At 50.8% G+C, this 71,881-nt stretch overlaps 2 protein-coding genes across 2 annotated transcripts; one reads left to right on the plus strand and one right to left on the minus strand.

The window, feature by feature from the left end:
• Positions 1-19,854: 19,854 nt before the first annotated feature.
• LOC116951949 (uncharacterized) lies at positions 19,855-25,925 on the minus strand. The gene is made up of 2 exons (XM_076073985.1): positions 22,653-25,925; positions 19,855-22,597 (listed from the first exon to the last, which is right to left on the minus strand). Exon 1 carries the CDS (start codon positions 24,966-24,968, stop codon positions 23,190-23,192), a length of 1,779 nt encoding a protein of 592 aa, XP_075930100.1. The 5' UTR covers positions 24,969-25,925; the 3' UTR covers positions 19,855-22,597; positions 22,653-23,189.
• Positions 25,926-41,395: 15,470 nt separating this feature from the next.
• Positions 41,396-50,718, plus strand: BSND (barttin CLCNK type accessory subunit beta). The gene is made up of 4 exons (XM_032970931.2): positions 41,396-43,399; positions 46,791-46,852; positions 48,142-48,411; positions 50,369-50,718. The coding sequence occupies exons 1-4, from the start codon at positions 43,187-43,189 to the stop codon at positions 50,658-50,660; spliced, it is 837 nt and encodes a 278-aa protein (XP_032826822.2). The 5' UTR covers positions 41,396-43,186; the 3' UTR covers positions 50,661-50,718.
• Positions 50,719-71,881: the final 21,163 nt, after the last annotated feature.

Below are 71,881 nucleotides of genomic sequence, written 5' to 3' on the forward strand. Positions count from 1 at the left end.
CCGATGTAAAATGATACACGCTTTTTAATGAAGAAATAAAATTAGCTAATTCAAAGCATAATACAATTCAAAGATGTTTCATTTTAAAACTTCAAAACGGAGCATCGGGTGCTTGCGTGAATGCGTCGTTCGTGTGGCATTTTTTTTCGTGACTTTCCCGGCCGAAGGCCATAAATGTTTGTTTAATATTAACGTGTGCCAATATAATTGCAATATAGTATGCCTATGCGCAATATATTCACTGACGTGCAATCGGTCGTTGTATTCATAAGTGACCGAATTTGTGTTGGCATCAAAATAAATATAAGTACGTGGGTAAAGGCGCAGCCCTGCAACTGCTGTCCCGGCCTACCGCTTGCAGCACCCACACTTTCCCCCACCACCGCCTTGTCGCTGATCGACTTCGCTTTCTTTAGGAGTGCTCTTTGTGTTTAGCTTGTTGTCCTTGACACGCACCTCTGATGAGCACGGTTGGCTACTACGTACGGCGCTAAAGAAGTTCAACGTATACACACATTACGACGTAACCCGTTTAAACAAACTCGGTAAATGGAGAGGGGGGGGGGGGATTTGAGAAATTCGCCCCCATTGTTGCAATTGCCGCTCCGGGAGATCGAACCGAACGGAAGACCTCTGGATCTCGAGTGTAAGTGTCCTGACCATTAAATACCGATACAAATAATAATAATAGTATATGTATCTGTGCTCGTTGCAGCATTAGCGCAATTTTCATTTAACAAAACTACTTCCATTTAATAACATAACAATCGCAATGCATCACAAACACAAGACAAAAGTCCCCCCTCCCCCCCAACCCGTGTAGCCTTAACAGACTGTTGGGGCAAGTGCTTATTAGCGCGCACCTGTGATGGCCGGCAAGGCACACGAGAGGGTGGGTGGCCAGCACCACGCCCGAACGCCTTTGTCTCCCCAGTGAGTCTGAGCCGAAGCTCGGGAATGCCCAGGACCGGTTCAAATATTCGACGCTGTTATTTGTTCGTTCGCGGTAATCGAACTCGGGTCCGCCGGGTTCGTAGCGCAGTGCGCTAACCACTGCGCCACCGGTCCCAACGCATTACGCACGCGCACACACACGCGCGCACAGTTCGCGTAGAATGATGCCTGCGTGTGTGCGTGTGTTTGTTCTGTCCAGACACACACACGCACGCACACACGCACACACACACACGCACACACACACGCACACACACGCAAGCACACACACACACGCACACACGGACACACACACGCACGCATACACGCAAGCACACACACACACACACGCGCGCGCGTATGTCAACCCTTCACACGTAATACACGCAGTCGTATAACATACTCTTTACATTGTGCTCTTTAGATATTCACGTAAGTTTCGGTATATACACGCACACACACACAGAATGTAATACATATACTTACACAACCACGTCCAATAGGGCTTACCACCGCGGAGGAGATGGAGCGATGAAATTGGGATTCATTAGGGTTTACAGACAGCATTCGAGAGTGGCATTATGATTTGTTTATAATACCCCGGTGAACCTAGCCTGGCACACGCCCTGAGGTGACGTCCCCGGCCAACTTAGCGGCGAACGGAAGTTGCTGTTGTTGTTGTTGTCGTTGTTGCTGTTGTTGTTGTTGTTGTTATTAGTTAGTCATTTACGTTTGCAGGATCGTTGAGAAATGACAGGCATCTTGCGGACAGGAGGCCTTCATCCAGCAGCTGATTGACAATGGTTGCTGCTGATGATGTTGGTGATGATGATGTTGGTGATGATGATGATGTTGGTGATGAATGATGATGTTGGTGATGGTCATGTACAATGGTTAACCGTGTATATATGTCACGTATCAACATAATCGCAGCCCGTGTAACTTTAAACATGGTTAGTAATTTATTGTGTATATGGTAATCATCCGGTGAAGTTGTTGATGTTGTGTCCGCAGTGGTGCCTTGGCACAGTTTAATAATGAACAAAGGCAAACTCAACACGCTCATAAGTAACAACACAATGCGCGTGGCCTCAAAAAGGACACGTATGTCAAGCGACGTTTCGGGCAATGGCCCTTCTTCATAGCGCGCAAAGAAGGGTCATTACCCGAAACGTCGTCTATTATACCGTACACGCATTTAAGGCGATACACACAGCGTTAGTGACACGCGTGTTGCGTTTTTCCTCTCTCCCAAAATGTGTTACTTACAGACATTGGCGACATTGCGAACAATTTTACGTTCACACTTTAATATACCTTGCCTTGTTCAAATACCTTCAAACCAAAGTTGTACGATTAAGTTCAGCTCGTTGTAATCATCATCATCATCATTCATCGGGCTTGCAAGTGAAGTAACTTTTAATTGGGCGCGCGAAGCGCTGTGTGCTATTGAATACTGTCTAGAAAGTACTTTCTATTGAATAGACTTTACAAAGAGCACTTGCTAGAAAGTGTATTCAATCAGCGCACATTGCCAGCGACGACATTCGCATGAGACACGCCGAGCACGAATTATTTCAAGCAATTAACAAGTCGCCACGGTGGCTAAGGAGATGTTAACTACCTCGCCTGGCATGCAGGAGGTCGTGGGTTCGATCCCGACCCTGAAGCCTGCTGCTGCTGTATATGTGGAGTTTGCGTGTCTCTCTCTCTCTCCCGCATCATCATCACGGTGGCTATGAGATGTTAACTACCTCGCCTGGCATGCAGGAGGTCGTGGGTTCGATCCCGACCCTGAAGCCTGCTGCTGCTGCTGTATATTTGGAGTTTGCGTGTCTCTCTCTCTCGCGCATCATCATCACGGTGGCTAGGAGATGTTAACTACCTCGCATGGTATGCAGGAGGTCGTGGGTTCGATCCCGACCCTGAAGCCTGCTGCTGTATATTTGGAGTTTGCGTGTCTCTCTCTCGCTCCCCGTGGTCGCGCGGAATTTTTCTCCGGGTCCTCCGGTTTTTCCCTCCACATTTAGAATCAACGTCACCACGCGTTTAGAGTACTTAGCTGCTTTATATTTGCACGTGATGATGAGCCATTTCGTTGAGCGATCACGTGTGGCCAGGTCGCTTCTGAAAAAAAGAGTTGTGTAGCTCGCTGGGCCCTACCTCTAAACAAAACAGTTAATTTAAATTGTGTTTTTGTATAGTCCGCAGTATCCACGACATCATGTCCGCTTTAACACTCGACAGATTGAACAATTAGATCACGCGCCTCCTTCACAGAACCGTTTCTCCAGATAAAAAATAATAATTTCTCTTACAGCCGCACGACTTTCTGTTGGAAAGTGCATCATTTCAGCAGCATTGGTTCAGTACAAGCAACACTCTGGACCGGTTTGACACATACAGAGCATAACCAATGTGAAATCAGGCTATCCCAGACAGCTGCACGTATATACAAAAAAGAAATATCTCCCGTATAGCCTTAACATGAATCTTGACTGCAGGAATTCATATTCAATGGGTCTTTCGGTAAAGCCACGTAGATAGAATAAAAAAATATAATAATAACGTAATCACGACGTTTCGATCGCAACACAAGCAATCTATCACCTGAAGACGGTTGCTTGTGTTGCGATCGAAACGTCGTGATTACCGTATTATTATTATTCACCTGAAGACGATTGCTTGTGTTGCGATTGAAACGTCGTGATATTTGCATTATTTTTCTATCTACGTGACTTTCCCGAAATAACCGAAGAGCATGGATTCCTGCAGTCACGAAAGCTTCAAATCAAGATTAGGCTTAACATACTTTTGGCACGAGTGCTGTTAGTGAGCATCCATGAAGGCCGGCACGGCACACGAGGGGGTGGGCGGCCAGCACCACGCCCGACCGCCTTTGCCTCCCCAGTGATGATGTTCACACACCGCACCAGGTACTCATTTGAGGCTCAGTCGACCTGGGGGAGGGACCAGGACAGGTTCAGAAACTCGTCACGGGCGGCAGGCCGTGAGCGGGAATCGAACTCGGGTCGCCGGATTTGTAGCGCGGTGGGCTAACCGCTACACCACCGCTCCCCACTATGTCGCAATCATCATCATCAGTATATACACACACTACGTATATATATATACACACCAAGGCCGTAATTATAATATATATTTGGGGGGGGACGTGTCCCACCCCAATATTCAAATATGCTCAAAATGCCCCCCCCCAATATATTGCTATAAAAATAATAATAATTGCTATGCTATGTACTGTAAATGAAAACAACTATTTGATAAACCTTGGCCACAACATCTGGACTTATCTTCATATAAATCAACGCATAGATTTCTGTTTATATGATTGTGGTTATTGTTGTACTTTATTAATCCCTAATCTCTTCCATTACATACAATGAAACAAGAAATGGTAAAAAAAGTAAAAACAGAGCAATGTAATATAATACACACTATTAGACATTATTGTAAAAAATATAAAAGTCCATCCCACGTGTTAGTGAATTTTTCAATATTTTAGGCAGGAAATGAGTTTTCAAATGTAGATATTTTCATGGGTTGGGACCCCCAGACACCCTGGAAGATTTGGTCCCCCCAAATGTTGACTCCATGGCTACGGTCTTGATACACACACTCTCATGCGTTGCGTTGAAATGGGGGCTCTACAGTTTAGATGGAGTGCTCTTGCCAATGACACCTGGCGACACAAGCGCAGCAGTTTGTTTAACGCGGCTCGGCTCTGTTCGATGAGACCCAGAAAGATCGAAACCGGCCCAGAATTCGCTCGGCTTCAAAAACAAACGCCGCTTGATTATAATCATTGGTCTGGAAATCCGATGGATTTACAACGCACGCGGAGAGAGATGGAGAGAGAGAAACGGCAAGTTGCTTACGCGTACACTCAAGCTTTTTTTGTTTGTTTATACAATTAAGGGTGTCAATCAAAATTCAAGTTCGTTCTTCCCAACACCCACACATGCGGGGCTGTGTTAAGTCGCCACTGCGAGTTAAGAGAGAGAGAGAACCTCCTCCTCCTCAACGTGCAGTGGGAATACGACGCAGTCGAGGTGTGGTGCAGAGCCATAGGCGCGGAGTGGAACAGGAGGGTTTCCGACAGGAAGGTAATTTCTTAGGAGCCTGTGATGTGCATGCAATAACGCGGAACTTTCCGTCGTGATGCGGAACGCGCGCCACGTTATAACGCGAAACGCGCGTTCTGTTACAGAGCGTAAACGTGTCTGTGGTGATGCGGAACGCGCGTCCCGTTATAACGCGAAACGCGCGTCCTGTTACAGCGCTGGACGTGTCTGCGGTGATGCGGAACGCGCGCCCCGTTATAACGCGGTTCCTGAGCGGTGGACGACCAACTACTTTCTTGTGCTACGCGGCTGAGCGGTACAGTGGTACGGTACACGAGACGCTACGACAAAGCGGCGGCCTACCCCTTAGTTATTTGTCCCGCTATCTCGACCGCATCTCGTCAAACGCGCGTGTCGTTACGCAATCCGTGGGGAAGTTGTGTGTGTTTTCCCTTCGCGCTGTTTCAGGAACGCATCTACGGCGCTAAACGAGGACCCCGCCGTGGAAGGAGCTTCCCGGCTGCTGCCTCTCCACGCCGCGAGACGCACTCCGAGAGGGGAGGGAGGGTTGAGATCACGGGCAAGCGGGGAAAAAAAACTCCACTGGGCCGTGCCGCAGGCATAATTGACGATGAGCAAGGGAGCCTGATGGACAGAGGATGAGGGTTGTTATTGTTTGCGAACAGGGGCTCTAAGTTCGCGCGGTGAATAATTTGATCGTTTCCTGTGCAGCCAGATATTGTTGTTGTTGTTGTAAATAAGAACACAGCTTGACACGCAACTGTACAGGAATACCGTATTATCCGGATTATAAGACGCACCCTTTTCCCCATGTGTTTTAAAGAAGAAAGTTTGGGTGGGGGATGGGGGGGTGTCAGATAACCAGGTAGTTACATGTGTATGTGTGACCCGAGTTCGATTCGCGCTCACGGCCACCAACACCAGTGACGATTATCTGAACGGGCCCTGGGCCTCCTCCCCCTATTTCGACTCAGCGTCAAATGAGTACCTGGTGCGATGTCTAAACATCGCCACTCGCAAACAACACTTGCCCCAACGATCCGTCAAGGCTATACGGGGGGGCCTTTGTCTTTGTGTGTAAGTGAGACCAGACTTGTATAACCTTTGCCGATAACCGGGCACAGGTTTAAACCTTAGAGTGCGTCTTACTTGTCGGAACGTAATATAACCCGGAGAATACGTTAAGAACAAAAGTTCGTGACAATGTATTTCAATTCGCGTTAATAGGTGCTCGCAAACATGACTTGATTTTTTTTTAAAATTTTTATTAACGCAAATATGCTTTAGCTCAAAATGAAACTTTTCTAGAATTGCAAAATTCGACGCAAGATTCTAATGCATTTTTTTTTATTGGCCCAGTAAGTTCAATTCCTGGTCACGGCGAACATCAGTGGCGAGTAGCGATATCTGAAACTGATTCACTGCAGCTTCCTCCTTCGCCAGGCGCGGTGAAATTGTGGTTAACGATGATTGATGGGCATTAATTCGTTGTTAATGATTCGGCACGGCACGGCGAGGCTTTCATCTAGCAGTGGATTGGCAAAAGAGACCGCACATTGAATTATTGTAATTGTATTCGCACGGATAAATGTATGCTATTCGTGCCAACGAATAGCGTGTGTGCGTGTGGTTAACTGGCCAGGGCGGTTATTACGTCACGGTCGCTTATTCGACGTTGTCGCTGTAATGTTAATTTATCCCCATGCATACCTGGAGTTCTTGGGAACACAATGCAGACAAAGATCCCCCCCGTGTAGCCTTAACAGACTGTCGGGGCAAGTGCTGTTAGCGAGCACCTATGAAGGCCGGCACGGCACACGAGGGGGTGGGTTGGTGGCCAGCAGCACGCCCGGCCACCTTTGTCTCCCCAGTGGCGGTGTTTACACCAGGTACTCATTTAAGTCAGATAATCGTCACCGGTGTTTGCCGTGAGCGGGAATCGAACTCGGGTCGCAGGGTTCGTAGCGCAGCGTCGCGCGAACCGCTGCACACACGCGTGCGAACACGTGTGTGCGTGCACACACGTGTTCGCACGCCTGTGTGCGTGTGCACACGTGTGTTCTTGTGGCACAGTCAATGAAACTTGATCAAGTCTTTCGATTCGTGTGCTATGTTGCGATGAACGTTTGCAGACGTTCATATATTTCTCAATGTTTGCAATTGAGTACAGTATTGCGATCCAAAGCTCTTATCAATGATCAATCCGCTGCTGATGGCAGCCCTAAACCCCACGCCGACTTGGCCATTCGAGGTTGTCTGACCATACTTCACCGCGCTGGTTAAAGTGCCGATTGGGTGAATCGAGTTCGGGGATGCGAACCCGCCAACTGACGTGTTGATGATGTGTGTGTGTGGCCTCGAAGCGGGGGAAGGTTTCGAGTTTCTGACTGCTGTAAATCTCCCACGTGCTAAGCCACTTCGTTGAGCTATCATCTGTTACAGCCAGGTCGCTTCTGGAAAAAAAATCGGTGGGCCTTACCTAGCATGTTTGTTGAACTTCTTTCGCGCCGTACGTAGCCAACCGCGCTACGTACGGAGGTGCGGAGGGGGGGAGGGGGAGAGACAGCACACTCAAGTGAATGAATTGATGGTGCATTCACCTCGCTGTGAATTTGATTTAATAGGGAGATAAGAGGGTTCACCAATACGCGTCTAATTTGAGCAATGTTCAAGCTGCAGGGAGATTACAAAGCGCGGCTGTTGCTCAGAACGATGCCTCAGCTAAAAGTGTTTTCCTCTTTCCACAACATGAACACCACCAACAACAACCACGGTTATTCGCCAGTCTGCAGAAAGGGAGAGATACGGGCGCGTTTCACTTTCATGAGGACTCATGAAGCAGCCATTTGCCTATCGTAGTAGACTGCCAAAGCTGTTGTCTCTGTACGACTTTGCAGTAGGTCTCTGGACGGCCACGCCGCGTTGCGGACTGCTAAGGAGAGTCACGCATTTGCGTCGTGAATTGTCAGTACGGTTGGAGCTCATCCGCGAGCCCGTGCCCGCTTAAGGACCGCCACTCACTCACTCCACTCACTCCACTCACTCACTCCACTCACTCACTCTACTCACTCACTCCACTCACTCTACTCACTCCACTCACTCTACTCACTCCACTCACTCACTCCACTCACTCACTCCACTCACTCCACTCACTCCATTCACTCACTCCACTCACTCACTCACTCCACTCACTCACTCCACTCACTCACTCCACTCACTCACTCTACTCCCCCCCCCCCCGCTGCTGGTCCGTCATGGTCCCCACCCGCTCCTGGTCCATCATGGCCCATGCACCTCTTACGTACATCGTGCTCATTTTTACGCTAATTCCTTTGTCAAGTGTTTTGCTTCCTCCCACACAGCTTAAAGGACGCGACCTGGGCTTGGCTGTTTTCACTACAACGCTGTCCTCATGACAGCACGGTCCCTTCACCTGATGAAGGCCACTTGTGTTGTGGCCGAAACGTCGTGATTTTTGTTATTTTATTTTTTACCTACGTGACTTTACCGAATAGAACCAAAGAGTATGTGAAGATCCGTGAGTGTTCAGTGGGGGTTCTCGCCACTATTAGAAGTCTGCCGGGAAGATGAAAATAAAAGTTACGGGCAGCCTTCTGCTCAATGCATCCTGCTGCGTTGTCAGTTGTGGCCAAGCACAATCAGCAACAACACAACAATAACACAAACAAACTCAACACCTTCGTCAACAACACTGTGTGTGGCCTTAAATGGGGAGGGGGGGGGGGAATTATATACATTAGGCGACGTTTCAGGCAGTGGTTTTCTTCAAGGCACATACATGGATATATCACTCATCGCCAGCGATCCATACCCAGCAACATTCTGCCACACCCAGAGCGAGCCCTGCCCGTTGGTGAATGAGTGCTCAGAGCCATAGGGCCTCATCAGTGAGCCGTGCATAATTACAGCACTTTGCCGGAGAGATGGGAGTGTTACGCGGATCCTCATCGCCATTAGAAGTCATCAGTGAGCCATGCCCAATTACAAAACTGGCAGGTAATATATGAGCAATGCACGGACCCTCATCGCCATTAGAAGTCATCAGCGAGGACATGCCCAATTAAAGCCTGCCAGAGAGAGAGAGGGAGAGAACCATGAGTAGGAGAGGGAGCAGGAGGCTTCTGCGAGTAATGCACACATCTCGTGACAGGTTTTATCATGCTGCGATGCACACACACCCAAATCCATTCCACCTTATTTGCCTCTGTCTTTTGGAACCGCCCCCCCCCCAAAAAAAAAAACGCCTCGTTTTGTTGATGCTGATTGTTGCCGGCCGCTTGGCGTCCTTCGAGTTACCTCCGGTGCCTGTGCCGAAATTCAAATTCTGTCGAAAAGTGTTGAAATATTTTTTAATTGTAGACGCAATGTAGCTCAAATTAATTCTTCATTTTTTTTGGAACATGTTTGTATAAGTACGCACATTAATGTTCACTTAATATGTTAATAATATAATGCAATAATTAGAGCGACATTACAACAATTTAGATTCACACTCGAGACCAAGGGGTTCTTAACCTTCGTCGCAGCTTTGAAACCCTTTGGTTTTTAATGGTTAAAAACAATGTACAATGTTAAATTTTGATTTAAAGCTTTCGTGACTGCAGTAATTCATATTCCTAACTCTTTCGGTAGAGTCACGTTGAAGGGAAACAATTATATATTTTATTATTTTATTGTTTCCCTTCAACGTGACTTTACCGAAAGAGCTAAGATATAAATGAACAATGTTAATAAACACATCGGGTTTGGTGAAACAAAGTAAGTTCTTACTTACGTTGCCCCGTGCCTAATTTGTGTTTTCAATTATTTACCTTCGAAAAAGAAATATCTGGCCATGTCTCGCACCCCCAGAAAAGGGGACCTCACACCCCCAGGGGGGTGTAAGCGTGCGACCCAGGTTCAAAAAGAATAACCACCGCTCCAGACGCTGTCTTCATGTGCGAGAGTTAGAGGGCTGGTTTCCTCCATTGGCCAGTGCTGGAAATTCCACATTCCCACGACAGGGGCCCGCAAGTCCAACACGTGAAAAATAAACCGGAGACAACCTCTCGCAAAGCGGTACTCGATTTATCGACCGCGGAGTGAACGTTGGTCATGAGCCCTCAGGTTGAGTGCTCCGATGCCTGGGTCTAACCTTCCTACAACCTCCACTACCCATGTACTCACACACGCCGGGTGTGGATGCACGCACAGTGTCAGAAGCCAGCGCCCTGCGCTACGAAACCCGGCCACCCGAGTTCGATTCCCGCTCACGCCGAAAGATCTGAACTGGTGCTGGGGCCTCCCTCGGAGCGGCTCGGCTTTAAAGAATTGGCACCGCGGTGCTCAGTGTAAACATCATCACCGGGGAGACAAAGGCGGCTGGGCGTGGCGTTGGCCGTGCCGGCATTCCTAGGTGCTCCTCGCGAACAGCACTTGCCCCAAGTCTGTTAAAGGCTTTACTGGGTACGGATATTTTATATTTGTCTTTATGTTATACATGCATACACACGTATATGTATCATACATTCATTATACACACCAATGCAAGCATATATGCGTATTTATATATGTGCATTATATGTGCATTAAAAAACTATTAAATGTATAAACTGTATGTGTGTTCATATACTATACCCGTATTTGTAAACACACGTGAACGCATATCACTACATATATAATGCGAATTAATGTATGTACGTATAATCTAATTATTTAAACATTTACCAGGTAAGGCCTACTGAGCTATATAGTTATTTTTCAGAAGCGACCTGGATATCACAAATGATAGCTCAACGAAGTGGTTCATCACGGGAAATTGTACAGCAGCCAACACTCTAAAGGCGTGGTGACGTTGATTCTAAATGTGGAGGGAAAACCCGGAGGACCCGGAGAAAAATCCACGCGACCACGGAGAGAGAGAGAGAGACACCGCAAACTCCAAATATACAGCAGGCGTCGAGGTCGGGATCGAACCCACGACCTCCTGTAAAGCGGGCGAGGTAGTTAACATCTCCTAGCCACCGTGATGATGATGCGAGAGAGAGAGAGACACCGCAAACTCCAAATATACAGCAGGCGTCGAGGTCGGGATCGAACCCACGACCTCCTGTAAAGCGGGCGAGGTAGTTAACATCTCCTAGCCACCGTGATGATGATGCGGGAGAGAGAGAGACACCGCAAACTCCAAATATACAGCAGCAGCAGGCGTCAGGGTCGGGATCGAACCCACGACCTCCTGCATACCAGGCGAGGTAGTTAACATCTCCTAGCCACCGTGATGATAATGATGAGATAGAGAGAGAGACACGCAAACTCCAAATATACAGCAGCAGGCGTCGGGGTCGAACCCACGACCTCCTGTAGACCTGGCGAGGTAGTCAACATCTCCTAGCCATCGCGGTGCCCCGACGTGTGTAAATATTCACGCGTACGTGAATGTGTATGTACACGCATGGATACAAATCTACGTATTTAGTACCGTACATATTTACACACGAGTGCGTGAAACCGTCATATGTGCGTATACGTGAGCATACATCTACGTGTATACACACACGTGTGTGTGTGTGGATTAATTATACGTATCTACATGCGCGTACATGCTTACACGCGTGTACGTGCGATTATCATACAATCCTGCACATGTGAACATATATACATGTGTGTACTGTGTATATATATAAAAGTATATTTGTATCTGTGTGCAGTATTAAACAAGACACACGTGCGTGTACATCCAGTATTCACATACATACATGTATGTGAATACTGGATACATACGTGTATGTGAATACTGGATGTACACGCACGCTGCGCTACGAACCTGGCGTGACCCGAGTTCGATTCCCGCTCACGACCACCAACAGCAGTGGCGATTATCTGAACCGGTCCTGGACCTCCCCTAGGTCGACTCAGCCTCAAATGAGTACCTGGTGCGGTGTGTAAACAACGCCACTGGGGAGACAAAGGCGGCCGGGCGTAGTTGCTGGCCACCCACCCCCTTCGTGTGCCGTTCCGGCCTTCATAGGTGCTGCTCGCTAACAGCACTTGCCCCAACAGTCTGTTAAGGTTACACGGGTGATAACTTTGGCTTTGTCTTTGCGCGATTCTGCAGAATGATTCTCCGCGCCGTCCGTCTCCTTACCCAGGGGACCCGCCAGATATTGCGTGATAACCATTTGGAAGAGTAGGCCGACGGATTAGCCAGCACAAGTAGAACCCATTGCTCGATTGGGAACGTGAACACACAAACGTGCGGCGATCACCGTCACCGCTATTGGCAGCAGACGATCGCCCCAGGCTCGCGCTGGCAAATGAGACAGACTCCTATCGCTCGAGTCACCGCCTCTCGGCTGAAACAGCATTCGACGAGAGAAGCGGTTGCGGAGGGAGCCTCCGTCATCCAGCAGTAGACCGACGGGGACGTGGACATTCTTCTTCGGTTCTTTCGGTAAAGTCACCACGTAGAATGAGAATAAAATAATAAATTGATAAAATAATAAAGGCCGCTTGTGTTGTGGCCGAAACGTCCGTGAGAATTTTATTGTGTTATTTAATTTTATCAATTTTTGTTATTTTATTCTCATTCTACGTGGTGACTTGACCGAAAGAACCAAAGAGGATGAATCCTCGCAGTCACGAAAGCTTTAAAAAGACGTGGACATTGTTTGTTTACGTGAAGCAGTAATAGGCGTTCCGAGTTAATCAACTACTCATTCCCCACCGCGCACCTCGTTTGAGTCGACCGATACAAACGAGTCGATCCGTGTGTTGATGGAGGAGACGCGGACAAGCGCATCTTTCGATTAGCGCCACAGTTGGCTACGCACGGCTCCGTGATCTGTAGACGACTTCCCCGATGCGCACGAGATATCGATAACAAGCTCCATTGAGCGCAGTACTCCCCAGATTTTAAGTCGACACACGATTGTCCCCCTACCCCCACCCACCCACCCAATGTATTTTGTATCAAAGCAACAGTTCGCCATGCGTCTTATAATCCGGTACGGGTGTGTGTGCGCGCGTGTGTGTTAGTGTGGGGAGCGGTGGCGCAGTGGTTGGCGCGCTACGAACTCGTGTGTGTGTGTGTGATCCGAGTTAGATTCCCGCTCACGGCCACCAACACCAGTGGCGATTATCTGAACCGGTCCTGGGCCACCCCTAGGTCGACTGAAGCCTCAAGCGAGTACCTGCTTCGATGTGTTAAACATCTCCGCTAGGGAGACAAAGGCGGTCGGGCGTAGTGCTGCCCTCTCGTGTGCTGTGCCGGCCTCCATAGGTGCTTGCTAACAGCACTTGCCCCAACAGTCCGTTACGGCTGTGGTGCAGTACAGCAAATGGACTGATCTGTTTTGTCGTCAGTACGGGGATAGAGCGTTGCTCCCTCGCCCGCGTGGGTTCTATCCTCCTACTTGAATAATAATCATATTAATGAAAACAAACGAAACTCATTATTAATTGGCCGAAAACATATTACACATAAAAAAAACCTCCCCAATGTAGCAAGCCAACAGGAGCCTCTTGTGCCTCTGCCGGATAAAGAAATGTAAAAACAAAAGTAAGTAAATTACACGCATACTTTAGAATAATCAATATCACTGGCCACGGATGTCAGCTGCCCTTGGCCGGCGATCGAACTCATGCTACCAGTTCGGTGGTTGGCAGCTGCAGCAGCAGCAGCAGCGTGGCTAGTAAAGCTCACACCGCATGACCACGCGTAGCTGATGCAGCGCTCATCAGCCCCTCGTGAGTTGCTGCAACGCAATTTGCGAGAGATGTCCCCGTAGAGCGCTCAGCATATTCTAAAGCGGCCAGCCACAAACAGCACCACCGAGTGCTGTAGCGGATGAGAGGCGGGCACTGCGCGCGTGTTGCCTGACAAGGAAACACGCATGCACATATAAATATATGAATGTAAAATAGGCGACGTTTTGGGCACCGGTCCTTTTCATAGCACATGAATAAGGGCCACTGGCCGAAACGTCGCCTATTGTACATTTAGCTAATTAAGGCCACGGTGTTATTATTGACGACTGTGCCGAGTCGCCTTTGATGAAAAACATAAAAAAAAATTATTCGCTCAATGGACTTTTTGCCGGGAAGTAAACTTCTGATTCTGTTGAGTTTGATTTTCTTATTAACGCGCCTCGGTTCACTAAAATGCTATTCGTAATCACGAATTTTTCGAATTTAGTGGCCCAAAATTGAGCTGAAAATATCTAACGCAATTATTTGTGCGATATTTGATAAACGTGAGATTATAATTCACTGGTGGAGTGGTGGTGCAGTGGATGGGTGAACTGCGCCACGAAAATTCGGTGGCCTGAGTTCAACTCCTGGTCACGGCTGACATCAGTGGCGAGCGATATTTGAACCCCCAATCCCTTCACCAACCCACCCTGACAAGAATGGTGAAGTATGGCCAGACAACTTCTCTCGACCGACACGACATGGGGAATGGATCTCATCCAACAGTGGATTGATGAGATATTCCAGTGCATTTTTTAATGAGTAATTTCGCACGCATTAGCAATACTCATCATGATCACACAGTTCGCGATCGAGCACGTGCTTATGGATAAACGCGCTGTGATCGCTAATGCATTAACACGTGGTGTTTGGGAAGTGAACAATAGCCTCGCAGTGGATCGAATAGACTAGCAGTGGAGAAACTAAACTCGCGCTACACTAGGCTAGCAGCGGACAGACTAGCGGTGGACAGAATAAACTAGCGGTGGACCCACGTGCACGTGCATACAACACACACGCATGATGTACAGTGAGGGAAAAAAAGTATTTGATGCCCTGCTGATTTTGTACGTTTGCCCACTGACACTCCCTTTAAGAGTGTGCTCCTAATCTCAGCTCGTTACCTGTATAAAAGACACCCGGGAGCCAGAAATCTTTCTGATTGAGAGGGGGTCAAATACTTATTTCCCTCATTAAAATGCAAATCAATTTATAACATTTTTGACATGCGCTTTTCTGGATTTTCTTGTTGTTATTCCGTCTCTCACTGTTCAAATAAACCTACCATTAAAATCATAGACTGATCATTTCTTTGTCAGTGGGCAAACGTACAAAATCAGCAGGGGATCAAATACTTTTTTTCCCTCACTGTATACGTGTACACACGTGTCGGCAGGGACACTGCATACAACCGACATGCACACACTGTACAGTGTGTACACACCACGCGTAGGCGAAAAGCTGTCGAGCACTCGACTCAGCCCATCATCACCATCATCTCACCCTGTTGAACCTAAAACGAGCACCACTCTGTGGAACTTCAACAGGGGGGTGTCGTTCCGTTGAGATGTTTTCCCGCCACGGGAACGTGGAATTTCCTCGAGATGACGATATACTCCCGACTCTAATGAGCTAAACTCGCCCTTGCTGGGTCCTCGTCATCATCATCATCCACTTACAAATGCACAACGCAGACTTCAAACCGCCGACCTATTTCTGATTGACCTTTCACCTCAAGTCAACGGGCAGTAGTCGCCCCAGACACTTCACTCTCGGGGGTTTTGCCTCTCTGCCGCTCATCGGCGGCGTGATGCGTTGCTGGAGGGTGCACTGCCCCCTCTCTCTCTCTCGATCATCGGGACCGTTGGCTTCAATCGTCAGTCGCCACGGAGGTCACCGCGGATCGCAGAGAGGTCGGTGGGTGACCGGGGTAGTGCTTTCATCTAACGCAGTGAATTTATTTCTCCTTAATTTAGCCGAGGGGAAGCCTGCGTCTCAGAACTCTTTGTGAAGAGGTTCCTGCTAAGCGTTCACAGTGCAGGGGCGATGTTGCGATGCGTAAATCTAAATTTGCGGGTACATTTGTCGGCACTGCAAATTATTTTACCAGTTAAGTTGGGTGCAGGGGCCTAGGGTGGGAGGGTAAAGATCAAGGAGGAAAACTGAGAACCCAGAGGGAAGACAATGCAGAACAAGGGGGGAACATACACACACACTCACTCTGTAGAACAAGGGTGAGAACATACACACACACACTCACTCTGTAGAACAAGGGTGAGAACATACACACACACACACTCTGCAGAACAAGGGGCGAACAAACACACTCACACACTCACTCTGTAGAAGAAGGGTGAGCACATACACACTCACACACTCACTCTGTAGAACAAGCGTGAGAACATACACACTCACACACTCACTCTGTAGAACAAGGGTAATAATATACACACACTCACTCTGCAGAACAAGGGTGATAACATACACACTCACACACTCACTCTGCAGAACAAGGGTGATAACATACACACTCACACACTCACTCTGTAGAACAAGGGTGATAACATACACACTCACACACTCACTCTGTAGAACAAGGGTGATAACATACACACTCACACACTCACTCTGTAGAACAAGAGTGAGAACATACACACCAACACACTCACTCTGTAGAACAAGGGTGATAACATACACACTCACACACTCACTCTGCAGAACAAGGGTGATAACATACACACTCACACACTCACTCTGCAGAACAAGGGTGATAACATACACACTCACACACTCACTCTGCAGAACAAGGGTGATAACATACACACTCACACACTCACTCTGTAGAACAAGGGTGATAACATACACACTCACACACTCACTCTGTAGAACAAGGGTGATAACATACACACTCACACACTCACTCTGTAGAACAAGAGTGAGAACATACACACCAACACACTCACTCTGTAGAACAAGGGTGATAACATACACACTCACACACTCACTCTGCAGAACAAGGGTGATAACATACACACTCACACACTCACTCTGCAGAACAAGGGTGATAACATACACACTCACACACTCACTCTGCAGAACAAGGGTGATAACATACACACTCACACACTCACTCTGTAGAACAAGAGTGAGAACATACACACTCACACACTCACTCTGTAGAACAAGAGTGAGAACATACACACACACACTCTGTAGAACAAGAGTGAGAACATAAACACTCACACACTCACTATGCAGAACAAGGGTAAGAACATACACACTCACACACTCACTCTGTAGAACAAGGGGGGAACATACACACACACTCACTCTGTAGAACAAGCGTGAGAACATACACACTCACACACTCACTCTGTAGAACAAGGGTGATAACATACACACTCACACACTCACTCTGCAGAACAAGGGTAAGAACATACACACACACTCACTCTGTGGAACAAGGGTGATAACATACACACTCACACACTCACTTTGTAGAACAAGGGTGATAACATACACACTCACACACTCACTCTGTAGAACAAGGGTGATAACATACACACTCACACACTCACTCTGTAGAACAAGGGTGATAACATACACACACACTCACTCTGTAGAACAAGGGTGATAACATACACACACACTCACTCTGTAGAACAAGAGTGATAACATACACAGTCACTCACTCACTATGCAGAACAAGGGTGAGAATATACACACTCACACACTCACTCTGTAACACAAGGGGCGAACATACACACTCACACACTCACTCTGTAGAACAAGGGTGAGAACAAACACACTCACACACTCATTATGCAGAACAAGGGTAAGAACATACACACTCACACACTCACTCTGTAGAAGAAGGGTGAGCACATACACACTCACACACTCACTCTGTAGAACAAGCGTGAGAACATACACACTCACACACTCACTCTGCAGAACAAGGGTGATAACATACACACTCACACACTCATTATGCAGAACAAGGGTAAGAACATACACACTCACACACTCACTCTGTAGAACAAGGGGGGAACATACACACACACTCACTCTGTAGAACAAGCGTGAGAACATACACACTCACACACTCACTCTGCAGAACAAGGGTGAGAACATACACACTCACACACTCATTATGCAGAACAAGCGTGAGAACATACACACTCACACACTCACTCTGTAGAACAAGGGGGGAACATACACACTCACACACTCACTCTGCAGAACAAGCGTGAGAACATACACACTCACACACTCACTCTGTAGAACAAGCGTGAGAACATACACACTCACACACTCACTCTGCAGAACAAGGGTGAGAACATACAACAACAACCGCCATTCGCCACTAAGTGGCGGTGACGTCACCACGACGTTTGTACCAGGCCATGTGCACCTTGAGGCCACGCAAAGTGTCGAACGCCCGCTGGCAGGGGGTCACGGGGCAGACCCAAGTGCCACGGGTCGACTGACTGAGATGACTGCGATGACCGACTGATGCACAACCTTTGCCCCCTACTGTGCCTACCTGCTGTGCTTTAGTCACCTGGCGCTCCGCTCGTTGTTGTGAGCGTCGCTCCTCCGCCCTCCGTTGTTGTTGGAGGGCGACTGCCTCCAACTGCCCAGTAGCGTCCTTCACGAGCCTCCTCCACAGAGGCTGATCTTGACACCGCTGGTACCAGTCATCGGCAAGTCCACTCAGCTCCACGTCCTCCTGTACCACATCACTCCATCTCTTCTCTAGCCCGTGCCGCGCCCGCTTAGCCCCCTCGATCCGGCCGAACAAAAGCTGTTTCGGCATGCGGTGGCTGGGCATGCGGGCTACATGACCCAGCCATCGCAGCCTTGCCTGCCGGAGGAGCTCACCGATGTGACCTTGCCCACTCACATTCACACACTCTCACTCTGCAGGACAGGGGGAGATCGTACAAACTCTACACAAACACTCTGCAGAACAGGAGGAGATCGTACAAACTCCACACAAACACTCACACTCTGCAGAACAGGGGGAGATCGTACAAACTCTACACAAACACTCACACTCTGCAGAACAGAGAGAGAACGTACAAACCCCACACAAGCACTCACACTCTGCAGAACAAGGGGGAGAACGTACAAACTCCACACAAACACTCTGCAGAACAGGAGGAGAACGTTCACACTCCACACAAACACTCACACTCTGCAGAACAGGAGGAGAACGTTCACACTCCACACAAACACTCTGCAGAACAGGAGGAGAACGTTCACACTCCACACAAACACTCACACTCTGCAGAACAGGGGGAGAACGTACAGACTCCACACAAACACTCACACTCTGCAGGAGGAGATCGTACAAACTCCACACAAACACTCACACTCTGCAGAACAGGGGGAGAACGTACAAACTCTACACAGACACTCACACTCTGCACAACAAGGGAAGAACGTACAGACTCGATACAGAGAGAATGCGCCCGAGTCTGGAATCGAACCTAGATGGCGAGACACAAGCGTGGCCACTGTTAAAACTCTGGGCATGGCTGCTGCTGCTGCTGCTAATAACGATGCTGACAACGGGTTACGAGTGTATGTGAACATAATTGTTAGCATAACGTTTCACCTAAGTTCATGTACTTTTCCGTTTAAGGCCACACAACGGTGCTGCTGCTGCTGCTGTTGTAGTTGTTGACGAGTGTTGTTGTTGTTTGCGTTGTCTGTGTACCGCTGACAACGAAGCAACAGCGGCGGCGGCGGTGAGTAGCATCACCAAATAATTCCACTCTTGACTCGTTCCCCTCGGAACATTCACGTGGATATCTCCGTGATGTTCACGCCATTTAAAAGGACGTCTACGCATCGGGCGACGTTTCGGGCAACGGCCCTTTTTAGTATTCCGAAGAAGGCCCGTCGCCGCATCGGAGTGTAATGCCACGAGTAGAACCGTACTCTTTGGTTCTTTCGGTAAAGCCACGTAGGTAGAACAACAAGGATACATCACGACGTGTCGATCGCAACACAAGCATTCGTCTTCAAATCAAGAACGAGTAGAACCATTGCCCGAAACGTCGTCCAGCATATATATTTATTTCCCTTTGAAGGCCACACAGTATTATTGACTCACGTGTTGAGTTGCTCGTCACCATGCAACAATTAGCATACCGCACTTACTATTGGCAGTAAATTCACCCTCCAGTCCTTCGCGATTCGGTTCCAGTCCGGACCCAGTCGTAAGCCCCAGTCCAAGGCACACTCGCCTAGAAGTCCCAGACTCACGAATATAGTTCCAGTTCCACGTTATAACTCTCTACTCCAGTCCGGCTCTTCATGAGCAAAACACTCGGGCCGTTGTGAAACTGCGCGTTGTGCATGCACGTTGAACTTCTTTCGCACCGTACGTAGCCATCCGTGCCCCGATCGGAGGTGCAGACACGTGGGGTCGTGATGCGAACCACGGGATTGAATCTACCCTCGAAAAGTCTCCGATGCAACGGCGATGCTTGGGGCGCAACGCGTGCCAAGAGGAACGTCCGCCGCGGAGATGGAGAGACAAGATCGACGTTCTGTCGTCGTTACACCGCGTGGCGTTCGGCAAGGTGTCCGACGTTTCGCTCCACGTACCCGGGTTGTCGAGTTGACGTCCAAGGCGGTGTCCGCATCTTAAGGCGTCAGTCATTGAGGCGAAGCCGAGGGTCCTGATTGTTCTCAGCTGTGCCGGAGGACCTCTGCATCAGAGGGCACGCAGACTCTCCCCATGAGGAGTAGACGTGATATCAGTTCGCGTTCAAGGTGCCGGGTGGACCGTGACATCAGCAGGGCTCGTGATAGGTGGCGGCATTCATCCAGCAGTGGAATGACCATGGCTGATTTGTTATCATGACGATGCGTTCGGGCAGGAGGTGTGTCGTCAAGCCTTGCTGTGACTGCGATGTCCCTGTCGGTTCCATAACGAGCGCTTGACTGATGATGATTTTGACGATGATGATGATGATGTCTCAGATACTGCTGTTGATTATGATGTCGATGGTGACGGTTAATCTACCGCCGTTACAACAAGGAGGTTATTTATGTGGCGATGGGCAAGCAAGTGGGGTCTGAGCTGGAAAGGAATTCCATCCCCGGACGCAAGCAAGTCAGTTGTGTTAATGGGGGAGATTAGGGAGAGAGAGAGATTAGGGAGAGAGAGCTTAGCATGAAATGAGCTTCCGTCGCCGCATAAGAGTATCGTCCCCGCATATGCGCACAACAGCAGTGTTCATGGGAGATTGTTGTAACAGATATCTCGCTGGTTCAGCGGTTCTACTGCTGGATATTTTTTTTCCGCCTGAGGACGAGCGCTTGTGTTGCGATCGAAACGTCGTGATATATTTTTTAGTTTTATTTTATTTTTCTACCTACTTGGTGACTTTACCGAAAGAAATCAAAGAGTTTGGATTCCTGCTGTCACGAAAGCTTCAAATCAAGATTATCTTAGATACGTCTGCTGTTGACGATGAGGGCCCAGCCACGGCTGCTGATGATATCTCAAATAAAGTTGGTGTCGATGGTGATCGCGCAGATGCTGCAACTGATGATGATGATGCTACTGCTGCTTCTGATGGTGTTGATTGAATGTGTGGGCTTGTTGGGATAAGTGCTGTTAGCAAGCCCCTATTAAGACCAATTAGCGAACATGATGTGGGTGGTGGTGATGGTGTATTATGGTGGTGGAGGGTGGCCGTGTCGCGGCCAGCACGCTGCGCTATGAACCACGGTGACACGAGTTAGATTCCCGCTCACGCTCAACACCAGTGACGATTATCTGAAGCGGCCCTGGGCCTCCCCCAGGTCGATTCAGCCGCAAATGAGTCACTGGTGCAGTGTGGGCACATCGCCTCGTGTGCCGTGCTGGGCTTCATACGTGCTACTCGATAACAGCACTTGTCCCAGAAATCTGTTTAGGCTATACGGGGGATATTTTTTGGTGGTAGTGATGTCATAATGCATACCAGGTTGCTAAAGGTGGCAGCGGCAGGGTTAAGCGGTGGGCACCCATTGCTGTACAGTACTTCTATGACTCCCAGCTGTCCGTACGATCCCCGCATTTGGGTAACCAGCACTGACCAGCGTGGTGAAGTATGGTCAAATAGCCTACCACAACATGCACGGGCGTGGGAAAGCCCTCAAGCAGCAGTGGATTATCGCGTGCAAGGTAACCTCGTCGTCTATAGCACGTGCAAAGTAACCTCGTCTATAGCACGTGCAAGTTAACCTTATCGTCTATAGCACGTGCAAGGTAACCTCGTCTATAGCACGTGCAAGGTAACCTCGTCGTCTATAGCACGTGCAAGGTAACCTCGTCGTCTATAGCACGTGCAAGGTAACCTCGTCTATAGCACGTGCAAGTTAACCTCGTCGTCTATAGCACGTGCAAGGTAACCTCGTCTATAGCACGTGCAAGGTAACCTCGTCGTCTATAGCACGTGCAAGGTAACCTCGTCTATAGCACGTGCAAGGTAACCTCGTCGTCTATAGTACGTGCAAGGTAACCTCGTCGTCTATAGCACGTGCAAGGTAACCTCGTCTATAGCACGTGCAAGGTAACCTCGTCGTCTATAGCACGTGCAAGGTAACCTCGTCTATAGCACGTGCAAGGTAACCTCGTCGTCTATAGCACGTGCAAGGTAACCTCGTCGTCTATAGCACGTGCAAGGTAACCTCGTCTATAGCACGTGCAAGGTAACCTCGTCTATAGCACGTGCAAGTTAACCTCATCGTCTATAGCACGTGCAAGGTAACCTCGTCGTCTATAGCACGTGCAAGTTAACCTCGTCATCTATAGCACGTGCAAGGTAACCTCGTCTATACAACGTGCAAGGTAACCTCGTCTATAGCACGTGCAAGGTAACCTCGTCGTCTATAGCACGTGCAAGGTAACCTCGTCGTCTATACAACGTGCTGCTGCTGATGTTGCTGCTGATGTTTTGGTCGAGACGACATACAATAATGATCTCTCAAGAGTCCCCAAACAACACTCGAGCGGCCAAAGAACTAACTGTGCGTTACTACATCCCTGTATGCGGGTCCTCAGCCAGTGCTGGAAATTCCACATTCCCATGACGGGGGAAGGAGCTTGGGAGGGGGGGTGCAGCCTCTCCGTAGGACGAGCACTGCCGTCTGCGCACGCACGAAGCTGTTACCTATTTTATCGGCCTCACAGGAGGGGTTCTGGTGGTGGTGGTGGTGGCGGTGGTGATGATGATGTTGACAGGCAACTCAAACCCCGGGTGTGTGAGACCTCGCCTCGGCGAGACGCGGCAGCTGACTGACCCAGACAGAGAGAGAGAGACCCCGTTCAGGAGTAGACCTCAGGTGTGGCGGCTGATGATGATGATGGTGGTCGTTGTGGCTCCTCGGATCTCAACTCGGCTTGTACCAAACGAGTCTCTTCTCAATGCAGCCCCGAAACCCATGGGGTGTCCTCAGACGAGTGCGCTCCGGGACACGTCCCATCTTGGCGTCCGATTCCTTGCCAATGATGCTGTCGATGGTGAATGATGGCTTGGCGGTCGGGTGGACACCACGACTATTCCCGTTGGTCGCCCCGACCACACCTCTGTCGGCTTCCTTGTCGTCGGCGCTACTGCCCGACAGCGCCCGCCGCACTTTGAAGGTCGCCGCCGGGGCTGACGACGGAGGCGTGGGGGCTGACGACGGAGGCGTGGGGGCTGACGAGGGAGCGCGCGGGGTCCCCGCGTCCCCTCGCTCGGGGGAGCTCCGAGTAGTCACGCGAGACGCCAGCGGTGGCATGAGAGGCAAGGCAAGTGTGGGGTAAGGTGGAAGAGGTTGATGTCGTTGTAATAGCGGCGGTGGCGGTGGTGGTGCGGTTAACATCCCTCCTTGCTGCTGCTGCTGCTGCTCATGACGGTGGCCGTGATGATGATGTTGCTGCTGCGGCTGATGGTGGTGGTGCTGGTGGTGGTGATTCCTCGCTCGTAACGGTGAAGTCAGACCACCGCCCAGCGAGCTCGCGCAGTAGCTGTAATGGTGCGGCTGATGATGATGATGCTGCTGCTGATGATGATGATGAGGCAGGAAACCCAGGCCAGAGATGGCGAAGTGAGCTGCAGACTCGTAGTCGTTGGCGCTCATCCGCTTGAAGCGCTTCCGTCGGCGCAAGAAGGAGCCGTTGTCGAACATGTCGGCCGAGTCGGGATCCAGAGTCCAGTAGTTGCCCTTGCCAGGGTTGCCGGGTTCCCTGGGCACCTTCACGAAGCAGTCGTTGAGCGACAAATTGTGCCGGATCGAGTTCTGCCACGCGGGGAACTTGAGTCGGTAGTAGGGGAAGCGGGCGCTGATGAAGTCGCAGATCTCGCTGAGCGTGAATCGCTTCTGTGGGCTCTGCAGGATGGCCATGGTGATGAGGGCGATGTACGAGTAGGGAGGCTTCACGACGCTCTGCCGGGAGCCGACGCAGCGTCGTGAATCGTCGTCGACGTCGCCGCTAGCGCCGTCGTCGGCCCCAACATCGACACCGGTTGTGACAACAACAACACCGCCGCCACCACCACAACCAGCACCAGCAGCACCAGCACCGCTACCACCACCATCTGCGACATCGTCACAGCTGCTGCTGCTGCTGCCGCTGTCCTCGGGGCTGTTGCTCGCATCGCCACCGTCGCTGCCGACGCACGGGACGCCGCCAAACGTGGCACGTCGGACGTTGATGCCGCGAGCCGACGAAGACGACGACGACGAGGAGGAGGAAGATGACGAGGAGGAGGATGATGATGATGATGTGTAGCCGGGCGACGATGGCCTCGCGGGTGCCGTCACGATGGTCTGGCAGGGAGCGACCTGCCCGGTAGGTGTCTGCCCGGTGGCTGTCTGCCCGGTAGGTGTCTGCCCGGTAGGTGTCTGCCCGCGGAACGAAGCGCTGAACCTTTCTGCTCCGATGACGACGGCGGCGGCGCCATACTCGTCGTCTCGGTAAGGGCCCTCGCTGTTGTTGCTGATGTTGTCCACGTTGCTGTTGTTGTTATTGCTGTTGTCCACGTTGCTGCTGCTGTTGCTGCTGTTGTTGCTGCCGGCGTGGTTGTCCGAGTCGCCGTCGCCGCTCGGACCTCCCACCACGTCGATGTCATCCGTGTCCAGGTCCGGGCTGCAGTCGATCATCCTCTCGCCTCGACCCAGCGTCATGGCGAGTTGAGATCTTTGTGTCTTTGCGCTCGCCCCAAGAGTCCGGTTCAGGCTATACGGGGAATCTTTGCCTAGGTGTGTCTTCTGTGTGTGTGTGCGTGTGTGTGTCTTCTTTGTGTCTTCTGTGTGTTTGTCTTCTTTGCGTGTGTGTGCGTGTGTGTGTGTCTTCTTTGTGTTTTCTGTGTGTGTCTTCTGTGTGTGTGTGCGTGTGTCTTCTTTGTGTCTTCTGTGTGTGTGTCTTCTGTGTCTGTGTCTTCTGTGTGTGTGTACGTGTGTGTGTGTGTCTTCTTTGTGTCTTCTGTGTGTGTGTCTTCTGTGTGTGTGTCTTCTGTGTGTGTGTGCGTGTGTGTGTGTCTTCTTTGTGTCTTCTGTGTGTGTGTCTTCTATGTGTGTGTCTTCTCTGTGTGTGTGCGTATGTGCGTGTGTGTGTGTCTTCTTTGTGTCTTCTGTGTGTGTGTCTTCTGTGTGTGTGTGTGCGTGTGTGTGTGTGTCTTCTGTGTGTGTGTCTTCTTTGTGTATTCTGTGTGTGTGTCTTCTGTGTGTGTGTGTATCTTCTGTGTGTCTTCTGTGTGTGTCTTCTGTGTGTGTCTTCTGTGTGTGTGTGTGCGTGTGTGTGTGTCTTCTTTGTGTCTTCTGTGTGTGTGTCTTCTTTGTGTGTGCGTGTGTGTGTGTCTTCTTTGTGTCTTCTGTGTGTGTGTCTTCTGTGTGTGTGTCTTCTGTGTGTGTCTTCTGTGTGTGTCTTCTGTGTGTGTGTCTTCTGTGTGTGTGTGTGCGTGTATGTGTGTGTTCTTTGTGTCTTCTGTGTGTGTGTCTTCTGTGTGTGTGTCTTCTGTGTGTGTGTGCGTGTGTGTGTTTTCTTTGTGTCTTCTGTGTGTGTGTTTTCTGTGTGTGTGTCTTCTGTGTGTGTGTCTTCTGTGTGTGTGTCTGTGCGTGACGTATGTCGCTATCTGTGTGTGTCTATGTATGCGTGTCTATGTATACGTCTCTGTGTGTGGCTGTCTTTGTGTGTCTATGCGTGTGTCTGCATGTATTTGTGTCTGTGTATAAATGCATGTGTGTTCGTCTTTATGTACGTGGTTGTATCTATGCGTGTGTGTCTATGTGTATGTATCCGTGTGTGTGTGTCTATGTGCGTCTGTGTGTCTATGTGCGTGCCCAATCAACCCGTGTAGGCTATTTGTGGTATCTTTTTATTTGTATATGTGTGCCTCTATGTGTGAATTACTAAACGTCTGTGTCTATATATGTGTCTATTTGTGTGTCTATGCGTGGGTATATATGTATACGTGTGTGTCTGTGTGTCTACGTGTGTGTCTGTGTGTCTACGTGTGTGTGTGGGTCTATGTGTGTCTACGGGTGTGTCTGTGTGTCTAGGTGTGTGTGTGTAGGTGTGTGTCTACGTGTGTGTCTATGTGTGTCTACGGGTGTGTCTGTGTGTCTAGGTGTGTGTGTCTAGGTGTGTGTGTGTCTAGGTGTGTGTGTGTCTATGTGTGTCTGTGTGTGTGTCTGTGTGTCTATGTCTGTGTGTCTAGGTGTGTGTCTGTGTGTCTATGTGTGTCTACGGGTGTGTCTGTGTGTCTAGGTGTGTGTGTCTAGGTGTGTGTGTGTGTATAGGTGTGTGTGTGTGTCTATGTGTGTCTAGGTGTGTGTGTCTAGGTGTGTGTGTATAGGTGTGTGTGTCTATGTGTGTCTAGATGTGTGTGTCTAGGTGTGTGTGTGTGTATAGGTGTGTGTGTCTATGTGTGTCTAGATGTGTGTGTCTAGGTGTGTGTGTCTAGGTGTGTGTATAGGTGTGTGTGTCTATGTGTGTCTAGATGTGTGTGTCTAGGTGTGTGTGTATAGGTGTGTGTGTCTATGTGTGTCTAGATGTGTGTGTCTAGGTGTGTGTGTCTAGGTGTGTGTATAGGTGTGTGTGTCTATGTGTGTCTAGATGTGTGTGTCTAGGTGTGTGTGTGTATAGGTGTGTGTGTCTATGTGTGTCTAGGTGTGTGTGTCTAGGTGTGTGTGTGTATAGGTGTGTGTGTCTATGTGTGTCTAGGTGTGTCTAGGTGTGTGTGTGTACCGCGCTCATGGTCAGTGTCGACGCGAATCGTCTCTCTGCCTAATCTCTACCTGTAGAGTCTGTGACTTAAAGACAAAGCATATATTTTGTATAATGTATGCTAACGAATATTTGTGTGTGTTTGTGTTGCAATGTTTTAACCAGATGTGTACTTTACGTCGTGATTGTGTGTGTCTGTGTATAGATGCTCGCTAACGGCACTTGCCCCCAACAGTCTGTGCAGGCTATACGGGGGATCTTTGTATTTGTGTGTACATGTATGTGTACGTGTGTGTGTGTGTATGTGTGTGTGTACGTGTGTATATCCGTGCGGCTGTGTGCTCCGCTCCAATGTGCGTCTGCACACACACACACACAATGGCACGTGTGTACGTGGTTCATGTGTATGTGCCGTCTGTCAAAGAGATAGGCATGATGACCTCATCTCCAATCTGCAAACTCATGTAATTAAATGCATATGTGTTGACGTGATACATATGCGTATGTTGTGTGTGTAGTATTACTGTTGTATGTCTGTGTATTGCCTATGCGCATGTACGCATGTGTATACGCATGTGTGTATCTCCCTATATATCTCTGCGTATCTCTCTACGACTTTGTGCTGATATATTTACTTTATAATTCTCCCCTTATGAGGTTTTTAATCTGCATCATTGTATGTATGTGCGTGTGTGTCTCTTTGTGTATCGCTGTGTATATTTATGCGTGTATATTTAAGTGTGTATATCTACATATATATTTATCTGTGTATATGTGTATCTTTATATACGCCACTTGTGTATGTGTATACCTATATCTCTGTATTTGTTTCTCTATGTGTGTCTGTGTGTATCTATGTGTGTATAACTGCGTATATCTCTCTATGTATCTCTATGTATATCACTGTGTCTCTGTGTGTGTCTGTGTGTATATGTGCCCTGTGTGTCTCTGGCTATATCTCTCTGTGTGTATCTCTGTGTGTGTGTCTGAATGTATACAACTGTGTGTCTGTGTATCTGTGTGTGTACCTGTGTGTATCTCGATGTGTCTCTGCGTATATCTGCGTGTGTTGCTCTATGTATACCACTGTGTGTGTGTCTGTGTGTATCTGTGGTGTGTGTCTGTGTGTCTATCTCTGTATTTATCTCTATGTATACCACTGTGTGTGTGTGTCTGTGTGTATATGTGTGTGTGTCTGTGTATCTATCTCTCTGTTTTTCCCGATGTGTACCACTGTGTGTGTATGTATCTGTGTGTGTATGTGTTACCTGTGTGTATCTCTATGTATCTCTGCGTATACGCGTGGGCATCTGTGATGCGTCTTCGTGAAGAACGGTCTTTTAAAAAAAACGTCGCTCACGTCTGCCGGCAAAGTCCAAGACGTTTCCTAAGTGATTTCCTCGAAGGCTTTTTTAAAATAAAACAAAACCGAAGAGAAAGAAAACACGCAGGCACACGCTCACTCACACGGTCGATCTCACTTCGCTTCAACTCAAGTCGAACATTTCACGAGCATCCTTAAACATCGCCTAAAAACAATACATTCACCGGCCCAACTCATCGGGACTTCGACGGTGGCGAATTGCAGCGAGCTGCCGTCTCTGGCGATCGCGTTGATGAGATTAACGGTGCAGAGTACGTCGTTGTTGTTGTTATTGTTGTTGTCTTTGCACCGAGGTCGGGTCTTAAGCTTCTGTTGCTCGTAACGGGCGAACTACCCTAAGCTCCCCGCAACTCGCATTCGCTGGATAAAGGACGCAAAGTCCGTGAATATCGCTCGCCCCCTTCCCTGCGAGCGGTCATTGACGTCTGTTCGAGACCGCTTGCGATCCCAGCCTCGGCGAATACTGATCGAGTTCATCTTAAGACCGGGGACCCCCTCCCCTATACCCCACTCACTCACTCGCACGCACACACACACACACACTCGCACGCACACACACACGCACACTCGCACGCACACACACACTCGCACGCACACACACTCGCACGCACACACACACATGGAAAGGAGGGAGGTAACACTCTCTCCACAGAAGGCATGCACGCCAGCAAGTCCAATAACACGCACACACACTCACCCTCTCTCTCCACCACCCCACATACCGCGGCCAACAACCACCACACACAACACAACCATTGCAGCAACCCTTCCAAACCAAAATCGCCGCCACCACCAACTCTTCTCCACCCATCAACCCTCCCGCACCAGCAGTAACCCCTCCTTACACACACAAAGACAAAGCTCCTTCTTCCTCCTCCTCCTCGCTCCCTTCCCGACCGTGTAGCCGACATCAGACTGCTCGGAGAAAAGTGATGTTAGCCAGGGACGAGGTGGGGGGCGGTGAAGGTCGAGATTGTGCGGTTCGCACCCACGCCCGGCCGTCTTTGTCTCCCCGGTGCTGATATTGATCAAACAAAAAAACGATTTGCCCAGTGTAGCCTCGGCATAGTGTTTGGGGGCGAGAGTGCTGTTAGCGAGCGGCTAAAGAAGGCCGGCACGGTACACGAGGGGGTGGGTGGCCAGCACCACCCACGCCCGGCCGCCTTTGTCTCCCCCCAGTGACGATGTTTACACACCGCACCAGGCACTCATTAGAGGCTGAGTCGACCTGGGGGAGGCCCAGGACCGGTTCAGATAATCGTCACCGGTTTTGGTCGTGAGCGGGAATCGAACTGGGGTAGCCAGGTTCGTAGCGCAGCGTAGCGCTAACCGCTGCACCACCGCTCCCAACGAAGACTTACACACAGACACACACACACAGACACACACACACCGATATACAGACTGACATTCAGACAGACACACACACAGACATGCAGACACACACAGACAGACACGCATACAGACAAAGACCCCCCCCCCCCCAGACAAAGATCCCCCGTATAGCCTGTAACGGACTGTTGGGGCAAGTGCACACACACCGAACACACAGTCACAAACACACAGACACACACACAGACACACACGGACCAGCCCACCCACTCTTCCTAGTCCCCCCTCCCTCCCCATTTGCTTCGAGGGGGATTGGAGGGAGGGGGTCGTGGAGGGGGTGGAGGGGCGGGGTTGGGGCTGTGACGTTTCCACTCACCATTGTTTGGGTTATTTCATTATTATGGCGTCATATTAAATAAATAATAATAACATTATTATAACTCTTAGAAGTCTCTCGCTAGCTTCACGACACAACAGCCTTAGTGCACTGGGCGCGCGGCCTACAGTGTGTGCACGCGGAGACAATTATGACATGGGGGGGGGGGGGGGGGAGAATCCTTCATCATCCAGCAGTCGATAGAGGTGATGACGATATCGATCCGATCCCTTGTCAAGACACTCACTGCAGGATGGGAGGGACCCTCACGGCCATACTTCACCACCCCTGCACAGTACTCTAAAGTGTGTGTGTGTGTGCGTAGTGTAATATATTCTGCGTAGCCCAGAGAGAGAGAGAGAGAGACCGATCGGCTCCAGACATCGTCATCACTCATGAGCCACGGTCAATCCACTGCTGGATGGATGAAGGCGTGAGAATCCCCCTAGAGACGTGATGCTCACGTCGCCGGACAGACGACGCGTACTTGAGGCTGAGTCGACCTAGGGGAGGGCCGGCGCACACATTCGTCACCGATGTTGACTGTGAGCAGGAATTCGAACTCGCTCGGCACTCGGGTTGCGTGGCGCTCCAAACCCCGGCGACTCGAGTTCGATTCCCGTTCACAGTCAACATCGGTGACGAATGTGTGCACCGGTCCTCCCCAAGGTCGACTCGGCCTCAACAAATACGTCCGGTGCCTGTCGCAGGCGTTTGAAACGGCGGCACCGGGGAGACAAAGGCGGCCGGGGCGTGGTTCTGGTCACTCCCACCGTCTCATCGTGTGTGCGAGCTCCGTCCGTAATAGGTGCTCGCTAACATCACTTTCCCCATCGCCTTACAAAACGAAAGTGTGAGAATGATGACATTGGGACACCGTGAACTCCCCCCCCCCCTAAGCGCGGGGCCCGGGACGATCGCCCCGATTCTCCGCGCACTGCATGTTAGAGAGGGTTACATTAACACTCGCATGCAGTACTTAATTCCACGCGGTCAGAGGTCTACTGCACGCGCAGTGTTTATACAGCGTGTGTGTGGGTGCGTGTGTGTGAGTGTGTGTGAGTGTGCGTGTGTGTGCTTGTGTGTGAGTGTGTGTGGGTGTGTGTGTGAGTGTGTGTGTGTGCGTGTGTGAGTTTATGTAAGTGCGTGTGTGTGAGTGCGTGCGAGTGCGTGCGAGTGTGGGAGTGCGTGTGTGTGAGTGTGTGTGAGTGTGTTTGAGTGCGTGAGTGTATGTGAGTGTGTGCGTGTGTGTGAGTATGTGTGAGTGCGTGAGTATGTGTAAGTGCGTGTGTGTGTGTGAGTGTGTGTCGAGCGGCAATATATTTTCATCGGTTGCGTAACGCTGTGTGGAAACTACCTGGTCTGTCGCTCCGCGCTAAGCTTCAGGTATTCTCGGCCACGGTCATTCCCTCCCTTCTCTACGCTTGCGAAACGTGGACCCCCCTAATGGAACATCAACGCCGGTTAAAAAACATTTAGGCTAGCCTGCCTACGATTCATCCTGGGTTTAACCAGGCTGGATTATGTGAGGAGCTCACAAATCCTTGAAAGATCTGGGCAAGGTCCCATCGGTGAGCTCCTCCGGCAGGCAAGGCTGCGTTGGCTGGGTCATGTAGCCCGCATGCCCAGCCACCGCATGCCGAAACAGCTTTTGTTCGGCCGGATCGAGGGGGCTAAACGGGCGCGGCACGGGCTAGAGAAGAGATGGAGTGATGTGGTACAGGAGGACGTGGAGCTGAGTGGACTTGCCGATGACTGGTACCAGCGGTGTCAATATCGGCCTCTGTGGAGGAGGCTCGTAAAGGACGCTACTGGGCAGTTGAAGGCAGTCGCCCTCCAACAACAATGGAGGGCGAAGGAGCGACGCTCACAACAACGAGCGGAGCGCCGGGTGGCTAAAGCACAGCAGGTTGGCACAATAGGGGGCACAAGTGGTGTATCAGCCAGTCATCTCAGTCAGTCGACCCGTGGCACCTGGGTCTGCCCCGTGACCTCCTGCCAGCGGGCGTTCGACACTTCACGTGGCCTCAGGGTGCACATAGCCTGGCACAAGCGTCGTGGTGACGTCACCGCCACTTAGTGGCGAATGGCGGTTGTTGTTGTTGTTGTGTGAGAGTGCGTGAGTGTGTGTGAGTGCGTGTGTGAGTGCGTGTGTGAGTGTGAGTGCGTATGTGTGAGTGCGTGTGTGAGTGCGTGCGTGTGTGAGTGCGTGCGTGTGTGAGTGCGTGTGAGTGTGTGTGAGTGAGTGTGAGTGTGTGTGAGTGCGTGAGTACGTGTGAGTGTGTGTGAGTGTGTGTGAGTGCGTGTGTGTGAGTGCGTGAGTGTGCGTGTGACTCCCACCCATAGCTGACGAAGCGAGCTCTATTAGCAAAGTGGTGTGTTTATTTGTAAAACTTCACAGGGGGTGGTCGCTACCCATCAACAACACCATCGCCCCCGCCACCCTCCATCTTCACCCCATCATCATCATCACCTCCAAAGACAAAGATTCCCCGTGTAGCCTTTTAAAGACTGTTGGGGCAGGTGCTGTTAGCGAGCACCGATGAAGGCCGGCACGGCACACACGAGGGGATGGGTGTCCAACACCACGCCCGGCCGCCTTTGTCTCCCCAGTGGCGATGTTTACACACCGCACCAGGTACTCATTTGAGGCTGAGTCGACTTAGGCGAGGCCCAGGACCGATTCAGACAATCGTCACCGGTGTTGGCCGTGAGCGCGAATCGAACTCGGGTAGCCAGGTTTGTAGCGCAGCGCGCTGACCGCTACACAACCGCTCCCCACGGAAGACTCACTCACACACTCACACACACACAAACGCACTCACACACACACGCACTCATACGCACTCACACACTCAACCGTTTGTGCATTATGCACCAACCACTAGCAGTTCGTGAAGAACTGCATTTGTGATTTCCTGGTGTCTTAGGTCACCATTAAAACATAGATTTGAGTAAATCTGTAGATAGCTGTAGACTGGTCTGCCAGCGATAGGCAATGATGATGTTAAGCAAGATGACCGCAGTGCAGTTCTTTAGGAACTGGTGATGTTTTTTTTTGCATAACGCACAAAGGCTGTGTGTAAGTGTGTGATGGCGGGGAGCGGTAGTGTAGCGGTTAGCGCTACGAACCTGGCGACCAGAATTCGATTCCCGCTCATGGCCAACACCGGTGACGATTATCTGAACCGGTCCTGGGCCTCGCCTAGGTCGACTCAGCCTAAAATGAGTGCCTGGTGCGGTGTGTAAACATCGGCACTAGGGAGACAAAGGCGGCCCTCATAGGTGCTCTCTAACAACACTTGCGCCAACAGCCTGTTGAGGTTATAGGAGATCTTTGTATTTGTGTCTGTGTGTCGGTGTGTATGTTTGTGTGCACGCCCCAACAGTCTGTTACAGGCTACACGGGGGGGGGGGGAATCTTGGTTTTGTTTTTTGATGGCTATTGGGGGTACACGTAAAACAACACTTAATAAAAAAAACAGCCCTGACTCTACTGATGAGACTCAAAAAGCCAAAACCCTGCTGTCAAGCGCGTGGTGTTGGATGTTAAGAGTTGCGGCTTATGGACCTAAATAAAAGTTGTGTTGTGTGAAGTTAAATGTTATTTGGGGGGGGGGGGGGCATGAAACAGACCTTTGTCGAGTGTATTTATTTTCAGAGCTAAGAATGTCAGGCCCGTGCGCACACACACAGAGTTAAAAAAACACTAACAAAACAGTATACAGAAACACAAACTCTCCCACACACAAACAAACCAGAGGCAAAGGCCACCCGTATAGCCTCGAAAAGACTGCGGGGGAAAGTGCTGTTCGCGAGCACCTATGAAGGCCGGCACCCAGGCACACTTGGCGGTTGAGTGGCCAGCACGGACACGTCTTCCCGGCCACCTTTGTATCCCCGACACCGACACACCGCACAACGTACTAATTATTTGTTAAGGGTTTGTCAACATCGGGGGAGGCCCCCAGGAGCGATCTAAATGTGGCACTCACTCTTTGTTGATCGTGAGACGGGAATCGATCGCATTCAACTTCGCCGGGTTCGTAGCGCAGTGCGCTAACCACTGCGCCACCATTCCCCTTACACACGCACATGCAAGTTCGTAGCGCAGTGCGCTAACCACTGCGCCACCGCTCCCCTTACACACACACAAACATGCGGGTTCGTAATGCAGTGCGCTAACCACTGCGCCACCACTCCCCTTACACACACACAAATATGCGGGTTCGTAGCGCAGTGCGCTAACCACTGCGCCACCACTCCCCTTACATAAACATGCGGGTTCGTAGCGCAGTGGGCTAACCACTGCGCCACCGCTCCCCTTACAAACATAAAACATACAAATTGTCCTCTTCGTGTGCGGTAGTTTTACGGTTAGCGCTACGCTGCGCTACGAACCCGGCGACCCGAGTTCAATTCCCGCTCACGGCCAACACCACCAGTGACGATTATCTGAACCGGTCCTGGGCTTCCCCTAGGTCGACTCAGCCTCAAATGAGTACCTGGTGCTGTGTGTAAACATCGTCACTGGGGGGAGACAAAGGCGGTCGGACGTGGTGCTGGCCACTCACTCCCTCGTGTACCGTGCCGGCCTTCATAGGCGCTCGCTAACAGCACTTGCCCCTACAGTCTGTTATAAGGCTACACGTGGGATATTTGTCTTTGTTATAACGGGAGCCCAATCTGAGACCCAATGCGAGGAACCCGCGACGCGGGATCAGAGTCAACGCGTCAACTCAGGTCTCTAATTGATTCCTCGTGATGTTTCTTGGAATTACGTCAAAAGAAATAGTCCCCCACTCTGTTTAGTTTGACAATGTTTGCTTCACTTGGAACGTTACTATTTCTGCGGCGCGCGCGCGTGTGTGTGTGTGTATGTACTTCTTGTATGTGTGTGTGTGTCTTGTCTGTGTGTGTGGGGGGGGGGGATCGGTGGCGTAGTGGTTAGCGCGCTATCTGAACCGGTCCTGGGCCTCCCACAGGTAGACTCAGCCTCAAATGAATAGCTGGTGCGGTGACTTGCGGATGAACCAACCGTGCTCCCCGCAGTGCCAACTTGCTGCGTTTTAGCGGCACAGCGCTCCACTCGTTGTTGTGAGCATCGCTCCTCTCCCCTCCGCAACAGCCGGGCGTGGTGATAGCCACCAACCCGCTCGTGCGCCTTGCCGGTCTTCGAGTCTGCGTGTGAGGATCGCTGTCTTTACGTAAGACTGTGGAGGAGGTTCGTGGAGGAAGCTGCTGCTGCTGCTGGGCAGTTGGAGGCAGACGCCCTCCAGCAACAGCGGAGGGGAGAGGAGCGACGCTCACAACAACGAGTGGAGCGCTGCGCGGCTAAAACGCAGCAAGTTGGCACTGCGGGGAGCACGGTTGGATCATCCGCAAGTCATCTCGGTCCGTAGACCGCACGGCACCTGGGTCTGACCCATGGCTTCCTGCCAGCGAGCCTTCGACAGTTCGCGTGACCTCAAAGGGCATCTAGCCTGGGATGTGAAAAATATATTCCTACGTGGAGGGAAAGATACGTGGAGCCAAATTCACTGCATATTTTCCATGCATGCCCAATGGTCGACGTTCTCCTGCACGCGCCTGGCAAATTGGTGAGCGACAACTCACGGGTGACACAGCAGCGCTAACTCAGACCCCGATTTACGTCTCCCCATTTTTACGTCGTTTCGCTAATACGTCGTCACTTTATTAATACCGCCACCTGAGTTGCGTCGCCTCAGCCCCACACTCACGTCGCTGGCTGCGTCGTCCGTCTCGTATCCGTTGCCTCTCAGCCTTCGCCTCCACCTACTACCCTGTGAGTCGCTTTTTTATCTACGTCGTTTCGATATACGTCGCCGCGCCTTTCAGGAACGCATCCATGACGTGAACCGGGGGGCGATCACTGCACCATCGACAGCGCTTCCACAGGTGCCTTTAGAGTGCTTCTGCGGATTTCTCATCACCGGTTTCAGCTTCGCTACAGCGACCCCTCGCGGCTCCTTCGTGACTCAACGTGGTTCCCGGTGTCAGTGAACAGGCGGTTCGTGTCTATCCACTGCTGGATGAAGGGTCACCCTCCCCCGCCCCCACGCCACACACTGTGGGGGTTGTCGCGCGGCGGGGGGGGGAGGGGGGTCAGATGTTAACTACCTCTCCTGGTATGTAGGAGGTTGTGGGTTCGGTGCCGACCCTGATGCCTGGTTAGTTTGAAGTTTGCGCGTTCTCCAAGCGGCCGCGTGAATTTTTCTCTGGGTCCTCCGGGTTTTCCTCTGTGCATTTGGAATCGATATCGTGCGTTTAGAGTTTTCGGCTGCTGTTCATTTCCACACGATCATAAGGGGCCGTCCATAAATGACGTCACGCACGTATGGAGGGGGGGGGGGGTCGGTCAAACATTTGTGACGATGTGTGACGAGGGGGGGGGGGTGAGAAATGTGACGTCACATCAAAATGCGCAACTTTAAATAAATATCGACAACACGTTCTACTTGATTAAATAGACTTTTTAATAAATGTTTTTCTCCTACAACACCAGAGTGCAGCGCCACATTGAATACGCACTACAATGACAATAGTTTAAAGCGATTTGAAGCATGGTTTTTTTTGGGGGGGGAGGGGGGGCAGAGCCTTGTGACGTCATATTTTAAGGGGGGGGGTCTGACTTTTTGTGACGCCGTGTGACGAGGTGGGGGGGGGGGCTCAAAAATCGTCCAACATCGCGTGACGTCATTTATGGACGGCCCCTAAGCCGATTTGTTGTAAGGCCAGGGGCCTTACCTGCAAACTTGAAAATATTTTAATTTTTTAAATAGTTTAATGTAGTAACTTCATTGGCAGTTGTGCACAAGCACAAGCACAAACAACAACAGCAACAACAAATAACTCAACACACTCGTCAATAACCAGCCCCGTGGTGTAAACAAAATCCAATTGTCCACTGTCTCTTTAGCCTATATATTTTGTATGTGCTATGGAGAAGGGCCATTACCCCAAACGTCGACTCAAATATATATTTCCTTTTAAGGCCACACACGCGCGCACACACAGTGCTATTGCCACATTATCTGTGCTACGTCTTTGTTTTTGGTGCTATAAATAGACCAGTTTTAAGCAACAAAGGCAGTCATTTTAATCGGCTTTAGTTTGTCGACAACACTTGCCAGCAATCACCTCGTGGCGCGGACGAATTGTATTTTGAAGTGAGTGTACATTTACGCGTTGTCTAAATAGAGACGTGGATTGGTGAACACAGTCAAAGATTCCCCCGCATCGCCTTGCACAGACTGTTGGGGCGAGTGCTGCTAGCGTTGTCTACACACCGCATTAGGTACTCATTCGAGACTGAGTCGACCTAGGGGAGGCCCACGACCGGTTCAGATAATCGTCACCGGTGTTGGCCGTGAGCGGGAATCGAACTCCGGACGCCGGGTTCGCAGCGCAGCGCGATAACCCACTGTGCTTGCAGACGTTCCTGTGGATCATCATCATCATCATTCCATCATCATCATTCCATCATCATTTAATCATCATCATCATCATTGTCCAATCAACTGATGGCTGTCGTGGAAAATGTTGATAAGCCCCCAAATACACTTTCCATTGTCCACCCCAGAGGGCTTCTGTTTGACAGTCGAGGCGGATTAAGTGGCTGGCAAAGTGAATGATTTCAGTTTATTGTGCGACCAACTGCGGTCAAGCGATACGCGTGGACGAGGCCTGATCTAAAAATAGAAAAGGTGACCTAAGCTACGGAGTAAATAGGTAAGCGCCTGTGTCTACACATCTGCCACCCCACGTGACTATCAATGGTGTGTTTGACACATCACATCAGCCAGCCACGCAGCCTTGCTTCCGGGCCGGGATTGGTATAATTTCAGCAGCGCTAGTTTCATAACCAAGCAAAACTCTGGAGCCGAATTTGACATTCAACGTCTCATCAGCAGTAGAGCCAGGCTTTGCTTGAACCAATGCTGGTGGACTACCCAGATGTTTACGAATATAATGATACAAAATGGGATTGAGAATTTCATTGAACGATCATTTGTCGGGAGATGACACAGTACGCTCCAAGTGATCATACCTAGATGAGTAAAGTACTACTAATCAACGTAAGAGCACGGTCTATTTTTAATTGCTTATTTATATATATTTTTTTATAGTCGGGGAAGCGGTTGAACAGTGGTTAGTGAACTGCGCCTACGAACACAGTGACCCAAGTTCGATTCTCTCTCGCAGTTAACATCGGCAATGAATATATGAACCGGTTCTGGGCGTCCCCTAGGTCGACTCAGCATGAAATGAGTACCTGGTGCGCATTGACGGCCGGGCGTGGTGCTGACACCCCCCCCCCTCCTCGAGTGCCGTGCCGACCTAATAGGTGCTCGCAAACAGCACTTGCCCCTAGAGTCTGTTAAAGGCTTACACGAAGGATCTTTGTAATTGTCTCAATCGAGTTTTACATTGATTGATGATGTTGATAATTTGATGATGATAATGCTGTTGATGATAATTATAAGCGCTCATGGATTAGTTTTTTTAAATATATATGTATTCTTGTATTCATTTTACCAGGTAAAGTCCATTGAGCTCTGAGCTCTTTTTTTAAAAAGCGACCTCGCCACAAATTATATCTCAAAGAAGTGGCTCATCACGTGGCCATTTATAGGAGCCAAATATTCTAAACGCGTGACGTTGATTCTAAATGTGGAGACAAAAACCGGAGGACCCGGAGAAAAATCCACGCGACCACGGGAAGAGAGAGACGCAAACTCCAAACACACAGCAGGCGTAAGGGTCAGGACGAACCCATGACCTCCTGTACACCAGGCGAGGTAGTTAACATCTCGCCACCGTGGCACCCACATCCCCATCATCAACATCATCGTCGTGGCTTTGATTATCTAATCCTCAGCACGGCCTTGTTCAAATTGTTCGACGAACCTTCACCACGCTGGTCAGAGCGTGTTGGTGAATAGTCTGGAATGGAACCAGGGCCGGTTCAAAGATATCGGGCACAACCGATGATGATGATGTTCGTCCAAGGCCGTAATTCTAATATATTGGGGGGGGGGGACACATCCCCCCCCCCCCCAATATTCAAATATGCTCAAAATGTCCCCCCCCCAATATATTGCGATGTGTTAGTGGATTCTTACATATTTTAGGCAGGAAATTCGTTTTCAAATTTCGATTTTTTTCTGGGGGGGGGACCCCCAGACCCACTGGAAGATTTGGTCCCCCCCAATGTTGATTCCATGGCTACGGCCTTGAGTTGTGTTGTTTTAATAGCAGCCGTGGCCGGGAATTGAACCCAGCATAGGTGAGAGAGACAGATAGAGGGAGAGTGAAAACAAAAATTTCCGCGTTCCTTTTTTTGTTTGTTTGTTTGCCAAAGTCAAACCGCTCGACCTCTAACTCACCCGCGTGAAGGTTCAGCAGCGAGACCGGTGCGGACCAGTCGAGACCGAAACTCCAATCGGCCACCCCTCCCACCCTCCCTCTCCCGTTACGAACACCCTCCACGTGGATGTTCATTAGCTCGACGGCTCTCTCAGCTGTCGCGCATACCTCAACACCTGGCCACCCACCTGAGTCGACAACGAATTTCGAACAATGCCGTTTAATCGTCCACACTCCGTTATCACAATGCCGCCGTTCCTGGACGTCACTAATTGTCATCATTTGCATTAATCGCTGATGCTGCTGCTGCTGATGATGACGACAATGATGCTGCGTTAACAGTCGTGTTGTCACCACTCTTTCTTTGGCTAAACGTCGAACAAAATAAGCTTTCAGATGCGCTTCTGCAGCCGTCTGGAACGCTCTTCCCTTCCGATATTTGGAAGCCACTGGGTGCTGTGCACTTTTAAATCATCATCATCATCATCCAGTTTGAAAATTAATTTCTTTAGAACTGCGTTTTGTGTTTAGTTTGGTGTCCTTCCCTGCACCTCTGATTAGCGCGGTTGGCTACGTACGGTGCGAAAGATGTGTGACGGGGGGGGGGGAGGGGGGGTTTGAGAAATGTGACGTCACATAAACTTTAAATAAATATAGACAACACGTTCTACTTAATTAAATAGACTTTTTAATCAATGTTTTCTCCTACAATATCAGAGTGCAGCGCCACATTAAATACACACTACAATGACAATAGTTTAAAGCGATTTGAAGCATTTTTTTTGGGGGGGTGGGGGCAGAGCTTTGTGACGTCATATTTGAGGGGGGGGTCTGACTTTTTGTGACGTCGTGTGACGAAGGTGGGGGGGGGGGGTCAAAAATCGTCCAAAATCGCGTGACGTCTTTATGGACGGGCCCCCTACGTGTCCGAGATAAATTTGTGTTTTCTATTATTTACCTTCTAAAAAAAATCTGGTCATGTCTCGCACCCCCCAGAAAGGGGATCTCGCAAGCTCAGGGGGGGGGGGGGGGTGGGGGGGGTGTGCAGCGTGCACCCCAGCTGAAGAACCACTGGTTTAAAGTAAAATAAAACACGCAAGAAAGCGACTGTAAGGTGGGCCTTACCCGGTATAAATAAAAATAAATTACAATCGTAGCTCTAAGTCTTTTTGGCGATACCGGTCCGGTGCCATTGTTTATTCCTCGTGGCTGACGTCATAAAGGTCACGTGTCCGCTCCCTCCTCCCCGACCCCCATCGCTCGTGAGCGCTGGCGCGGCTTGCGAGGAGCTCGTGAGCTCGTCGATTGTTGATTGTGGTGGCGAATATTCACGACGGTTGTGGTGGATGTGGGCGAGGGAGAGGGGGGAGTGAGACGCGTGGGAGGTCGAGACAAAGGTTACCGTAATAGCCGGGGTTGTAAGACGTACTCCCAACCCCCTGTATGTTAGTTGGGGGGGGGGGGGGGGTGCGTCTTATAATCCGGCATTGCGTATGCTTGTCGATGTCTGTCAGGCGAAGTCGCTGCGCTATGCACCCGAGTTTTTATTCCCGCTCAAGGTCAACACCAGTGACGATTATCTGAACCGGTCCTGGGCCTCCCCTAGGTCGACCCAGCCCTAAATGAGTACCTGGTACGATGTGTAAACATCGCCACTAGGGAGACAAAGGCGGCCGGTGTTGGCCACCCACCCCCTCGTGTACTGTTACCGTCCTTCATAGGTGCTGCTCGCTAACAGCACTTGCCCCTACAGTCTGTCAAGGCTACACGGGGGATCTTCGTCTTTGTCAGGCGCAGCGGCGAGCGCCCTGGGGCCTACGAACCTGATGATGATTGCTTCTTGGTGTTGCAATCGAAACGTCGTGAGAATTTAATTGTTTTATATTTTTTATTATTTTATTGTTTCCCTTCTACGTGGGAATACACTGTAACATGATAACAAATGTAATGTTAGCGGCTTAAAAAAAGTCAAAGATTCTCCCACTTGTTCGCCATCGTTGTCAACGCGTGCCCTGGATCTTCTCAAGGTGGTCTTCAGAGGCCCCCAAGGCTCACTTCTTGCACTATTGTTGAAAATTCTCCCAAGTGTTTACATTTTTTTGAAGCACCCTGTGTGGGGGTTTTATCAGTAAAGTCACGTGTTGCGCCCGAAACGTCGTGATTTTATTTATTGTTTTTTTTTTACCTACGTCACTTTACCGACAAAACCCAATCCTTGCACTCACGAAAACTTCAAATCTAGAATTAACACCCTGTGTGTGTGTGTGTGCATCGCATCACGAACACCCCCCCCCCCCTCCCCGGGACATTGCCACGTAACCTCCAGGGGTCCCAGTAACCCCCCGGCTGAGAACCGCCGTGTGAGAGGCTTCGTCTTCGTCACTACAGGCTTTGTATAGTTGTTAGTGACGCCTGAGACAAAGTGCGTCTTACTTTCCGGAGCGTCTGGGCGGGGATTATGGTGGGTGTTGGCTTGCGGCGGCGAGCAGAATTTGAAGGTCGTCTAATGATTATCACATTTTTTTTTTTGCAACCATTTGTCGGCTAAATAGTGAGGTCGGCACGTAGCTCACCGCTTAAATCTCGCACACACCTACCCACACGCCTCTTACACAACTCACATCGCCCCACACACAACTCACACACAACTCACATCGCCCCACACACAACTCACACACAACTCACACCGCCCCACACACAACTCACACACAACTCACACCGCTGCACACACAACTCACACACAGACGCGGCCACGACGGGGCAGAGAGGGAGGGTGGCTCACAAGAGCCACCAGGAGAGAGAGAGAGAGAGACAAGGAGGAGAGTTAGATTAAGGAAGACAAAGACACAGAGACACATAGACACCAGGGGAGAGAGAGACAGAGAGAGACAAAGCGAGTTAGATTAAGGAAGACAAAGACACAGAGACACATAGACACCAGGGGAGAGACAGAGAGAGAGAGAGACAAAGAGAGTTAGATTAAGGAAGACAAAGCCACAGAGACACACAGACACCAGGAGAGAGAGAGAGACAGTGAGAGACAAGGAGGAGAGTTAGATTAAGGAAGACAAAGCCACAGAGACACACAGACACCAGGAGAGAGAGAGAGACAGTGAGAGACAAGGAGGAGAGTTAGATTAAGGAAGACAAAGACACAAAGACACAAAGACGCACAGACCAGGAGAGAGAGACAGTGAAGACAGACGCAGCAACACAGAGAAACACCGAAGGCCAAAGGGTCCAAGAGAGAGAGAGAGATAGACCCGGGACAGACAGAAAAGAAACAGAGGCAAGAGACAGGGAGAGGACAGGAGTGAGACAGAATAGACACAGAGTCAGGGGACAAGCTTGGGAGAGTGGGGGGGGGAGAAGGGCTCGCGTCTCGAGACAATAATCTCGTGGGAAAGTCTGAACGGTGGACAAGGTGGGACAACGTGGGACAAGGTGGGATAAGGTGGGACAAGCTGTTGGCAAGGTGGGGAGAGTTCTCAGGTGGAGAGAGTCACTCGCCCAAGCAGAGGCCCACATTACTCCAACTCGCGAGGACAACTTTCTGGCGAGGACAATCCCCCCGGCAAGGGACACCCACAGTCTCCCGTCGAGGACACTCCGATTGCTCTGCTGGCAAGGGAGTTGCGTCTGGCGGTGAGGGCATCGTCCTGCTGGCGAGGAGGAGGAGGGAGGAAGTTGTCAGGATGGTGATGGTGGTGGTGAATAACCCTCCTCAAGGCCCCGTGAGAGAGGCCACGCTCCGCTACGGCCTCGTGTCCGTGGGCCTCTTCCTCGCTGCCCTCGGTGCGCTGCTGTCGGGGGGCGAGTGGCCGCACGTGTACGGGACGTTCTGCGCCCTGGGGGCGCTACTGACGGCGGCGGGAGTCGCGTGGAGTCTCTGCCAGTGCTATCCTAAGGTGGGACATGGGGAGGGGAGCGTGGGGTGAGAGCCGTGGGGTTAAGGGTGAGTGGTTTGGGTGAGTGTGTGTGAGTGGTGAGTGTGTGTGAGTGGTGAGTGTGTGAGAGTGGTGAGTATGGGTGAGTGTGTGTGAGTGCTATCCCAAGGTGGGACATGGGGAGGGGAGCGTGGGGAGAGAGCCGTGGGGTGAAGGGTGAGTGGTTTGGGTGAATGTGTGTGAGTGGTGAGTTTGTGTGAGTGGTGAGTGTGTGTGAGAGTGGTGAGTATGGGTGAGTGTGTGTGTGAGTGGTGGGTATGGGTGAGTGTGTGTGAGTGGTGAGTGTGTGTGAGTGTGGTGAGTATGGGTGAATGTGTGTGAGTGGTGAGTGTGTGTGAGTGGTGAGTGTGTGTGAGAGTGGTGAGTATGGGTGAGTGTGTGTGAGTGCTATCCCAAGGTGGGACATGGGGAGGGGAGCGTGGGGCGAGAGCCGTGGGGTTAAGGGTGAGTGGTGAGTATGGGTGAGTGTGTGTGAGTTGTGAGTGTGTGTGAGTGTGTGTGAGAGTGGTGGGTATGGGTGAGTGTGTGTGAGTGTGTGTGAGTGGTGAGTGTGTGTGAGTGGGTGAGTGTGGTGAGTATGGGTGAGTGTGTGTGAGAGTGGTGAGTATGGGTGAGTGTGTCTGTGAGTGGTGAGTATGGGTGAGTGTGTGTGTGAGTGGTGGGTATGGGTGAGTGTGTGTGATTGGTGAGTATGGGTGAGTGTGTGTGAGTGTGTGAGTGGTGGGTATGGGTGAGTGTGTGTGAGTGGTGAGTGTGTGTGAGTGTGTGTGAGAGTGGTGAGCATGGGTGAGTGTGTGTGAGTGGGTGAGTGGTGAGTATGGGTGAGTGTGTGTGCGTGCTATCCTAAGGTGGGACATGGGGAGGGGAGCGTGGGGCGAGAGCCGTGGGGTGAAGGGTGAGTGGTTTGGGTGAGTGTGTGTGAGTGGTGAGTGTGTGTGAGTGGTGAGTGTGTGTGAGTGGGTGAGTGTGGTGAGTATGGGTGAGTGTGTGTGAGAGTGGTGAGTATGGGTGAGTGTGTCTGTGAGTGGTGAGTATGGGTGAGTGTGTGTGTGAGTGGTGGGTATGGGTGAGTGTGTGTGATTGGTGAGTATGGGTGAGTGTGTGTGAGTGTGTGAGTGGTGGGTATGGGTGAGTGTGTGTGAGTGGTGAGTGTGTGTGAGTGTGTGTGAGAGTGGTGAGCATGGGTGAGTGTGTGTGAGTGGGTGAGTGGTGAGTATGGGTGAGTGTGTGTGCGTGCTATCCTAAGGTGGGACATGGGGAGGGGAGCGTGGGGCGAGAGCCGTGGGGTGAAGGGTGAGTGGTTTGGGTGAGTGTGTGTGAGTGGTGAGTGTGTGTGAGTGGTGAGTGTGTGTGAGTGGTGAGTGTATGTGGTGAGTGTGTGTGAGTGGTGAGTGTGTGTGAGTGGTGAGTGTGTGTGAGTGGTGTGTGAGTGTGTGTGAGTGTGTGTGAGTGTGTGTGAGAGTGGTGAGTATGGGTGAGTGTGTGTGAGTGGGTGAGTGGTGAGTATGGGTGAGTGTGTGTGAGTGCTATCCCAAGGTGGGACATGGGGAGGGGAGCATGGGGTGAGAGCCGTGGGGTGAAGGGCGAGTGGTGAGTATGGGTGAGTGTGTGTGAGTGGTGAGTGTGTGTGAGTGTGTGTGTGAGTGGTGAGTGTGTGTGAGTGGTGAGTCTGTGTGAGAGTGGTGAGTATGGGTGAGTGTGTGTGAGTGCTATCCCAAGGTGGGACATGGGGAGGGGAGCGTGGGGAGAGAGCCGTGGGGTTAAGGGTGAGTGGTGAGTATGGGTGAGTGTGTGTGAGTGGTGAGTGTGTGTGAGAGTGGTGAGTATGGGTGAGTGTGTGTGAGTGCTATCCCAAGGTGGGACATGGGGAGGGGAGCGTGGGGAGAGAGCCGTGGGGTTAAGGGTGAGTGGTGAGTATGGGTGAGTGTGTGTGAGTGGTGAGTGTGTGTGAGTGTGTGTGAGAGTGGTGAGTATGGGTGAGTGTGTGTGTGAGTGTGTGAGTGTGTGTGAGAGTGGTGAGTATGGGTGAGTGTGTGTGAGTGTGTGTGAGAGTTTTGAGTATGGGTGAGTGTGTGTGAGTGTGTGTGAGAGTGGTGAGTATGGGTGAGTGTGTGTGAGTGCTATCCCAAGGTGGGACATGGGGAGGGGAGCGTGGGGCGAGAGCCGTGGGGTGAAGGGTGAGTAGTTTGGGTGAGTGTGTGTGAGAGTGGTGAGTATGGGTGAGTGTGTATGAGTGTGTGTGAGTGTGTGTGTGAGTGGTGAGTGTGTGTGAGTCGTGAGTGTGTGTGAGAGTGGTGAGTATGGGTGAGTGTGTGTGAGTGCTATCCCAAGGTGGGACATGGGGAGGGGAGCGTGGGGCGAGAGCCGTGGGGTTAAGGGTGAGTGGTTTGGGTGAGTGTGTGTGTGTGAGAGTGGTGAGTATGTGTGAGTGGTGAGTGTGGGTGAGTATGGGTGAGTGTGTGTGAGAGTGGTGAGTATGGGTGAGTGTGTGTGAGTGTGTGTGAGAGTGGTGAGTATGGGTGAGTGTGTGAGTGGTGAGTATGGATGAGTGTGTGTGAGTGTGAGAGTGGTGAGTATGGGTGAGTGTGTGTGAGAGTGGTGAGTGTGTGTGAGTGTGTGAGTGGTGGGTATGGGTGAGTGTGTGTGAGAGTGGTGAGTATGGGTGAGTGTGTGAGTGGTGGGTATGGGTGAGTGTGTGTGAGAGTGGTGAGTATGGGGGAGTGTGTGTGTGAGTGGTGGATATGGGTGAGTGTGTGTGTGAGTGGTGGGTATGGGTGAGTGTGTGTGAGAGTGGTGAGTATGGGTGAGTGTGTGTGTGAGTGGTGGGTATGGGTGAGTGTGTGTGAGAGTGGTGAGTATGGGTGAATGTGTGTGTGAGTGGTGGATATGGGTGAGTGTGTGTGTGTGAGTGGTGGGTATGGGTGAGTGTGTGTGAGACTGGTGGGTATGGGTGAGTGTGTGTGAGTGTGAGAGTGGTGGGTATGGGTGAGTGTGTGTGAGTGTGAGAGTGGTGAGTATGGGTGAGTGTGTTTGAGTGGTGAGAGTTGTGGTTATCGGTGAGTGTGTGAGCGGTGTGGGTGTGTGTGAGTGCTGAGTGTGTGTATGATAGTGGTGAGTGTGTGTGAGTGTGAGAGTGGTGGGTATGGGTGAGTGTGTGTGAGTGGTGAGTACCTTGGCGCGGTGTGTAAACATCGCCACTCGGGAAACAAAGGCGGTCGGGCGTGGTGCTGGCCACCCACCCCCTCGTGTGCCGTGCCGGCCTTCATAGGCGCTGCTCGCTAACAGCACTTGCCCCAACAGCCTGTTAAGGCTACACGGACGAATCTGTGTCTTTGTCTTTGGTGTATGGCAGGTGGTCTTCAACCCCATTCATGAATCCGACTCGCTGCCGTTTCTGCTCGACCCCGGGACAAAGTGAGTAGCAATATGAGTTTGCAGTGGGACACGACTGCTTCTGTGATGACGGTGGTGGTGGTGGTGGTGTTGGTGGCGATGATGATTCGCCGGGTGCTTGGCGGCGATGGCTCCGGCTGCACTCTGGAGGCAGCAGCAGCGAGGCTTCGTGGATCACCGCTTACTGGAACTCCCTCTTCCCGTGTTGGCGCCGAGGAGGTGCCGTACCCCTGGCTCGCCGGGAGAAGGCGGTACAGCGGAGTGTGGACTAATCTCCACTTGTCTCTGTTGTGTGGGATCGAGTGTTGCCCCCTCGCACGCGTGGGTTTTTTTTTATTTCGAGGTGCTTCGGTTTCCATCCACATGTATAATAAACACTCATTAATTCGGCCGATAACACCTTCACCAAATACAGGGCCGCAGAGCTTGGGCAATTGTTGGTAGCGCCTTCATCCGCTCGTCTGCGGTTCCTCCTCCTCGAGTCCGTGGTCTCTCTCTGTCTCTCTACAAACTCTATGCGGCGCCAGCGCACCGTTACAGTGTGAAGTTATTATTATAATAATAATAGTGAAATTCAATGATGTAGAACAGTGTTCTTCATTGCAAGGCCCGTGGGCCACTGAAGACCCCTGACGTGCGGCCCACGAGAATACACAAAGAGTGAAAACACTCCACACCATCATCATCATCATCGTGCTGCTGTCACAAACTCCCAATGGTTTCAAATGTGTGGAGGCCCTCACACTGATGATGTCTCATCGGCGATAGTGCTCCTCTCCGCTGACAGTAAGAAGTGAAGAACGCTGGCGTAGGACAAGAATGATAGACACGACTAAATCTCAGCCGAAGCAGTCCGGAACGCTGTTTCAGGAATTATTTCGCAAACGCAGGCACGTCCATCTCTCATTATTTGGTCCTAAATCATCTGTTGATGCGATTGCAGAGCTTTCTAGCAGAGGGCCCTTCCACCCGTTGTTGTGCGAGCCGAGCAATTGCAGGGCTGCACCTTTACCTCTGCAGCCCTATAACATTCTCAAAAATCCCATAAATCCCTCTAAAATCCCATAAGATTCTACACATTATCAGAAATTCCTATGAAATCCCATCAAATCCTATACAATCTCATATATTCCTATGAAACCTCATCAAATCCTATACAATCTTATACATTCCTATACAATCCCATGAAATCCCATGCAATCTCATAAATGTCTCTAAAATCCTATACGATCTCATAAATTCCTTTGTAATCCCATGAAATCCCACACGATCTCAAATCCTCCTCCCGTCCCTTCTTCCCTTCCTTCCAGACCTCGCACGTTGCCCCTCGCATGTCTGGAGGGTTCGACGAACGACAGGGGGCAGACCTCGCCCACCTTCTGCTCCTCATCCTGGAGCACCCCCCCCAACCTGACAATTGGAACCCCTCCACCTGCCCCCCGCGGGCCCCCCACTTCGGCCCCCAGCGGCAAGGGGGCCCGGGGCGAGGTGGAAGAGGTGGTGGAGGAGGAGGTGGGGGAGGAGGTGACCGGATGCTCGGTCCAGGTGCACAGCGACGATGCCCAGCCTGACCCGGCCAGGTAAGGCATGGGTAGAGTTTCCAACCCGTCCTGGATTGGTCGGGAGTCTACTATACAGGAATTAGGGCCGTCCAAAGCGTGGTGGGGCGGGGGGGGGGTGACAGGGTACAGGGGCCGGGGCAAATCCCACCCTATGGGCCGCCCCCCCCTCAAACTAATGCGTAAGTATTACATCGGACACCCGCAAAAAACTTGCGCCCCCCCCCCCCCCCAAATTGCGGGGCCCAGGGCGGTCGCCTCTATTTGCCGTGCACTGTGGGGACGGCTCTGACCGGAAACGGCATTAATCTCCTGTTGAAGAAAGCAGTGTGCGAGATGTTAATGCGGTAAGGGGATATTTTACTGGTAGGAACGAAGTTGTAAACTGAGTGTACCAGCCTGCAATAGATTAATGTGTCCGTCCGTCCGTTCGTCCCCTTTCAATACTTTAACGAAGTGAAATCTCGTGCTATTGGGGTGTTAAAATAAAATTGCGCAAAATTCCAATGTTCCTACCAGCCCACCCTGCAGGGACCTGTTAAATACATGTTTTTATATTCATAATAATACAAAATCTACCCGAATGTCTTAAGTCAGATTTGGCGACCCTAGTCATGAGCCGTGGAAACAATGAAAGATATTTATTAAAATCTTTAGCTGCCGTATGGGAAAACGCAACACATTCGTGAATATCCCTGTGTGCGCCCCTCACGGCAAGCATCTATAATAGACGACGTTTCGGGCAATGTCCCGTCTTCATGGCACATGCATGCTTTATGAAGAAGAGCCATTGTCTGAAACGTCACCGATTATATATTTAGTTTTCTTGTGACACACGTTGCTATTGACGGCGAATGCGTTGAGTTGATTCTTAATCGCGTCTGCTTAGCTTTACCTACAGCTTCGTCACCGCACCTCTGATAAGCACGGTTGGCTACGTATGGTGCGATAGAAGTTCAACATACATACATGATGATAATTGATCGATGATGATTATGCTCATTGTTGTGTTTTAATGATTGTTATTGTTTACCCAGTTTGGTCTCCCTTTAGACAATGTTTTTTCAATTTTCTAAATGTTGCTGTGTGGCGTTACTCAATTATTCCGCTTCTTCTTTAAATTTTGCAAATCTTGTCGACCACGATGCCGGCCACACCATCGCCTCCTCCTCTTCCTTGTGAACGACGTCACAGGATCTTTAACCTCCACCGTGAAAGAAACAGGAGGTGCCTAGTTTTACGATTAATTTAGACACCGCAGTATTTACCAGGGCGGCCGGTCCGATTCGAAACCACGAACTCCAAACGCGCTACCCCCTAAGCCGCGTCACCGCCCTGTGATGATGATGCGTGGATTGATCCGCAATGATGACGACATTGATGTTGACCATATTATTGATCAATGATGGCGATTATGATTATGATCCATAATATAGGTTGTTTGAGTTATATCGCGTTAATATAAATGTGTCGTTAAACCCGCCACCACCCGACACAGCCAACTTAGTAAGGTTTGTCACGTAAACAGAACGTGGCCAATTCGTTACTAGTACAGCACACCGGTGTGTTGGAGGGCAAATCCACAAGATTTACAATCTGAGTACGACGTTTGGCCAGTATTTACAACTAACCTGAGGAAGCTAGTTGTAATTACTGGCGAAACGTCCGCACTCAGATTGTAAATTTTGTGGATTTGCTCTCCAACACACCGGTGTGCTGCATTAGTAACGTATTGGCACGTTCTGTGTACGTGACAAGCTTTACTAATTGGCTGCGTCGGGTGGTGGCGGGTTTAACGGCACATTTATGTTTTTTATGCGATCTCACCTTAAAAAAACCCCCATATTATGGATGATATCATTCGCGAAAGCCTTCGACGTGTTAAACTATGAATTAAGATGTTGAATTGATCAAAACATGACGACAATGATGGTGGTAACAACGACTAACTCCCCCCCCCACCTCGTCACCCCACCAGCCCTGCGAAGCCCCCCCGCTACGAGGAGGTGTTGGGGGGCTCTGTGGAGACGGCCCCCCACTGTCCTCTCTGCCGGGCAGAGTCGATGGAGGGGAAGGAGGCGCGGGATGAGGTGGAGGAGGATGATGATGAGGAGGAGGAGGAGGAGGAGGTGCGTTGCTACGAAGAGGCGGCGGACTTCGGGGCCTCGCTACGGGAGGCGGACAACCTCGCGAGGGAGATCGACTCGGAGATAGACAGGGAGGTACATACGGAGAGAGACACCGTAAGCCTCATCTCTGAGACCACGTAGACTCCCGTGGGAGCTCACTCTCAGCGCAAGCCCAAGAGTCCCAACGCTAGCCGTTCGAGCGCCAAGATATTTAGTCCGCTGTCCATTTCATTACAATTTAAAACGCATTCCTGCGGAGGGAGCTGGTAGTAGGAACGTTGGGTTGCTCGGTCAATGGGCAGGGTCAACGGCACCACGTGGTGTATTCCGGCACAATATGCCCGACTGTGAGGGTGGGCACAAGCCGGCGTGAGCAGGTTAAGCGTTGAGTTTTATAAGGGCACCACGGGGTGACCAGCCCCTCCCCACCCCAGCCCCACCCCTCCCACCCCTCCATGCAGCCCACCCTCTCCACCCAGACCCTCCCCCACTCTCCCCACCCTCCCTACCCAGCCCCTCCCCACCCACCCTCCCCACCTAGCCCCACCCTCCCCACCCAGCCCCTCCCCACCCTCCCTACCCTCCCCAGCCCCTCCCCACCCTCCCCACCCAGCCCCTCCCCACCCTCCCCACCCAGCCCCTCCCTCCCCACCAGCCCCCTCCCCACCTCCCCTCTACACCCAGCCCCACCCCTCCCATTTTGGATGCACGACGGACGGACACAATAATCCCCTGTGGGCTGGTGTAACCAGGAGGTTCCTAAACAGTATATAATCGCTGTAAATGCAGACATCTGTATCAGATAAGGTACCGTTGGGTAATTTCCTCATTAATAACAAAGCAACAAAATAATGCGAATATTCATTGGCCAAAAACACCTCTCTTTCTCCAAGACGGAGCTAATTATTGTAACGTGCAAACATTTTTTTAAATCCACTGCTAGATGAAACCTCACCGCGCTGGTTCATCGCAAGTTGGTGAAGGAAGGTGAAAGTGTCCCGGGATCATTTCAGATGTTAAATCACTCGCCCGCTGATCTTAGCCATGGTGGGGAGTCGAACTCATATTAATCTGTTTTTTCGGCGCAGTGCGCGTATCAACGTCATTAATCGCGGTGTGTGCATAGCATTTGCATCGAACATTAACAATCGATTAATTATTCTCGTGACCAATGCTTGAATAAATTATTTTGTCTTGTAGTTAGTGTGAACATCGAGTGTTTTTTGAACGGTGTTTGTGCTATTAAAACAAAAAATATTGTTTACAAATGTGAAGTTTGATTCATTGTCTGGTATGCGGGTTATTTCTTGAATACTCAAACGAGGTCCCTGAGATCTTCGCATCGCCTTTTTCTAAGTACTCCGAGGTCAAGGCTCATTTCCTGGGGTGACCGGGGCCCTTGCCACTGTGCATAATATCGCACTCATTACACCCAAAACGCTTGCCACAAATGAACCACAACACCTTGCGGATCTTGTCAAGGAGCACAAACCATCACGTGATTTCCGGTCATCATCGGAGCAGCACGTGGCTTTTGGCTAACCGTCGAACAAAGACGGCCACCGCATCGCGCGCTTTCAGAAGTGCGTCTGCGGCCGTCTGGAAAGTGCTTCCTTCCGATATTAGGAAGCCACTGAAGCTATGCTCTTTTAACACGGTACGGTGCGAAATAAGTTCAACATTCATACGTGGAATCTTTTATTTTTTTGAAAATGTGGACACAATGGCCTACTCTTCTTCGAACGACGTCATAGGATCTTAACGTCCATTGCGAATCAGACGGCGGGTAGCAGTGGTCATATTTTACGGTTTAAACACCTGCAGTATTAATCAGGGCGTCCTTCCGGATTCGAACCTGGACGACGCGCTGGGCCATGTCAACGCCTCTATCAAGTGAAGGGGGGGGGGGGGCGTGGTCAAGACCACGCCCGGCCGCCTTTGTCTTTGCGCACATTGCACAGAAGAAAAACATGCGGACACACACACACAGGTATAGTTATATATAAACACACCTGTGTTGATAAAAAAATAAACTGAAAAACATTCGTCAATACTTTTTGCGGCCTTAAAAGGAACACAAGATGTCCTGGATAAATAAACATTAGCTCATCTCGTTCAAGGAGCATGAACCACCATCACGCTAGTTACGGTCATCCTCTCTCGCCGTCCAATAAGGACGGCGCTTTCAGATGCGCTTCCCGCGGCCGTCTGGAACGCTCTTCCCTTCCGATATTCGGAAGCTTTGATGCACTTTTAAAATCTAAACTCTTTGGAACTGCTTTTTGAAAGGCTGTGGTGGCTGATGGGATGTCTGCGTATGTATTCTGTGATAAATAGAATATATCATCCATCCATAGCCAATGATAGAACCAAGGTCTTCGTCTAGCAGTGGATTGATCATGGCTGCTGCTGCTGCTCTTGTTAACAGGCGCAGAATGTCTAGAGTCTTGCTGGTGGAGTGATAAGAAGGATGGTGGTATAAGAATGTGGTTTTACCCTTGCCGGCAATAAAACAGTTTGAGTTAAGATGTTAAAACACCAAACTGAAACCTTTTGCAAGTTTCAAGTTTCATTTATTAGGTATAGCCTTGTGAGCCATGCGGCTCTTAAGTCGGGTGCATCCGCAACAAACAAAATTTGAACACAGAACAGCTTAAAGCGACAACGCGTAACAGAAACATTCTGGAATAAACCAGCAAATATTCCACGCACAAAAAAAACGTATTTAAACGCTGTGTGCAAAAATAAATGTGATGCAAGCCAACAACAACAATCATGAGACAATTTAGATTCACCATATGTTTCCGAATCACCAAAATAAAGCTGTAAAAACAATGTAACAACAATAATCACAGGAGCTGTGATTTAAAATTTAACAATAAACGATATACATAACGCGCACGACAAAAAAAAACCTGCATCCATAGCTGGCAGCACGACACTCCCCAAGGAATCACGTCTGCATTAACCACACAAACGTGTGGCCAGGGAGGTCCCAAGGCTGGTCGTATCGGTCGGGGTTGCGTGGGAGATTTGGTGGTTTTGTTCATATTTAGTTTGTAGCGGATGCATCCGACTCGAGAGCCGCATGGCTCACAGGGCTATACCAAATACAGCAAATAAAACTTGAAACTTTAAATAGAAGCAGTGGGAGGAACTTCCTCGGATTTCTATGGACACCGAGGCTGCTGCTGCTGCTGGTGGTGGTGGTGGGGTGACGGTGGACTTGCGCGGATGTTTATCGCCCAGATCGAGTGGCCCTAGGGAGGGCCGGGGTCTGTGGGCAAACATTACGTCATGGAGATCTGCGCACGCGCGGGTGAACCGGGCGGTGGTGGGGGGGGGGTACTGGGGGAGGTCACCTCGAGGGGTTGGAGGGTCAGCGAGAGGGTGAGTGAGGGGAGGGGTGAGGGGAAGGGTGAGGGGAGGTGAGTGAGGGGAGGGGTGAGGGGAGGGGTGAGTGAGGGGAAGGGTGAGTGAGGGGAGGGGTGAGTGAGGGGAAGGGTGAGGGGAGGGGTGAGTGAGGGGAAGGGTGAGGGGGGGTGAGTGAGGGGAGGGGTGAGGGGAGGTGAGTGAGGGGAGGGGTGAGGGGAGGGGGGGTGAGTGAGGGGTGAGTGAGGGGAAGGGTGAGGGGAGGGGTGAGGGAGGGGTGAGTGAGGGGAGGGGTGAGGGGAGGGGTGAGTGAGGGGAGGGGTGAGTGAAGGGAGGGGTGAGTGAGGGGAGGGGTGAGTGAGGGGAAGGGTGAGTGAGGGGAGGGGTGAGGAGGGGTGAGGGGAGGTGAGTGAGGGGAGGGGTGAGTAAGGGGAAGGGTGAGGGGAGGGGTGAGGGGAGGGGTGAGTGAGGGGAAGGGTGAGGGGAGGGGCGAGTGAGGGGAGGGGTGAGGGGAGGGGTGAGTGCCGCAGTGGATTGACAAAGGGGGGGGGGGGGGGCTGGAATTGTCCTCCTCCAATCTTGCTGGGGGGGTTGTTTGGGGTGCTGGTGACGCGTGGTATGTCCGCCGCCTTGTGGGCAAAGTTGGAAGAGCGGCGCTCACGCCGAGTCGGAGTTGGCTCGTCCTATTAGCATGCACGTTGAACTTCTTTCGCACCGTACGTAGCCAACCGTGCTCATCGGAAGTGCGGAGAAGGACAACAAACTTAACACAAAACAAACAAACTAAACACAGCGATGCGCCGCTGAATGTCACTTGGTCTGGAAAGCCAACAGGCTGGTGGACTGAACGAATTGATTTAACAAGCCTGCCGCTGCATATGAGACCCAAAAGTTTGAAATCAGTCCAGAGTTTGCTCACTCAAACAAACTCTGCTGCTGAATGTTATTTGGTCTGGAAAGCCAACAGGCTGATGGACTGAAATAATACAGTTGACAAGCCCCCCACTGCTGATGAGACTCGTTGGAACCCGCCCTGCTGAATGTCATTTACTGCAACTAAAACTTAACTATATATTTATTTTTAATTTTACCAGGTAAGGCCTCCACTGAGCTATATAGCTCTTTTTTTTTCAAAAGCGATCTAGATATCACAAATGGTCGCCCAACGAAGTGGCGAATCATCATCGCGTGGAAATGTACAGCAGCCAAATATTCGAAACGCGCGACGTCGATTTCGTAACGAGGAGGGAGAAAACCGGAGGACTCCGAGACAAAATCCACACGACCACGTCGAGAGAGAGACACACACACACACCGCAAACTCCAAATATGCAGCAGGCGTCTGGGTCGGGATCGAACCCACGTTCTCCTGCATACCAGGCGAGGTAGTTAACATCTCCTATGCCACCGCGGTGTCAATAAATAGGCTGATTGACTGAACGAATGCATGTTGAACTTCTTTCACATTGTGCGCAGCCACACATTTAACAAGCCCGACTCTGCTGACGAGACTCAGAAGTTCGACGTCCCTCCAGAGTTTGCTCGCTCAAACAAAAACTCCTGAATATTTATTTGCCGTTGAAATCCAATAGGCTGATGGTCTGAACACGGGTTATCTTTTTAACGGGACCCTTTATCTTCCAGCATCATAGACACCTGTGCTCAAACCGAGACACGAATGCTTTGCTATTAGTGCATTGTCCTTGTGCTGTCCGCCTTTGGCGTTGTCCTCAGGTGTCACACCGGTGGTGGGACGAGGCCATATAGGAGGCTGTCTCTGGGGTAGTTCCGAATCAGACTTCAAAGGACAATGTATACATGTACATCATGAGACCTCCTTTGCCAGTACCAAAAAACAATAATAGGGGGTTTTTCCCCTTTTTTTCTGGCAACAAAACTGAAACCTTTTAACAAGGAATCGTGTGGTGCATTAACCACAATGCTTGTGGTCAAAATGCAAACAAAAAACACACTCCAATGATATTTGCATCAAAGTAATGAGGGCTCGGGATGGGCATTTACATCATTGGACCTCCTTTGCCAGGACGAAAATATAATAATAATAGTGTGTTGTGGCCGAAACGTCGTGAGAATATTATTGTGTTATTTTATTTTATCAATTTATTATTTTATTATCATTCTACGTGACTTTACCGAAAGAACCAAAGAAGATGAATCCTTGCAGCCACGAAAGCTTAAAATCGAAATTTAGTGCATTGTCTTTGAGCTGTACGCCTATTGGCGTCCTCTGGTCTAGCACCAATTGAGACGAGGCTCAAAAGAAAGCCGTCTCTGGGTGTGGACCAATCAGTCTCAAGGACAATGCATCATATTATCAGAGTGTGTTTTTTCTTTGCATTTTTACCACAAGTTTTGTGGTTAATGCACCACACGATTCCTCGTTAAAAGGTTTCAGTTTTGTTGCCAGAAAAAGGGGAAAACCCCTAATATTAATGTACACATGGTTATCAAACCACGTTTTACCGCAATCACGATGTGCGGTCACTACGGCGCCTTGCAATACGCGTCTCTATTTGGGGTTTGAACATCCTAACACCTCCTGCATCCTTGCCGGAAATGGGGTAAAGCCTATGCTTGTTCAAGGCATTGCATCTACACGTGGAGACCAAACGGCGTTAATCTGGCTTCAAGTGACCCGCTCGGTGGCTGTCCGACCCACTGAGTCTCCAGTCAGTCCCTCGAGTAGCCCCTGACCCTTGCCACGTCGGTTCGTTCGCGGCCCCGGGAGCGCGGCGTGATTCTGTGGCAGCTCCCCCTACTGCTGGGCACGGGGCGACGCACCCCTCGCTTCTCACGGCTAAATAATCAACGAATCAGAATCCTTTTGTGTTGTTTATCCTGAAGAAATCCGATGAGCTGTGAAGCTTTTTTTTTCACGGATGTCCAGTAGGGGCGGGTGAGAAAGTTAGAAACAACAGAACAATACACAAACCTCGATCGGGGTGCAAAGTCGGGCGTTGGAAAGGTGAGCGAAAGGCGATCGAAGAATGAGACGTTAAAGTGCGGGCGATCTGCCCAGACCGGGTAATAAACCCCACGCAAGATGAACGCCGTTCCGTATCCCCACGTAAATATATATATACACACACACAAACGTGTTTAGTCCATCAGGATGTTGGATTCCCAGACCAATGGTATTACTATTCTTGGTTCTTTCGGTAAAGTCACGTAGAAGGGAAGCAATAAAATAATAAAAATAAAAAACAATAAAATTCTCACGACGTTTCGACTGCAGCACAAGCAATCATCATCAGGTGTGAAAACCACAACAAGAAAATGTGAAAAAAAATAATTCTTGCTGTGAAATTGTTTTTCTTGCTGTGGTTTTCACACCTGATGATGATTGCTTGTGTTGCAGTCGAAACGTCGTGACAATTTTATTGTTTTTATATTTTTTTATAATTTGATTGTTTCCCTTCTACGTGGCTTTAACCGAAAGAACCAAGACTATGAATTACTGCAGTCACGAAAGCTTTAAATCAAAATTAAAAAAATGGTATTACTCTTCCGCTGGTGGAAGGCCCTTCCGATCGTGAGAGAGGAAGCAACTGGAACCTCGCACTGTGCCGGCGTGGATCGGATGTACCAGCGGAGCATAAACCACCATCACGCCAACTCTGGGGTGGTTATCCTTGCAGCAGCAGCAGCAGCGGCGGCGGCTCTTGGCTGCTCAGCCATCGAAACAAAGGCGGCGGTCACCGGCCTCATCGCGCGGCGCTTTCAGATGCGCCGCTTCTGCGGCCGTCTGGAACGCGCTCTTCCTTCCGAGATGAGGAAGCCACCGGAGCTGTGCACTTTTAAATCATCTAGATTTAATAATAATAATAACAATTGTTAATACAATCGCATTACTGGATGCATATTTAGATTTTTTTTGTCTTAAAAGAAAGTCGCGTTTGTTTTATTGTGGATAAAAACAACTAATCGCCACTAGAGGACGCTAGAGCATAGATCATTATCGTTGTGGAGAAAAGCCGAGAAGCGGCGAAATAACGCGACTTTCAGTCCACGTGGCTAAGTTGAGCGTGTTATATATGTATGTTGAACTTCTTTCGCACCGTACGTAGCCAACCGTGCTAATCGAAAGCGCGGGCGGAAAGACAACAAAACTAAGCACAAAAAAGCACTTCTGAAGAAATTCGTTTTCAATCTCCATGATTTAAAAGGGCGTAGCTCCAAGTGGCTTCCTAATATCGGAAGGAAGAGCGTTCCAGACGGAAGCTGTATTGTGGTCCTCTTGTCTTAGATCACCATCATAGATGAACCTTTACTTTGATGGTGCACTAAGATCAGAGGATCACATTAACGTGAAATCTACGGGACCTTTTTGCCAGTATCCAAAATATTATCAGAGAATATTTGTTTGCACGTTTAGCCACAATTACTTATGGTTAACGCAGACTTTATGACTTGCAAAAGGTATATATTTGGTGTTTGGAACATCTTAACACCTGTTATATTTCCAGAAAATGATTAAAACCCCTTCTTATTTTCCATCATTTTTTCCCCATCACATTGCACTTCTCCAAGGAACTGCTGATGGCACTTCTTCTTGTTGTCGTTGCACAAGCTCAAACACAGAGGCAGCCTGTCTGCATTTTACGCGTGTTCGCGTGTGCTATGGAACCCATTGAGTTTCCCAGCCTGCACCGCGGTTCCGTTAGGGTGCTCCTCGTCTATTCACGGGGCTCTTAAGGCTTGAACTCACTTCGCCCGCTCCGTCTCGGTAGTCGCGCGCGGCACGCGTCCTCATCAAGGCCCGCAAAGCGGGGATGTTCGGTGACCACTTCATCTCGCTCTAGCAGGTGGATTGGCTTCGATGCTCTGGCAAATAAAGCGATGATGCTGGAATGCAATTACCAGCGAAACGCCACGTTACTCAAATTGTGAAACGTCGTGGAATTTACTCTCCAACACACCGGTGGGCTGAAGTGGTAACTAATTGGCGTTTTGTCCACGTGACAAACCCCTTATTAATTGGCTGTGTCGGGTGGTGGAAGGTTTAACGACACATTTATACTCACTCGATCTACAACCCCCCCCTCCCCAAAAAAAACAAAAAAAACCCTTTATTATGGAGAACCAAGAAATGCCACACGCCGTTCCAAACATGACGCGGAACGACCGGGATCCACGCGGGAATGAATACGTTTGGCTCCGATAGTTAGTGAAGGCGGACGGGGAAGAGAGTGGGTGGTGGAGTCCGATTTCGAAAACTGAACTCAATAATGAAAGGCAACGCGGCAAATGCGCCGCCACAACGAAGTTGTTTTCTTTGGGTTAGATCGCGTAAATATGAATTGTGTCGTGAAACCCGCCACCACCACCACCGCCACCACCACCACCCGACACAGCCAATTGGTAGGGTTTGTCGTGACTACTTCAGCACACCGGTTGTGTTTTAGAATAAACCCAAACCACCAAACCCACCCAAGTGGGTTTACTCGTGACCACACGGGTGTGCTGAACTCGTCACTAATTGGCACGTTTTGTTTATGTAACAATCACGACTATAATGAGCCAGCAATGTCTGTTTGTGTGTAACGCGCGTGACGTCACTCCTAATTAATATTCATGAGCGGGTGGATTTTACAACTGACGCAGAAGAAGGTCGAGCGGAAAGATTTTTTTTTCGCAAATTCGCTTCAAGTTTGACGTTTTCTTTATTGAAAGTGAATCTAATAAATAATTATACGCAGCAACAAAGTGGATTTGGTGTCTTTTTATTATTTCTTCAGCAATAGGTAAGTCTAATTTATGCTTCTTACATTACGGTAAAATAGACATTTATCGGTGATTTTCCAGATATTTGTATCGAAGTCAAATTTATTTCAACCCCAGCGACAGAAAGCAGAGCAGTGAATTTGATCAAATTCAAGGTCAGTTTTCTACATAGTAATCTCCAATTACTATGGGTAACATTTTGTCGCGACGGCCTAGGTGTTAAGCAATGTGCCTGCTTAATGAGTCAACGCAAATCGATAGTCGTTTAGTCTTTCTCTCCGTCTTCATGCAGTTGCTACCCCGTGCGATCCATCCACACAAACGCGCTGATCTTTTCTGGAGATGTTTTTAAAAAAAAAAGTGTTTTTCTCCTTCCACAAACGAAAAAGTTGCATCACCTGCTGCCGTGACGCACGGAGCAGAACCGTGAACATTCACCAATACCGGTCCATAGTTGAGTAGAGACTGCAAATAGGAATGATGCCGTGCTGTTATAGGTTAGCACGCTGGGCTTCCGAATCACAGAGGTCGCAGGTTCGATCCCATCTCCGGGCGCGGCAGGTTAAACAATGGGAGCGAGTTTCGAAAATCCCTCTCCCCCCCCCCTACTGATTACGTCCGCCAAAGCAGTGTAGTCTGAATGGGTTCGCCCCAGTGCAGTGGGTCGGCAGGTCCCGTGTGGTGGTGGGGTAAAGCGTGGGTACTCCCACCTCTTTCCGAGACGTCCGGCCGGCGTGGAAGAAGAGGTCAACAAAACTGACCTATTTCCACAGATAGAGTGGGGAGAGACACACGGAGAGAGAGAGAGGGAGAGACATACACACATACACACCCAGGGAGACACATCGTAACTGGCAGCGGCCGAGAGCCGGAATCGAACTCGTGTCGCAAGGTTCATAGCGCAGCGCTCAAACAGCTACACCACCGCTCCCCACAACATCAACAACAACCACTAAGTGACGGTGAGTTCACCACGGCGCCTGTGCCAGGCTACGTGCACCTTGAGGCCACGTGAAGTGTCGAACACCCGCTGGCAGGATGGTCACGGGGCAGACCCAGGTGCCACGGGTCGACTGACTGAGATGACCGGCTGATGCACCACCTGTGCCCCCTACACACAGAGGAGAGCAAGCTTAGTTAGAGTGAAGCAAGCTCATTGTGAGCACTCACCTTAACGTTCTGTTTTGGATCAATAAACACACGCAACAACAACAACAACAAAATAACTGGCGAGCTGTATTCCTTCGTGTCAATGCGAAACGATATTCACTCTGCGCGTATCGCGTTCCTACCCCAGGCCATCAACACACACGCGGACCTTCCTGGAGACAAAGACAACAGCAGAACCGCTCACTAAATTGATGGTGGCGGTGATAACTTCATTGCCTTTGGGGGGGTGGGTGGAGGTAAGTTTGAGTGTCTGCCCGACTGATGGATTGATACGCGAGACACACTACACTACACCTGCCAGGTGAAACGTTACGCTCAGTAAGAGAACAAGGAGGTGGGGGCGGGTGGAGGGAGAGGCTGGTGGTTTGGGTGGGGAGGTTAACAAAGATTAAACACGCGACATTCCACCTCAGTGAGGCCGAGCCACCTCGTAGCCGGGCGCTGGCCGTGGTTGTTGTTGGTGGTGGCGGTGGTGGCTGCTTGCTGTACGCGCTGTGGTGTGGAGCGGCAGCGTAGTGGTCAACGCTCTGGCGACGCGATCCCGGCCGACCCGAGGGAGACAAAGGGGCCCGGGCGTCGTGCGAGGTCACCGGCCCGCAATTGTTGCTCCTCGCTAACAGCGATTGCCCCCCAAATAAAGGTTAAAGGCTATGCGGGGGATATCTGTCTTCGTCTGCGGGAGCGGTGGTGCAGTGGTTAGCGCGCTGCACTACGAACCCGGCGACCCGACCTCGATTACCGATCATCAGTGACGATGATCTGAACGGTGCTGGGCCTCCCCTAGGTTGACTCAGACTAAAACGAGTAACCTGGTTCGGTGTGTAAAAAGATCGCCACTGAGGAGACAAAGGCGGTCGGGTGTGGTGCTGGCCACCCACCCCCTCGTGTGCCGTGCCGACCTTCATAGGTGCTCGCTAACAGCACTTGCCCCAACAGTCTGTTAAGGTTATAACGGAGGAACTTTGTCTTTGTTGTGTGTGTGGGGGGAGGGGGGAGTAGTGGCGCAGCGGTTAGCGCTGTACCGCGCTACGAACTCGATTACCTCTCACGACGAACCATCGGTGACCGACACACGGGAGATCTTTGATCGCCACACGAATGTTCAGAGACTCTTCCCGTGGGGAGTGGAGGAGGAGCACACATCCCTGCCTCGCTAGGAGAAGGCGGCACGGCAAAGTGTGGGATAATCTCCATTTGTTCAACACTCCCTCTCGACATGTGGGCGTCAAGGCAAAGTCAAACCCATTTCCATAACCCCACTAATGTCAAATGGTTCATCGTTTGAAATTCACCGTTTGTGGGGCCACGTCGAGAAATTGAATCGCTTAATGTTACGCCAACGTCAGGCGATACGTCTCATGTGGGCTCATGGTCTAACATACGACAGATGCGTTGTTGTTGTTGCTGATGATGTTACGTTGTTTCTGATGTTACAGAGACACGGTGAGAGACACGGTCAGAGACACACGCGGGGAGACAGCAACACGGGCAGACACAGAGACACGGAGACAGAGACACGGAGAGATGGAGGGGAGACAGAGAGGCAGTTGTGCCACGTGGTAAAGGCGAGTGGTAACACTGACCACTGACTCTTTCAAGACTCATCTGGCACACACCTGACACTCTCAACACTCACCTGGCACACAGCGGACACACTCAGCACAACCCTTGGCACACACCTGACACACTCAACACTCACTTGGCACACAACTGACACACTCAGCACAACCCTTGGCACACACCTGACACACTCAACACTCACTTGGCACACAACTGACACACTCAGCACTCACCTGGCACACACCTGACACACTCAGCACTCACCTGGCACACACCTGACACACTCAGCACTCACCTGGCACACACCTGGCACACTCAACACTCAACTGGCACACACCTGGCACACTCAGCACTCACCTGGCACACACCTGGCACACTCAGCACTCACCTGGCACACACCTGACACTCTAAACACTCACCTGGCACACACCTGACACTCCCAACACACACCTGGCACACACCTGGCACACTCAGCACTCACCTGGCACACACCTGACACTCTAAACACTCACCTGGCACACACCTGACACTCTAAACACTCACCTGGCACACACCTGACACTCCCAACACACACCTGGCACACACCTGACACACTCAACACTCACCTGGCACACACCTGGTACTCCCAACAGTCACCTGGCGCACACCTGACACTCAACACTCACCTGGCACAAATTCGACACTGTCAGCACTCACCTGGCACACACCTGTCACACTCAACAATCACCTGGAACACACCAAACACTCCCAACACTCACCTGGCACACACCTGGTACACAACTGACACACTCAGCACTCGCCTGGTACACAACTGACACACTCAGCACTCACCTGGCACACACCTGACACACTCAACACTCACCTGCCACACACCTGACACACGCAACACTCACCTGGCACATAACTGACGCTCCCAACGCTCACCTGGAACACACCTGACACACTCAGCACTCACCTATCACACACCTGACACACTCAACCCTCACCTGGCACACACCTGACACACTCAACACTCACCTGCCACACACCTGACACACTCAGCACGCACCTGGCACACACCTGACACACTCAGCACTCACCTGGCACACACCTGACACACTTAGCACTCACCTATCACACACCTGACACACTCAGCACTCACCTGGCACACACCTGACACACTTAGCACTCACCTGGCACACACCTGACACACTCAGCACTCACCTGGCACACACCTGACACACTTAGCACTCACCTATCACACACCTTACACTCTCAACACTCACCTGGCTCACACCTGACACGCTCAGCAATGACCTGGCACACATCTGACACTATCACCACTCACCTGGCACAAGAGTGACACACTCAACACTCACCTGGCACACACCTAACACACTCAGCACTCACCTTGGACACACCTGACACACTCAGCACTCACCTGGCACACACTTGACACTCTCAGCACTAACCTGCCACACACCTGACACACTCAACACTCACCTTGCGTACACCTGATACACTCAGCACTCACCTTCCACACACCTGACATACTCAGCACTCACCTATCACACACCTGACACACTTAAAACTCACCTGGCACACACCTGATACACTCAGCACTCACCTTCCACACACCTGACATACTCAGCACTCACCTATCACACACCTGACACACTCAACACTCACCTGGCACACACCTGACACACTCAGCACTCACCTGGCACACACTTGACACACTCAGCACTCACCTGGCACACACCTGATACACTCAGCTCTCACCTGGCACACACCTGACACACTCAAAACTCACCTGGCACACACCTGATACACTCAGCACTCACCTTCCACACACCTGACATACTCAGCACTCACCTATCACACACCTGACACACGCAACACTCACCTGGCACACACCTGACACACTCAAAACTCACCTGACACACACCTGACACACTCAACACTCGCCTGACACACACCTGACACATTCAACACTCACCTGGCGCACACCAGACACTCTCAACATTCACCTGAGTGAATGTTGAGAGTGTGAACGCTCCCGGGTTCGGGACGCCCAACCCGGGAGCGTTCACTCCGTTGACTGTCAATCCGTCGCTAGGCTCGACCAGCGGCCGTGATCCTCCTGGGGTCCCTGCGTTAGACGAGGCTCCGCGCGGTGGGTCCACAAGGAGACCCGCAAAGTCAAGCAGACTGATGGGGCAAGTGTTGGTGTGAACGGCACCGTGCCCGGCCGCCTTTGTCTCCCGCAGTGCCGCGGTTTAACACCGCAACCAATTACTCACTTAAGGCTGAGTTGACATCGATGAAGGCTGAGGGTCCGATTCAAGTTATGATTGGCCACTGATGATGGGCCGGAGCGTGCTAACACAGCAGAGCCGTCTGTAGGCGTCAGCGAATCGTTTGCCATGGGCCCGGCACCCCGCTATGGACGGCCCTGCGAGCAACAACTGCGCCACCGCTCCCCCGACACACGTGAAACGTACGCAGAGACGTCTGTAACTATTGTGTGATGGACTTCGTCAGAGGTGCGTGGCAAGGACAGCAGGACGGCTACTGAACGAGCGGTGGACGTTCGACATTATCGTGACGGGGACCGCGCCGTCCGTACGGCAGCATCAGCAAACGAGTGATGTCAGGACCGGTGCTGGGCCTCCGCTAGATCGACTCAGCCTCAAATTAGTACCTCGGTGCGATGTGTAAGCAATCGCTACTCGGGAGACAAAGGCGGCCGGGCGTGGCGCTGGCCGCCCACCCCTCCGTGTGCCTTGCAGGCCTTCATAGGTGCTCCCAAACAGCACTTGCCCTAATAGACAGTGAAAGCTACACGGGGGATTTTTGTCTTTGTGTGTTTGTATATCATTGCGTGGGCGTGCGTTCGTGGGAGTGGATAGGAGTGTGTGAATGTGTCTAGTTTCGTGTGTATGTGTGTGTGTATGTGTGTATGTATGTATGTTATTGCGTGTATGTATGTGTGTATGTGTCATTGCATGCGTGTATGTGTCATTGCATGTGTGTATGTGTGTATGTGTGTGTGTATGTATGTGTATGTGTGTCATTGCGTGTGTGTGTATGTGTGTCTGTATGTGTGTGTCTGTCTGTGTGTGTGTCTGTATGTGTGTGTCTGTATGTGTGTATGTGTGTATGTATGTATGTGTGTATGTATGTGTGAATGTATGTGTGTGTATGTGTGTGTATGTGTGTGTATGTATGTGTGTGTATGTGTGTATGTATGTGTGTATGTATGTGCGTATGTGTGTGTGTATGTGTGTGTATGTGTGTATGTGTGTCATTGCGTGTGTGTGTATGTGTGTCTGTATGTCTGTATGTGTGTGTGCCGTGCGGGCATTCATAGGCGCTCGCTCAAAGCACTTTCGCCGAGAGTCTTTGAAGGCTATACGGGGGGTCTTTGTCTTTGTGTGGTCGGACTTGTATCTTCATGGAGAGCGGTGGTGTGGTGGTGAGCGCACTGCGCTACGAATCCGCAAGACCCGAAATTGAGTCCCGCTCACAGCCAATACGAACGACGATTATCTGAACCGGTCCTGGGCCTCCCCTAGGTCGACTCAGCCTCAAATAGGTACCTGCTGCGGTGTGTAAACATCGCCACTGGGGCGTGGTAGCTGGCCACCCAGCCCGTCTAGTGCCGTGACGGCCTTCATGAGGTGCTCGCTAAGAGCACTTGCCCTCACGGTCTGTCAAGGCTACACGGGGCATCTTTGTCTTTGTCCTCGCGTGACGTGTGTCAGCGAGGAGCGGTGGTGTAGTGGTCAGCGCACGTGGCCAGGAGCCCGTCGACCCGAATCTGATTCCCGCTCACGAGCAACATCAGTGGCGATTATCCGAAGCGATCCTTTAGGACAACTTAGCCCTGAACGAGCAACAGCTGTGGCGTTCAAAAAAAGAAACGTGTTGTGTAACTTCAGCACTAGGGGAGGGAGACAAAGGCGGCCGGGCGTGGTGACTGTGCCCCCCCACCGCCCGGCCCCTTGTGCGCCGTGCCGGCCTTCACGAGGTTGCTCACTAACAGAACTTGCCCCGATCATCCGTTCAGGCTACACAGGCTGAACGGTGTCCTTTGTCAGTGTGTCAGTGTGTCAGTGTCTTGGTGTGTCAGTGTGTCGGTGTGTCGGTGTGTCAGTGTGTCGGTATGTCAGTGTGTCAGTGTGTCGGTGTGTCGGTGTGTCAGTGTCTTGGTCTGTCAGTGTGTCAGTGTGTCGGAGTGTCAGTGTGTCAGTGTGTCGGAGTGTCAGTGTGTCAGTGTCTTGGTGTGTCGGTGTGTCAGTGTCTTGGTGTGTCAGTGTTTGTCGGTGTGTCAGTGTGTCAGTGTGTCGGTCTCTTGGTGTGTCGGTGTGTCAGTGTGTCAGTGTGTCGGTGTGTCGGTGTGTCAGTGTGTCGGTGTGTCGGTGTGTCAGTGTGTCAGTGTGTCGGTTTGTCAGCGTGTCAGTGTATCGGTGTGTCAGTGTCTTGGTGTGTCAGTGTGTCAGTGTGGCGGTGTGTCAGTGTGTCAGTCTGTCGGTGTGTCAGTGTGTCAGTGTGTCAGCGTGTCAGTGTGGCGGTGTGTCAGTGTCGTGGTGTGTCAGTGTGTCAGTGTGTCCGTGTGTCGGTGTCTCGGTGTCTCGGTGCATGGGTGTGTCAGTGTGTCAGTGTCTTGGTGTGTCAGTGTGTCAGTGTATCGGTGTGTCAGTGTGTCAGTGTGTCGGTGTGTCGGTGTGTCAATGTGTCAGTGTGTCAGTGTCTTGGTGTGTCGGTGTGTCAGTGTGTCGATGTGTCAGTGTGTCAGTGTCTTGGTGTGTCGGTGTGTCAGTGTGTCGGTGTGTCAGTGTGTCAGTGTCTTGGTGTGTCAGTGTGTCGGTGTGTCAGTATCTTGGTGTGTCAGTGTGTCCGTGTGTCGGTGTGTCAGTTTGTCAGTGTGTCGGTGTGTCAATGTGTCAGTGTGTCAGTGTGTCAGTGTCTTGGTGTGTCAATGTGTCGGTGTGTCAATGTGTCAGTGTCTTGGTGTGTCAATGTGTCGGTGTGTCAGTGTGTCGAGGTGTCAGTGTTTTGGTGTGTCAGTGTGTCAGTGTGTCGGTATGTCAGTGTGTCAGTGTGTCGGTGTGTCGCTGTGTCAGTGTGTCAATGTGTCAGTGTGTCAGTGTGTCGGTGTGTCGGTGTGTCAGTGTGTCGGTGTGTCAGTGTGTCGGTGTCTTGGTGTGTCGATGTCTTGGTGTGTCAGTGTGTCAGTGTGTCGGTGTGTCGGTGTGTCAGTGTGTCAGTGTCTTGGTGTGTCGGTGTGACAGTGTGTCGATGTGTCAGTGTGTCGGTGCGTCAGTGTGTCGGTGTCTTGGTGTGTCAGTGTGTCGGTGTGTCAGTGTGTCAGTGTGTCAGTGTGTCGATGTGTCAGTGTGTCAGTGTCTTGGTGTGTCAGTGTGTCAGTTTGTCAGTTTGTCAGTGTCTTGGTGTGTCAGTGTGTCGGTGTGTCAGTGTGTCAGTGTGTCGGTGTGTCAGTGTGTCAGTGTCTTGGTGTGTCGGTGTGTCAGTGTGTAGGTGTGTTAGTGTGTCAGTGTGTCGGTGTGTCAGTGTGTCGGTGCGTCAGTGTGTCGGTCTCTTGGTGTGTCAGTGTGTCAGTGTGTCGGTGTCTTGGTGTGTCAGTGTGTCGGTGTGGCAGGGTGTCGGTGTGTCAGTGTGTCGGTGTCTTGATGTGTCGGTGTGTCAGTGTGACGGTGTGTCGGTGTGTCAGTGTGTCAGTGTGTCGGTGTGTCAGTGTGTCGATGTGTCAGTGTGTCAGTGTTTTGGTGTGTTAGTGTATCAGTGTGTCAGTGTGTCGATGTGTCGGTGTGTCGGTGTGTCAGTGTGTCGGTGTGTCGCTGTGTCAGTGTGTCAGTGTGTCAGTGTGTCAGTGTGTCAGTGTCTTGTTGTGTCAGTGTGTCGGTGTGTCGGTGTTTCGGTGTCTCGATGTATCGGTGTGTCAGTGTGTCAGTGTATCAGTGTGTCAGTGTCTTGGTGTGTCAGTGTGTCAGTGTGTCAGTGTGTCGGTGTGTCGGTGTGTCAGTGTGTCAGTGTCTTGGTGTGTCAGTGTGTCAGTGTGTCGGTGTGTCAGTGTGTCGGTGTGTCTGTGTCAGTGTGTCAGTGTGTCGGTGTGTCAGTGTGTCAGTGTCTTGGTGTGTCAGTGTGTCAGTGTGTCAGTGTGTCGGTGTGTCGGTGTGTCAGTGTGTCAGTGTCTTGGTGTGTCGGTGTGTCAGTGTGTCGATGTGTCAGTGTGTCAGTGTCTTGGTGTGTCGGTGTGTCAGTGTGTCGGTGTGTCGGTGTGTCAGTGTGTCGGTGTGTCAGTGTGTCGGTGTGTCAGTGTGTCAGTGTGTCAATGTGTCAGTGTGTCAGTGTCTTGGTGTGTCAATGTGTCGGTGTGTCACTGTGTCAGTGTCTTGGTGTGTCAATGTGTCGGTGTGTCAGTCTGTCGATGTGTCAGTGTCTTGGTGTGTCAGTGTGTCGGTGTGTCAGTGTGTCAGTGTGTCGGTGTGTCAGTGTGTCGGTGTGTAAGTGTGTCAGTGTGTCGGTGTGTCGCTGTGTCAGTGTGTCAGTATGTCAGTGTCTTGGTGTGTTGGTGTATCAGTGTGTCAGTGTGTCGATGTGTCAGTGTGTCAGTGTATTGGTGTGTTGGTGTATCAGTGTGTCAGTGTGTCAGTGTGTCAGTGTCTTGGTGTGTCAGTGTGTCGGTGTGTCAGTGTGTCAGTGTGTCAGTGTATTGGTGTGTCGATGTGTAAGTGTGTCGATGTGTCAGTGTGTCAGTGTGTCGGTGTGTCGGTGTGTCCGTGTGTCGGTGTGTGAGTGTGTCAGTGTGTCGGTGTGTCAGTGTGTCAGTGTGTCAGTGTCTGGATGTGTCAATGTGTCGGTGTGTCAGTGTGTCAGTGTCTTGGTGGGTCAATGTGTCGGTGTGTCAGTGTGTCGATGTGTCAGTGTCTTGGTGTGTCAGTGTGTCAGTGTGTCGGTGTGTCAGTGTGTCGGTGCATCAGTGTGTCGGTGTCTTGGTGTGTCAGTGTGTCAGTGTTTCGGTGTGTCAGTGTGTCGATGTGTCGGTGCGTCAGTGTGTCAGTGTGTCAGTGTCTTGGTGTCGATGTGTCAGTGTGTCGGTGTGTCAGTGTGTCAGTGTCTTGGTGTGTCAGTGTGTCGGTGTGTCAGTGTGTCTTGTTGTGTCAGTGTGTCAGTGTGTCTTGGTGTGTCGGTGTGTCGGTGTGTCGGTGTCTCGGTGTATCAGTGTGTCGGTGTATCAGTGTATCAGTGTGTCAGTGTGTCGGTGTGTCAGTGTATCAGTGTGTCGGTGTGTCGGTGTCTTTGTGTGTCGGTGTGTCAGTGTGTCGGTGCGTCAGTGTGTCGGTGTGTCAGTTTGTCGGTGCGTCGGTGTGTCGGTGTGTCAGTGTGTCAGTGTGTAGGTGTCTCGGTGTGTCAGTGTCTTGGTGTCTTGGTGTGTCAGTGTGTCGGTGTGTCGGTGTGTAAGTGTGTCGGTGTCTTGGTGTGTCGGTGTGTCGGTCTCTTGGTGTGTCGGTTTGTCGGTTTGTCAGTGTCTTGGTGTGTCAGTGTGTCGGTGTGTCAGTGCTTCAGTGTGTCGATGTGTCGGTGTGTCAGTGTGTCGGTGTGTCGGTGTCACAGTGTGTCGGTGTGTCGGTGTGTCGCTGTATCAGTGTGTCAGTGTGTCGGTGCGTCAGTGTGTCGGTGTCTTGGTGTGTCAGTGTGTCGGTGTGTCAGTGTGTCAGTGTGTCGGTGTGTCAGTGTGTCGGTGTCTTGGTGTGTCGGTGTGTCAGTGTGACGGTGTGTCGGTGTGTCAGTGTGTCAGTGTGTCGGTGTGTCAGTGTGTCGATGTGTCAGTCTGTCAGTGTTTTGGTGTGTCAGTGTGTCGGTGTGTCAGTGTGTCGATGTGTCAGTCTGTCAGTGTTTTGGTGTGTCAGTGTGTCGGTGTGTCAGTGTGTCCGTGTGACAGTGTCTTGGTGTGTCAGTGTATCAGTGTGTCAGTGTGTCGATGTGTCGGTGTGTCGGTGTGTCGGTGTGTCAGTGTGTCGGTGTGTCGCTGTGTCAGTGTGTCAGTGTGTCGGTGTGTCAGTGTGTCGGTGTGTCGGTGTTTCGGTGTCTCGGTGTATCGGTGTGTCAGTGTGTCAGTGTATCAGTGTGTCAGTGTCTTGGTGTGTCAGTGTGTCAGTGTGTCAGTGTGTCGGTGTGTCAGTGTGTCAGTGTGTCGGTGTGTCGGTGTGTCAGTGTGTCAGTGTCTTGGTGTGTCGGTGTGTCAGTGTGTCAGTGTGTCAGTGTCTTGGTGTGTCAGTGTGTCAGTGTGTCGGTGTGTCGGTGTGTCCGTGTGTCGGTGTGTCAGTGTGTCGGTGTGTCAGTGTGTCAGTGTGTCAGTGTCTTGGTGTGTCAATGTGTCGGTGTGTCACTGTGTCAGTGTCTTGGTGTGTCAATGTGTCGGTGTGTCAGTCTGTCGATGTGTCAGTGTCTTTGTGTGTCAGTGTGTCGGTGTGTCAGTGTGTAAGTGTGTCGGTGTGTCAGTGTGTCGGTGTGTTGGTGTGTCAGTGTGTCAGTATGTCAGTGTCTTGGTGTGTTGGTGTGTCAGTGTGTCGATGTGTCAGTGTGTCAGTGTCTTGGTGTGTCAGTGTGTCAGTGTGTCAGTGTCTTGGTGTGTCAGTGTGTCAGTGTGTCGGTGTGTCAGTGTGTCAGTGTGTCACTGTATTGGTGTGTCGATGTGTAAGTGTGTCGATGTGTCAGTGTGTCAGTGTCTTGGTGTGTCAGTGTGTCGGTGTGTCGGTGTCTCCGTGTGTCGGTGTGTGAGTGTGTCAGTGTGTCGGTGTGTCATTGTGTCAGTGTGTCAGTGTCTGGATGTGTCAATGTGTCGGTGTGTCAGTGTGTCAGTGTCTTGGTGAGTCAATGTGTCGGTGTGTCAGTGTGTCGATGTGTCAGTGTCTTGGTGTGTCAGTGTGTCAGTGTGTCGGTGTGTCAGTGTGTCAGTGTGTCGGTGTGTCAGTGTGCCAGTGTCTTGGTGTGTCAATGTGTCGGTGTGTCAATGTGTCAGTGTCTTGGTGTGTCAATGTGTCGGTGTGTCAGTGTGTCGAGGTGTCAGTGTTTTGGTGTGTCAGTGTGTCAGTGTGTCGGTATGTCAGTGTGTCAGTGTGTCGGTGTGTCGCTGTGTCAGTGTGTCAATGTGTCAGTGTGTCAGTGTGTCGGTGTGTCGGTGTGTCAGTGTGTCGGTGTGTCAGTGTGTCGGTGTCTTGGTGTGTCGATGTCTTGGTGTGTCAGTGTGTCAGTGTGTCGGTGTGTCAGTGTGTCAGTGTCTTGGTGTGTCGGTGTGACAGTGTGTCGATGTGTCAGTGTGTCGGTGCGTCAGTGTGTCGGTGTCTTGGTGTGTCAGTGTGTCGGTGTGTCAGTGTGTCAGTGTGTCAGTGTGTCGATGTGTCAGTGTGTCAGTGTCTTGGTGTGTCAGTGTGTCAGTTTGTCAGTTTGTCAGTGTCTTGGTGTGTCAGTGTGTCGGTGTGTCAGTGTGTCAGTGTGTCGGTGTGTCA

This window comes from Petromyzon marinus, chromosome 44 (genome assembly GCF_048934315.1).
Source record: "Petromyzon marinus isolate PM22_M1 ecotype Great Lakes invasive population chromosome 44, UKy_Petmar_22M1.pri1.0, whole genome shotgun sequence".
Lineage (NCBI taxonomy): Eukaryota > Metazoa > Chordata > Hyperoartia > Petromyzontiformes > Petromyzontidae > Petromyzon > Petromyzon marinus.

Bases quoted from the DNA above. Each gene is read 5' to 3' on its own strand.
- LOC116951949 (XM_076073985.1), bottom strand. From the start codon at position 24,968: ATGACGCTGGGTCGAGGCGAGAGGATGATCGACTGCAGCCCGGACCTG.
- BSND (XM_032970931.2), top strand. From the start codon at position 43,187: ATGGTGATGGTGGTGGTGAATAACCCTCCTCAAGGCCCCGTGAGAGAG. The intron at 43,400-46,790 runs GTGGGACATGGG...GGTGTATGGCAG, and splicing joins TCTGCCAGTGCTATCCTAAG to GTGGTCTTCAACCCCATTCA. The intron at 48,412-50,368 runs GTAAGGCATGGG...TCACCCCACCAG, and splicing joins GCCCAGCCTGACCCGGCCAG to CCCTGCGAAGCCCCCCCGCT.